This window comes from Bos indicus x Bos taurus, chromosome 1 (genome assembly GCF_003369695.1).
Source record: "Bos indicus x Bos taurus breed Angus x Brahman F1 hybrid chromosome 1, Bos_hybrid_MaternalHap_v2.0, whole genome shotgun sequence".
NCBI lineage: Eukaryota > Metazoa > Chordata > Mammalia > Artiodactyla > Bovidae > Bos > Bos indicus x Bos taurus.
Window position 1 is genome coordinate 118,214,100 of NC_040076.1, and position 68,917 is coordinate 118,283,016.

A 68,917-nucleotide genomic window follows, 5' to 3' on the forward strand; every position below is an offset into this window, starting at 1 on the left:
TGACTTCAGGCTCTACTACAAAGCCACAGTTATCAAGACAGTATGGTACTGGCACAAAGACAGAAATATAGATCAATGGAACAAAATAGAAAGCCCAGAGATAAATCCACGGACCTAGGGACACCTTATCTTTGACAAAGGAGGCAAGAATATACAATGGATTAAAGACAATCTCTTTAACAAGTGGTGCTGGGAAATCTGGTCAACCACTTGTAAAAGAATGAAACTAGATCACTTTCTCACACCATACACAAAAATAAACTCAAAATGGATTAAAGATCTCAACGTAAGACCAGAAACTATAAAACTCCTAGTGGAGAACATAGGCAAAACACTCTCTGACATACATCACAGCAGGATCCTCTATGACCCACCTCCCAGAATATTGGAAATAAAAGCAAAAATAAACAAATGGGACCTAATTAACCTTAAAAGCTTCTGCACATCAAAGGAAACTATTAGCAAGGTGAAAAGACAGCCTTCAGAATGGGAGAAAATAATAGCAAATGAAGCAACTGACAAACAACTATTCTCAAAAATATACAAGCAACTCCTACAGCTCAACTCCAGAAAAATAAATGACCCAATCAAAAAATGGGCCAAAGAACTAAATAGACATTTCTCCAAAGAAGACATACAGATGGCTAACAAACACATGAAAAGATGCTCAACATCACTCATTATCAGAGAAATGCAAATCAAAACCACTATAAGGCACCAGTTCACACCAGTCAGAATGGCTGCGATCCAAAAGTCTACAAACAATAAATGCTGGAGAGGGTGTGGAGAAAAGGGAACCCTCTTACACTGTTGGTGGGAATGCAAACTAGTACAGCCACTATGGAGAACAGTGTGGAGATTCCTTAAAAAACTGGAAATAGAACTGCCTTATGATCCAACAATCCCACTGCTGGACATACACACTGAGGAAACCAGAAGGGAAAGAGATACGTGTACCCCAATGTTCATTGCAGCACTGTTTATAATAGCCAGGACATGGAAGCAACCTAGATGTCCATCAGCAGATGAATGGATAAGAAAGCAGTGGTACATATACACAATGGAGTATTACTCAGCCATTAAAAAGAATACATTTGAATCAGTTCTAATGAGGTAGATGAAACTGGAGCCTATTATACAGAGTGAAGTAAGCCAGAAGGAAAAACACCAATACAGTATACTAACGCATATATACGGAATTTAGAAAGATGGTAACAATAACCCTGTGTACGAGACAGCAAAAGAGACACAGATGTATAGAACAGTCTCATGGACTATGGGAGAGGGAGAGGGTGGGAAGATTTGGGAGAATGGCATTGAAACATGTAAAATATCATGTATGAAACAAGATGCCAGTCCAGGTTCAATGCACGATACTGGATGCTTGGGGCAAGTGCACTGGGATGACCCAGAGGGATGGTATGGGGAGGGAGGAGGGAGGATGGTTCAGGATGGGGAACACATGTATACCTGTGGTGGATTCATTTTGATATTTGGCAAAACTAATACAATTATGTAAAGTTTTAAAAAAAAAAAAAGAGTTTAGGTACACAGGCTTTAAAGGAGCAAAACAGTAGTAGACCTTCCTCTTCCTTCTCCCACCTCCTGACTGGGAACAAAGATGCCTCTTGGCTTTTCATGGAGGGATGGGTCTCATTAAGGTGATCTCCACATTAATAGGAGAAGTGGAGTCAATGTATTGATCCCAGGTCCCTGTAAAAACAAAGGTCTTTTGTCTGGGTGCAGGGACAGAATTCAGTAGTCCGTGGGTTTGGATGAAGAAAAAATTTTTCCTGAACCTTTGGCACTTCCTTCAAATATGAATATGGATTCCAAACCACAGCAATTATTGTTTCTGTGAGTCTGTCACCAAAGTAAATGATTCCTCTCACATTACAATTGTTGTAAATATCTTGAAGATATCTTTTATGCTCATCACTATCTCAAAATATTGTTACTAGATTTGGAACTGGATTTTATTATTACCATGCTAATAAAGACACATGTATTATGTTATTATGAAGTTTAAAGGCCATTTTGATCATTGTATTTATTTAATTATCTATTTAACTGTAATAATATGTATTTTATTTTATACACTTAAAAACATTACTCCTAGAAGAAGCATAAGTATTAGTATGCTGTCATGGGGTCTGTAGTACTAATAAAAGTTTTAGAAACTTGCTTTAAAGGAACATTCACTGAAAATCTTAAATTATTCTTAAGGGATAAAATTTTCAAAGCTTTTTTTTTGGTTTAACGAAGAAACTAGGTTGAGGCAATAATTCCCTGATTTTATCGTCTCTTCCGTCTCTCTACTTGGTCCATTGAACTGATAAAGAGCACAGTTGCAGTAAACTTTCATTGAGAATTATGCTCCTTTTTCTCCTTGGGAAAATGACCAACCTGCTAAAAACAGACCAAGCTTGGTTCATGGGACACTTCCCAAAAGGAGAGATGGCTTAAGCTGGAGAAAGTGAAAAGGAAAGGAATATCTGGGTGGAGGAATTAGCCAAGGACAAGACGTGACCTTTAAAAGGACATTCTGAGTTAAATCTGAAAACAGCATTTGTCTTTATGTGGAAAACCATGCCCTTTACTAACCCTTCTGTGTCCTCTCGACCACAGGTAATCAAATTATGCAGGAAATAATTTAATAATTTTATTTTCGGTTGACAAGCACTAAATTATATGTTAAATTTGTTTGCCTAAGGGAAGATATTTGTTGCACAATAACATCTGCTAATACATGTTCTTCTCAGAAAACCATTATATTGCAAATTTTAAATTTATGTACAGAAATGAAAGGGCCTAAGCATTTGGCTAATGTATACCTTCTTTAATATTTATTTATTTCTTTAGTTAGTTATTTCTGGCTGCATCGGGTCTTAATTGTGGCATGTGGAATCTTTTATTGTGGCACACAGGCTTAGTTGCCAAGGCATGTGGGAACTTCGTTCCCTGTCCAGGGATTGAACCCAAGTCCCAGCTTTGGAAACTGGATTCTCAACTACTGGACCACGAGGGAAGTTTCTTGACTAATATATTTTAATTATCCATATATATCAAGAGGAATTCAGAACTTCCATATGATTGTCTGAAAAAAAACCCTAATAATAGTTCAGCCTTCTACTTTGCTGCTAGAAATCCTTTTGCTTCATTTGCTATTTCTTCTTACATGTATTCACACTGGGCAGAATCTCTGAGAAATTAGTTAGGTGACCGTCAAGGGAAATATATAGAGCATAATGTTTAGAAACAGCAATAGCCAGAAAGAATGCATGGCTGTTCCTCTCAGAACTTGTATCTTTACAGTGTCAAATTCTGTGTTTTATTGAGCCGATGATACTCTTCATGTCACCGTGTGTGTGCCCCAGCTGATCCATCTTCTGTAATATTCTTTCTGTTCCTGTTTACTCTCTACAACCTCAAGATCTGCTAGGGCTTCATTTTCTTGCAAAATTTAGCCTGATCCTTCCTCTTATTCCAGATGGTATTAATTGCTCCTCTGAAAGTTATGACCAACCTAGATAGCATATTAAAAAGCAGAGACATCACTTTGGCAACAAAGGTCTATCTAGTCAAGGCTATGGTTTTTCCAGTGGTCATGTATGGATGTGAGAGTTGGACTGTGAAGAAGGCTGAGCGCCGAAGAATTGATGCTTTTGAAATGTGGTGTGGGAGAAGACCCCTGAGAGTCCCTTGGACTGCAAGGAGATCCAACCAGTCCATCCTAAAGGAGATCAGTCCTGGGTGTTCATTGGTGGGACTGATGTTGAAGCTGAAACTCCAATCCTTTGACCACCTGATGCGAAGAGCTGACTCATTTGAAAAAACCCTGATGCTGGGAAAGACTGAGGGCAGGAGGAGAAGGGGACAACAGAAGATGAGATGGTTAGATGGCATCACCGACTCGATGGACATGAGTTTGGGTAAACTCCAGGAGTTGGTGATGGACAGGGAGGCCTGGTGTGCTCCGATTCATGGGGTCACAAAGAGTCGGACATGACTGAGTGACTGAACTGAACTGAACTGCTGATGTCCTCCTTCCCTCCTTCTAGGGTTGTGAACTGCTCTGGATGTCTACCATCTCCCCCGCCTCCCCCGCCAATCCTCCTACTCTCTACTTAGTATTATGCTCTAGGCTGTGACCATCTCAAGACTAGAACTATGCCTTTGAGTTACAGGTGAACATCAGGCCCTCAAGATTTTCTGTAGAATTAAATAAGTGAATGAAGCCAACAAATAAAAGGACTAATGTGACAGGCAATGTGAAGACTGAAGGATGTGTATGGAGGACAGTGGGGGCAAGTTGATCCCAAGCAGTCTCAGTCCCAAGATGTTGATAGAAATGTGTGTGTGTGTTTGCAAGGAAGGAGGAGTAGAACAGGGAAGGTGAGCTTTATATCTGACTGTATATCAATGCGTTGTTGTTGTTAAGTTGCTAAGTCTTGTTTGACTCTTTGTGACCCAATGGACTGCAGCACGTCAGGCTCCTCTTTCGCTCAAACTCATGTCCCTTGAGTTGGTGATGTCATTCAATCATCTCATCCTCTGCTGTCCCCTTCTCCTTCTGCCCTTAGTCTTTCCCAGCATCAGGATCTTTTCCAATGAGTTAGCTCTTCACATCAGGTGGCCAAAGTATTGGAGATTCAGCTTCAACATCAGTCCTTCCAATGAATATTCAGGACTGGTTTCCTTTAGGATGGCCTGGTTTGATCTCCTTGCTGTACACAGGACTCTCAAGAGTGTTTTCTAGCACCACAATTCAAAAGAATCAGTTCTTTGGCTCTCAGCCTTCTTTATGGTCCAACTCTCATTTCTGCATATTACTACTGAAAAAACCATGGCTTTGACTACATGGACCTTTGTTGGCAAAGTGATGTCTTGGCTTCTTAATACACAGTCTGGGTTATTCATAGCTTTCCTTCCAATGAGCAAGCATCTTTTAATTCATGGCTGCAATCACCATCCACAGTGATTTTGGAGCCCAATAAAATAAAATCTACCACTTCTCCCACTTTTTCCCCTTCTATTTGCCATGAAGTGATGGGACCAGATGCCATGATCTTCATTTTTTGAATGTTGAGTTTAAGCCAACTTTTTAAGTCTCCTCTTTCACCTTCATCAAGAGGCTCTAGTTCCTTTACACTTTCTGCCATTAGAGTGGTAACATCTGCATATCTGAGGTTGTTGATATTTCTCCCAGCAGTATTGATTCCAGCTTGTGATTCCTCCAGTGGCATTTCACATGATGTACTCTAGTTAAATAAGCAGGGTGACAATATACAGCCTTGACATACTCCTTTCCCAATTTTGAACCAGTCAATTCCATGTCTGGTTCTAACTGTTTTTTCTTGAGTTGCATACAGATTTCTCAGGAGACAGGTAAGGTGATCTGGTATTCTTATTTCTTTAAGAATTTTCCACAGTTTGTTGTGATCCACACAAAGGCTTTTGTGTAGTCAATGAAGCAGATCAGATCATATCAGTTGCTCAGTCATGTCCGACTCTTTGCCATCCCATGAATCGCAGCACACCAGGCCTCCCTGTCCATCACCAACTCCCAGAGTTCACTCAGACTCACGTCCATCGAGTCAGTGATGCCATCCAGCCATCTCATCCTCTGTTGTCCCCTTCTCCTCCTGCCCCCAATCCCTCCCAGCATCAGAGTCTTTTCCAATGAGTCAACTCTGCGCATGAGGTGGCCAAAGTACTGGAGTTTCAGCTTTAGCATCATTCCTTCCAAAGAAATCCCAGGGCTGATCTCCTTCAGAATGGACTGAAGGATCTTCGTTTTCTGAATGTTGAGCTTTAAGTCAACTTTTTCACTCTCCACTTTCACCTTCATCAAGAGGCTTTTTAGTTCCTCTTCACTTTCTGCTATAAGGGTGGTGTCATCTGCATATCTGAGGCTATTGATATTTCTCCCAGCAATCTTGATTCCAGCTTTTGTTTCTTCCAGTCCAGCATTTCTCATGATGTACTCTGCATAGAAGTTAAATAAGCAGGGTGTCAATATACAGCCTTGACGTACTCCTTTTCCTATTTGGAACCAGTCTGTTGTTCCATGTCCAGTTCTAACTGTTGCTTCCTGACCTGCATACAAATTTCTCAAGAGGCAGGTCAGGTGGTGTGGTATTCCCATCTCTTTCAGAATTTTCCATAGTTGATTGTGATCCACACAGTCAAAGGCTTTGGCATAGTCAATAAAGCAGAAATAGATGTTTTTCTGGAACTCTCTTGCTTTTTCCATGATCCAGCGGATGTTGGCAATTTGATCTCTGGTTCCTCTGCCTTTTCTAAACCCAGCTTGTACATCTGGAAATTCTCAGTTCACATACTACTGAAGCCTAATGTGAAGGATTTTGAGCATAACCTTGCTAGCATGTGAAATGAGTACAATCGTACACTAGTTTGAACAACGCCCTTTGGCATTTTCCTTCTTTTGTAGCAAGTATGAAAGTGACTCTGCCACTTTCTAGTGTGTAAGTGCTGCATTTCTTAAAATCAGAAAAATTGTTTCTACACTTTCACCTACATGACTGGCAGAAAATTCAGTCTCAGTCATTCTTGGGGGATTCTCTTTTATCCTCTGGGGGTTCATTCAAGAATTTCCTGGTATCTAGGATGCCATAGCCTGTAGAGTCCTTATCAGCTGTGGCTCACCACTTTTCCAAAGCACTGGTCAGGCAGTATGTTCCAGGTATACCAGAGATGCCTCTCAGGTGGTCTACTCCTGTACCACACATGGGCCCACAGGGTCTCCTATGAGCTTGGAGATAAGTGTTGAGCCTTCGGTGGACATCCTGAAATGATTCATGTTAGGCACTTACATGCAAGGGACCCCAAGTCCTAGGTCCTTCCAAAAACCTGCTTATTTCCTATGCACATGCCCCCTCCCAGCCTGAGGAAGCCTAACATTCCACCTTGATTAGGCAGTTTCTGTGGCTTTGACTGCAAAGCCCCAACGTCCATGTGCTCCTCTGGGGAATACATCCAGGGGAATTGCTGTATGGTGTGTCATGGGAAGGAAAAGAAACTGAAAATACTGGTTACTTCTTTCTTAACTCACCTTGCTACACTGGTCTTCAGAAGTAACAGAAGCTTTACCTCCCTGCTCCCAAAGCCTGTCCCCACCCCAGCTTACACTGGCAGCGCTGAATGTCCCCACAGTTGCAACCACTGTTTCACTTTGCAGCATGGAAGAGCTCAAAACACAGGGTCTTGGCAGTTTTCCCAGTTTTCTTCATCCTGTTCATGACTCCAAAGAAAACACAATTTCGGACTCAAAAACAAGCTGGAGGTTTCTGTTGAGACCTCAAATATTTTCCCAGAGTCCACCATAAAAACAATAATGTTATGTTTTAATTGAAAATGATTTGTTCAAGTTTTTGTGGCAAAACCCTGCTATAGTTTTGTTTATCATACAAAGAACCTCAGATTCACTTCTAAACAAAATGTTTTCTAAAAAATAAAACAGACTTCCCTCTGCTGACCTAAATCTCAGGAAGAATAAATGTTTGTTATAAAGTGCCAAACAAATATTTATAAACAATATTCTTTTGCCATTTGCGTAATCTTGGCAATTATTACTCATGTTAGCATTGCTACTCAAAACCCAGCATTAATGTTTTCTTCAAAATATTTAACTTGGTAGTATAAAGATACCCTATATAGCCAAAGACCTATTGCACAAGTGTGGTCTTTGGTAGATTATGCTTACACTTGCCTTCTTTTTTTGGAAACAGTAGGAAATTTATGAGAGGGGTTTTGGAAAGAAGAAATATTTTAGTGCTCTAACCCCATAATATTTATGTTCTCTTACAAACACTAGCAACTAGACCCCATTTGTAAGTAACATAGCTAAAAATCTGCCCTATTCAAGACTTGACTTTAAAATAAACCCATTATCAAAAGATGAACAAATAATATAAAGCAAAAATGATTAACTTGTGAATGTTCATATACTTCCTTTCGCTGTCCATTAAGAATAATTCCACCAGTGCCGACGAGGTTCATGAGCATTTGTGATACAGCACAGAATGAGAGGCAAGATGGGAATGTGTGTGCTTTGTTTGGGAATAGGCTAAATTTGGGGCTTCCCTTGTGGCTCATTTGGTAAAGAATCTGGCTGCAATGCAGGAGACATGGGTTTGATCTCTGGATCAGGAAGATCCCCTGTAGAAAGGGACGGCTACCCACTCCAGTATTCTTGCCTGGGAAATCCCATGGGCAGGGAGCCTGGCAGGCTACAGTTGCAAAAGATTCAGACTTTGCAACCAAACAACCACCCCCAGGCTAAATTTTACTTCTGGAAGACAATAGGCTAAAGGTGGAAAGAAAGGCAAAAACCAAGTAAGTCTTAAAATAAATTTCTTGGGGGTTTGGACTGAATAGGTAGTTGAAATGACATAATTTTCTGGGCTTGTTGCAGGACAGGCTGAGGTTCCAAAGACAAGGTGGAAACTGGAATTTAAGATGTACTGCCAAATACTGTATATCAGTCCCCTTGACAGACTCTACTAAGGAGTTTTTACATGTTAGAGTTTATTTATTTATTTTTTAAAATAGATTGTACATTCACAGGTTTGAATTTTTTTAATGTGCTATGTACTACAATGTTTATCAAGAAGTCTCCCTAACACTCTAGGCCCCAGCCACCCAGTTCTCATCCTTGGAGGCCACCAATATTACCAGTTTCTATCTCTTCCAGAGACATTTCATGCAAGTCCAAGCAGATAGACATTTGTATTATGTATACTTTTCCACCTCACTTTTATACCTGTAGTAGCATATTACACAAAACATTCTGCACAGTTTTATTGCCTTTACAATATCTTGTAAAGACATTATTTAGATAGAGATTTCTCTCTTTCTCTATCTCTTTTTTTTTTTGGCAGCTGCAGAGTGTTCCATTGTAGAAACATACAAATATTTTTAACCCAGTCTACTTTTGAGGCTGCTGCTGCTGCTGCTGCTGCTAAGTTGCTTCAGTTGTGTCCGACTCTGTGTGACCCCATAGACAGCAGCCCACCAGGCTCCCCCGTCCCTGGGATTCTCCAGGCAAGGATACTGGAGTGGGTTGCCATTTCCTTCTCCAATGCATGAAAGGAAAAGTGAAAGTGAGGTCGCTCAGACGTGTCCGACTCTTAAAGACCCCATGGACTGCAGCCTACCAGGCTCCTCCGTCCATGGGATTTTCCAGGCAAGAGTACTGGAGTGTGTTGCCGTTGCCTTCTCTGACTTTTGAGGCTACTTCCAATCAATTACCATTATATACATGATGTTGTGAATTACCATGTTCTTAACTTATTTTGTGCCCGTGCACCCCTTTGACAGTCCAGTGAAGCCTATAAATTTCTTCTCACCATGATATTTTCATGGGATTTCATAAAATCCTTAAGATCAAAAGTAAACTAATTATGCACGTGCTAAGTCACTTCATTTATACTTGACTCTTTGTGACCCCATGGACTGTAGCCTGCCAGGCTCCTCTATCCATGGGATTTTCCAGTCAAGAATACTGGAGTGGGTTGCCATGCCCTCCTCCAGGGGATCTTCTTGACTCAGGGATCGAACCCATGTCTCTTAAGCCCCCTGCATTTGCAGGCGGGTTCTTTACCACTAATGTCACCTGGGAATAATTATCAAAATATTTTTTAATTTAGACATATATGTTTATTAATTAATGAATTAAATAATAAGATCTAGTACTGGGTCTAACTACTCTAATTTCAAGGTATGGATGAACATAAAGGATACCTCAAAATATCAGCAGCAACTGTAACATGACATAAAATATCTGACTTCTATTGATAACAAAGGCACAGACTGATACATTATGGCTTCCTGCCTACTTTCATAATTAAAGGAAATGATAAATTTCAGCTAGAGTTTAGTGAAATCCAAAACACAAAAAGTATTTTTTCCATTCAAGTTGATAAATTCCCTAAATTTTTCTGCGAAGCCCTTGTTAAGAAGTTCTGCCTTGCACACACATTGTTTTCTAAACATTCAGGCATGCTTGTATATATTTATAAATACCCAGAAGTACTTTCAGTTAGCAACTGCTAATAAATTTTAAGTGAATGCATATTGTCAAACATGACTGTCAAACAGTCATTCTTAAAGCATTCAATGAGGATGTGCTAGTAAGCATTTTAATCTTTGCAAGCTGAGAGATAAATGGTAGCTCGGTGTAGATTTATTTTGAATTTGCCTTCTTAAAAGCCAGTCTGAGCATCTTTTCATACATTCAAGAACCATTTTCTCTATATTCTGTCCTTTGCTTATCTTCTTATCGGTTTGTCAGCAGGTTTGTTGTGTGCTGCAATTCCAGAAGAAATCAATCAAGGAGTCTGTGTTGTAAACAGCACCCCCTGGAGTTAGCAACACAGGAGGCCTAGTTATTGATCCCTGGTGGCTCAGTGGTAAAGAATCTGCCTGCCAGTGCAGGAGATGCAGGAGACACAGGTTAGATCCCTAGGTTGAGAGGATCCCCTGGAGGAGGAAATGGCATCCCACCCCAGTATTTTTACCTGGGAAATCCCATGAACAGAGAAGCCTGGCAGGCTACAGTCCATGGGGTCACCAAGAGTTGGACATTACTTAGTGACTAAACAACGACAATGAAAGAGTTTAAATGCTATCCTTTGAAATTTTACCTCAGGTAACTTTCTTTGCATCATCTGAATGGAGTAAAATAGAATCTGGAATCCTTAAGTCAGGAGCCTTATTCAGGTAACAATGCTGTTAAGACAAAATCTGGAAGAATTCACGACAAATTGATGACTGAAGTTATCTCTAGCAAGGAAGTGGTACCAGAAGTGTGAGAAAGATTTTTTTTACTTTTTCTAAAAAATGTATTATGTATTATCATATGGCGTAAATAAATGAAAAGAATGAATACACATGATGAAAATTCAAATAATACAGAGGAGTATAAAGGAATCCCTTTATCCAACTTCTTCCCAACCTAAGAATTAAAAAATAAAAGACTGTGTTTGGTTTCTTGAGCCCACATTGTGGGTTTGAAATACCTTTTCCATTACACGAAACCAAAGGTTCTTGGGGAAATAACTGCATGTCTAGGGCAGGAAATGTACAAGATGAGCCTGGTACATCTTGTTATATCAGATAGCAAGGAAGTTATCAAAGATGACTAGGGCCATGGAAAAGGACACAGGATTCAACTAGAAGAAGTTGCCAGTGACCAGAGAGAGAGCAATTTGAGTATCAGTAAAGATAATAACACAATGGCCTGAAGTACATCATGAACTCCAGGAGTTCATCATGGTATTAGAGAAAATAAAAATTAATTGATCATTCTGTGAGGATGATGGGGAACCCACTTACTATTTTGAAAGCTGGTAAATCAAGACAGAATCTAGCATTTACTCTTTCTTGTCCAAACTGTGTCATTGAGTCACTAAATGGGGAAAGTTCTTTTTTTAAAAACGTAGGCCAGCTGGAACTTCCCTGGTGTCCAGTGATGTCCAGTGATATCCAGTGGCTAAGACTCTGCGCTCCCAATGTAGGGGGCTCAGGCTTGATCCCTAGTCAGGGAACTAGATCCCATAGGCTGCAACTAAGAGTTTGCACGTTGCAGCTAAAGATCCCACATGCTGCAATGAAATGGAAGATCCCACGTGCTGCAACCAAGATCTAGCGCAGCCAAATACATAAATAAGTTTTAAAAATAAAATAAAAGTAGGCCAGCTAAGAAGTGAAAATGCAACAACAATATACACCACTTTGTAACTTCTAATGAATATTTATCCTGACATTAATCATTCACAGTGGTAAGCATCACCAAATGGGTGGCTCCTAATGAAAGAATACAATCCCACCTAAAAAGCTGTCGTGTCAAAAAAGGGGAAAAAAAAAGATCTTGCATCTGATGAAGCCTCCAGGTCCAACTACCAAGTTGTAGGAAAAGTAGCGCGTGCTCAGTCATGTCCAGCTCTTTGCGACTCCATGGACTGTAGCCTGCCAGGCTCCTCTGTCCATGGAATTTTTCCAGGCAAGAATACTGGTGTGGGATGCTGTTTTCCCCTCCAGGGGATCTTTCTACCCAGGGATCAAGCTTGTGTCTCCTCTGTCTCCGGCACTGGCAGGTGTATTCTTTACCCCTGCTCCAGCTGCAATGCCCATGCCATGGCTAACTGTTGAAGCTGGCTGAAGGAATCTGCAGGGGCCTTATTTTATATTATTCTGTCTAATTTTGTTATGTTTAAAGTAAACAAAATTATTAGAGATCAATTTTTCCTGAATGACAACATTGTGACATGAAAGACTGAAAAATAGCTCATATCTGTTAGGTTCTATTAGGCCACATTGCTTAAAAAGAAGAACCTGAATTTTAAAATTTACATTTGTTATGGATTAGAAACATTCCTATCTGCAGTCCATAGGAGAGAGCAGCTATGTGATCAGAAGGAAGCTCTGTGGGCTTGGAGAAGCACCTGCTGAAGATCAGCTTACCTGGAAAACAGACTTGGGTTGGAGATTGCCTTGGAGAAGGTTTCTTAAGGAGGGCTCTAGGGAAGTAGCAAACCACTCCAGTATTCTTGCCTGAAGAACCCCAGGGACAGAGGAGCCTGGTGGGCTACAGTCCATAACATCGCAAACAGTCAGACCCAACTGAGTGGCTGAGTACACTGGGATCATCACTTATGAGGTTAGTGGAGGAAACAGGACTGGGGAACAGGAGAAACTGAACTATGATGCTGCTCCTGCAGGAACTTCAGCTAATCCCACTGGGAACCCTCGGAGTAGAATGGCCCTTCAAAGTTGTCTTTATCGAAGCAAGGGTATATTCCTCCTCCTCAGTCATCAGAAGTGGGTTGCCCTCAGGCAGGGCCTTTCCTGAGCTGAGGCAGCTTCGTTAGGCTGGGAGCAATGCCCACAGACATCCTCAGCTGGGAATGGCTGATGCGCCCAGCACACTCTCAGCAGACAGGGAACCAGGGTCTCAGGCCCAAAGAGAATCTGGGCCATGCCCCTAGTGAGTTCATTACATGTCGCCACCCTAACTTTCCTGCACACAACCCCAGGACCATTGCTCCTAAGTGAATAATGTGTACGGCTTAGTCCCAAAGGGCAAGTCTCTATGTCAAATTCCTGATAACAGGCACCAAACCCATACAAGATGATCAAAGGTTCTGTATTATTCACATTCTTTATGTAACTTGGAAGTGAGTATCTTATATGACATAGTCCCTAAGTCCCCTGAATTTCCCAAAGTGGCAATAGAGCTGGAATTACTTCCAGTACCATTTTGAAATGAAATCTAACATTAAAATTTTTTTTAATTCTTTTTCTTTTGAAATAATTTCAGGTTTACTGAACAGTTGTAAAGATAATGCCAAATACTCGTGTGTAGGCTTTATCTAGATTCACCAATAGTTAACATTTTGCTATCTTCCTTTATTATTTTCTTATATAACTGCCACACCAATGCTTAAAATCAACAAATTCAATATTCATAAGATGTTATTATCTAATCACAGTCCATATTCAAATTTCCCAATAATGTTCTCAATAGCAAGAGTTTTCCCCCAGGTCCCAATCCAAGATTGTCCTTTGTGTTTAGTTGCTGTGTGCCCTTAGTTTCCTTCCTCTAGCTTCTTTCATCGCTCTTTCCTTACTTTCACTACCTTGACACATTTTAATATTGCAGGCATCTTTGGCAGGAATATTGTAGAAACAACTGTACTCACTTTCTATCTGGCACAATAAATTATCATAAATTGAGCAGATTAAAACAGCTCACATTTATTATCTCACAGTTTCTATGGGCCAGGACTTTGGGCTCAGTGTAGCTGAGTGCTCTGTGAGGCTGTTTCAAAGTGCAGTCGAGGAATAGCCAAAGCAATCTTGAGAAAGAAGAGTGGAACTGGAGGAATCAACCTGCCTGACTTCAGGCTCTACTACAAAGCCACAGTCATCAAGTCAGTATAGTACTGGCACAAAGACAGAAATATAGATCTATGGAACAAAATAGAAAGCCCAGAGATAAATCCACGCACCTATGGACACCTTATCTTTGACAAAAGAGGCAAAAAAATACAATGGATTAAAGACAATCTCTTTAACAAGTGGTGCTGGGAAAACTGGTCAACCACTTGTAAAAGAATGAAACTAGAACACTTTCTAATACCATACACAAAAAGAAACTCAAAATGGATTAAAGATCTAAACGTAAGACCATAAACTATAAAACTCCTAGAGGAGAACATAGGCAAAACACTCTCCGACATACATCACAGCAGGATCCTCTATGATCCACCTCCCAGAATATTGGAAATAAAAGCAAAAATAAACAAATGGGACCTAATTAAAATTAAAAGCTTCTGCACAACAAAGGAAACTGTAAGCAAAGTGAAAAGACAGCCTTCAGAATGGGAGAAAATAATAGCAAATGAAGCAACTGACAAACAACTAATCTCAAAAATATAAAAGCAACTCCTGCAGCTCAATTCCAGAAAAATAAATGACCCAATTAAAAAATGGGCCAAAGAACTGAACAGAGATTTCTCCAAAGAAGACATACAGATGGCTAACAAACACATGAAAAGATGCTCAACATCACTCATTATCAGAGAAATCCAAATCCAAACCACAATGAGGTACCATTTCACGCCAGTCAGAACGGCTGCGATCCAAAAGTCTACGAGCAATAAGTGCTGGAGAGGGTGTGGAGAAAAGGAAACCCTCTTACATTGTTGGTGGGATGCAAACTAGTACAGACACTATGGAGAACAGTGTGGAGATTCCTTAAAAAACTGGAAATAGAGCTGCCTTACGACCCAGCAATCCCACTACTGGGCTGTTATACACACCGAGGAAACCAGAATTGAAAGAGACACGTGTACCCCAATGTTCATTGCAGCACTGTTCATAATAGCCAGGACATGGAAGCAACCTAGGTGTCCATCAGCAGATGAATGGATAAGAAAGCTGTGGTACATTTACACAATGGAATATTACTCAGCCATTAAAAAGAATGCATTTGAATCAGTTCTAATGAGGTGGATGAAACTGGAGCCTATTATACAGAGTGAAGTAAGCCAGAAAGAAAAAAACCAATACAGTATACTAACGCATATATATGGAATTTAGAAAGATGGTAACGATAACCCTGTATGTGAGACAGCAAAAGAGACACAGATATATAGAACAGTCCTTTGGACTCTGTGGGAGAGGGAGAGGGTGGGATGATTTGGGAGAATGGCATTGAAACATGTATAATATCATATATGAAATGAATCACCAGTCCAGGTTTGATGCATGAGACAGGGTGCTCAGGGCTGGTGCACTGGGATGACCCAGAGGGATGGTACGGGGAGGGACGTAGGAGGGGGGTTCAGGATGGGGAACATGTGTACACCCGTGACGGATTCATGTTGACGTATGGCAAAACCAAAACAATATTGTAAAGTAATTAGCCTCCAAATAAAATAAATAAATTTATATTTTAAAAAATGCAGTTGAGGGCTGAGTTGTCATCTTCTGGTTCTCCTGGGGAAGTACCTGCTTCCAAACTCATCCAGGTTGTTGGCAGGATTTACTTCATTTTGGTTGTAGAGTTTCAGTTCAGTTCAGTTCAGTTGCTCAGTTGTGTCCAACTCTTTGCGACCCTATGAATCCCAGCATGCCAGGCCTCCCTGTCCATCTCCAACTCCCAGAGTTCACTAAGACTCACGTCCATCAAGTCAGTGATGCCATCCAGCCATCTCATCCTCTGTCGTCCCCTTCTCCTCCTGCCCCCCAATCCCTCCCAGCATCAGAGTCTTTTCCAATGAGTCAACTCTTCGCATGAGGTGGCCAAAGTACTGGAGTTTCAGCTTCAGCATCATTTCTTCCAAAGAAATCCCAGGGCTGATCTCCTTCAGAATGGACTGGTTGGATCTCCTTGCAGTCCAAGGGACTCTCAAGAGTCTTCTCCAACACCACAGTTCAAAAGCATCAATTCTTCGGTGCTCAGCCTTCTTCACAGTCCAACTCTCACATCCATACATGACCAATGGAAAAACCATAGCCTTGACTAGACGGACCTTTGTTGGCAAACTAATGTCTCTGCTTTTGAATATGCTATCTAGGTTGGACATAACTTTCCTTCCAAGGAGTAAGCGTCTTTTAATTTCATGGCTGCAGTCACCATCTGCAGTGATTTTGGAGCCCCAAAAAATAAAGTCTGACACTGTTTCCACTGTTTCCCCATCTATTTCCCATGAAGTGATGAGACCGGATGCCATGATCTTCGTTTTCTGAATGTTGAGCTTTAAGCCAACTTTTTCACTCTCCAATTTCACTTTCAACAAGAGGCTTTTTAGTTCCTTTTCACTTTCTACCATAGGGTGGTGTCATCTGCATATCTGAGGTTATTGATATTTCTCCCAGCAATCTTGATTCCAGCTTGTGTTTCTTCCAGTCCAGCATTTTTCATGATGTACTCTGCATATAAGTTAAATAAGCAGGGTGATAATATACAGCTTTGACATACTCCTTTTCCTATTTGGAACCAGTCTGTTGTTCCATATCCAGTTCTAACTGTTGCTTCCTGACCTGCATACAGATTTCTCAAGAGGCAGGTCAGGTGGTCTGGTATTCCCATCTCTTTCAGAATTTTCCACAGTTTATTGTGATCCACACAGTCAAAGGCTTTGTTTGGCATAGTCAATAAAGCAGAAATAGATGTTTTTCTGGAACTCTCTTGCTTTTTCCATGATCCAGCGGATGTTGGCAATTTGATCTCTGGTTCATCTGCCTTTTTTAAAACCAGCTTCAACATCAGGAAGTTCACGGTTCACGTATTGCTGAAGCCTGGCTTGGAGAATTTTGAGCATTACTTTACTAGCATGTGAGATGAGTGCAATTGTGCGGGAGTTTGAGCATTCTTTGGCATTGCCTTTCTTTGGGATTGGAAAGAAAACTGACCTTTTCCAGTCCCGTGGCCACTGCTGAGTTTTCCAAATTTGGTGGCATGTTGAGTGCAGCACTTTCACAGTATCATCTTTCAGGATTTGAAGTAGCTCAACTGGAATTCCATCACCTCCACTAGCTTTGTTTGTAGTGATGCTTTCTAAGGCCCACTTGACTTCACATTCCAGGATGTCTGGCTCTAGGTCAGTGATCACACCATCGTAATTATCTGGGTCGTTAACCTCTTCAAAGTCAGCAAGACTCTAGAATGGTTCTGCTAGTAACATGGAGGTTTATATGAGGTAGGACAACTTTGTCATATTCTACTTATTAGAAGGAAGTCACAGTCCCACTTACACTCATGATGAGGAGGTTCTACAAGGGCATGACTACAAGGAGGTGGGATTATGAGGGCCATGTTCAAGTCCACCACAGTGATGCTGTGTCCTCCTTGCATCCTACCCAGCAATTCATGGTGCCCATTAGTCTCACTACTGGTGATGTTAACTTGGATCACTTGATTAAGTTTGTGTTCACTAGGCTTATCCAGTTACTCTTTCCCCCTTTGTGAAGAGTAAGCATTTTGTACAGAGATACTTTAATACAACGTCAATATTAAATTTTCATCAAACTTTTAATGAACTAATACCTCCATAAACTTGTGAATTCCTATTTTATTCAATGAGTCATAATTCATTACTAATGTTCAAACTGTTCCAGATTTGGCCTGGAAAAACCTTTGAAAACTGGCCCATGGAACTTTCCTCATGGTCCAGTGGCTAAGAATCTGTCTAGCAATGTAGGGGACACGGGTTCCCTCCCTGATATGGGAAGATCCCACATGCCACAGAGCAACTAGGCCCATGTGCCACAGCTATTGAGCCTGTGCTCTAGAGCCGAGGAGCTGCAACTACTGAAGCCCATGTGTCCAGAGCCCATGCTGCACAAGAGAAGCCACTGCAATGAGAAGCCTGTGTACCGCAGCTAGAGAAAGCCCGTATAGCAACTAAGACCCAGGACAGCCAAAAATATGAACAAATAAATAAAGTGAATATTGTTTTTGCTTTGGCTCCATCCATTCATTCTTTCTGGAGTTATTTCTCCACTGATCTCCAGTAGCATATTGGGCACCTACTGACCTGGGGAGTTCCCCTTTCAGTATCCTATCATTTTGCCTTTTCATACTGTTCATGGGGTTCTCAAGGCAAGAATGCTGAAGTGGTTTGCCATTCCCTTCTCCAGTGGACCACATTCTGTCAGACCTCTCCACCATATCCCTCCTGTCTTGGGTGGCCCCAAGCAGCATGGCTTAGTTTCATTGAGTTAGACAAGGCTGTGGTCCCTGTGATTAGATTGGCTAGTTTTCTATGATTCATGGGGTCTCAAAGAGTCAGACACGACTGAGTGACTGAACTGAACTGAATAGTTAATATATAATTGAAAAATGAAGGGCTTCTCTGATGACTCAGACAGTAAAGAATCTGCCGGCAATGCAGGAGACCTGGATTTCAATCCCTGAGTCAGAAAGATCCCCTGCAGAAGGGAATGGCAACCTACTCCAGTATTCTTGCCTGGAGAATTCCACGGACAGAGGAGTCTGGTGGGCTACAGTCTGTAGGGTCTCAAAAAGTCAGACGTGACTGAGCGACTAACACCTTCACTTTCACTTTTATTCTATTAATAAATAAAATTAAAAAGAAAACAAAACTGGGCCCTGTGTCCCTTTGACAGGTATTCATCATCCCGTAAGTAATCCCTTACTTTCTGGCTTGTATGGCTTGTATTTTTTATTTTCTATATATACACGAGTATATATTATGAAGCTTCAGTATCTTAATAACCTTTCTGGCTGGGGAGATACTACCCCTGCTGGGGCCAGTCAGCTCTTAGAGATAGCAAAGGCCCAGCATGCCTTTGCTGTGCAAACTAATCAATCCAAAGCCAGATGTCCCTTATCTGGCCCTGGAGGGCCCAGGAGACATTATTCCTCCATCTTCATCATCCCAGGGCCAGGTGCCAGGCAGCTCGGGAATACCCTATAGCTTGGAGCCTGCTGATATTATTCAAGCTAGCCAATCCTAGCTTGCTTACCCTGCCTGCCTTGCCTTGCCCTTGCCTTCCACCAGTGGTGGCCTAGGCCCCTCTCCTCACTCCTGCCTCTTTTGGCTCCTGACCACCCTGGTGTCTCTTCCGTATGGCACTGTATGGCATCCTGTTTCGAGGACTGTGAGTATAATATATTTTGTTTTCCCAAGCTTCTCTTGTGCCTCCTCTTGTGGCCGCACCTGACTGATCATTACATAAACGAACGCAGAACACAGAGCACAAGATAGTCCAGAATCATCTCATATTTTGCTGCTTCAGCCCTGGAATCAGCCATTTCTCCAAAGGGTCTTGGTTCCTTTGATCAGAGAATGGTATTTAGAAACCAACAGGGGTCTTCCCTGATGGCTCAACTGGTAAAGAATCTGCCTGCAATGCAGGAGACCAGGGTTCAATTCATGGGTCAAGAAGGTCCCCTGGAGAAGGAAATAGGAACCCACTCCAGTATTCTTGCCTGGGAAATCCCATGGACAGAGGAGCCTGATGGGCTACAGTCCATCAGTTCAGTTCAGTTCAGTCACTCAGTCGTGTCCGACTCTTTGCGACCCCATGAATTGCAGCACACCAGGCCTCCCTGTCCACCACCAACTCCCAGAGTTCACTCAGACTCACATCCATCGAGTCAGTGATGCCATCCAGCCATCTCATCCTCTGTCATCCCCTTCTCCTCCTGCCCCTGATCCCTCCCAGCATCAGAGTCTTTTCCAATGAGTCAACTCTTCACATGAGGTGGCCAAAGTACTGGAGTTTCAGCTTCAGCATCATTCCTTCTAAAGAAATCCCAGGGCTGATCTCCTTCAGAATGGACTGGTTGGATCTCCTTGCAGTCCAAGGGACTCTCAAGAGTCTTCTCCAACACCACAGTTCAAAAGCATCAATTCTTTGGTGCTCAGCCTTCTTCACAGTCCAACTCTCACATCCATACATGACCACAGGAATAACCATAGCCTTGACTAGACGAACCTTTGTTGGCAAAGTAATGTCTCTGCTTTTGAATATGCTATCTAGGTTGGACATAACTTTCCTTCCAAGGAGTAAGCGTCTTTTAATTTCATGGCTGCAGTCACCATCTGCAGTGATTTTGGAGCCCCAAAAAATAAAGTCTGACACTGTTTCCACTGTTTCCCCATCTATTTCCCATGAAGTGATGGGACCGGATGCCATGATCTTCGTTTTCTGAATGTTGAGCTTTAAGCCAACTTTTTCACTCTCCAATTTCACTTTCAACAAGAGGCTTTTTAGTTCCTCTTCACTTTCTCCCATAAGGGTTGTGTCATCTGCATATCTGAGGTTATTGATATTTCTCCCAGCAATCTTGATTCCAGCTTGTGTTTCTTCCAGTCCAGCATTTTTCATGATGTACTCTGCATATAAGTTATATAAGCAGAGTGTCAATATACAGCTTTGACGTACTCCTTTTCCTATTTGGAACCAGTCTGTTGTTCCATATCCAGTTCTAACTGTTGCTTCATGACCTGCATACAGGTTTCTCAAGAGGCGGGTCAGGTGGTCTGGTATTCCCATCTCTTGAAGAATTTTCCACAGTTTATTGTGATCCACACAGTCAAAGGCTTTGTTTGGCATAGTCAATAAAGCAGAAATAGATGTTTTTCTGGAACTCTCTTGCTTTTTCCATGATCCAGCGCATGTTTGCAATTTGATCTCCGGTTCCTCTGCCTTTTCTAAATCCAGCTTTAACATCAGGAAGTTCACGGTTCACATATTGCTGAAGCCTGGCTTGGAGAATTTTGAGCATTACTTTACTAGCATGTGAGATGAGTGCAATCGTGCAGTAGTTTGAGCATTCTTTGGCATTGCCTTTCTTTGGGATTGGAATGAAAACTGACATTTTCCAGTCCCGTGGCCACTGCTGAGTTTTCCAGATTTGCTGACATATTGAGTGCAGCACTTTCACAGCATCATCTTTCAGGATTTGGAATAGTTCAACTGGAATTCCATCACCTCCACTAGCTTTGTTTGTAGTGATGCTTTCTAAGGCCCACTTGACTTCACATTCCAGGATGTCTGGCTCTAGGTCAGTGATCACACCATCGTAATTATCTGGGTCGTGAAGATCTTTTTTGTACAGTTCTTCTGAGTATTCTTGCCACCTCTTCTTGATATCTTCTACAGTCCATAGGGTTGCAAAAAGTGGGAAACAACTGAGTGACTAACACTCATGCCACCAGGTGTATGTACTATATAATGTACATCTGGGCTCTAGGTGTATTTTACTTAAAATGGTATCAACATTTGTGGCAATACCTTTTCTCATCTGAGGAAGCAACTTGGGTTGGAGGAATTATAATGGTTAAAAGAGTGGACTCTGGATCCAGACTGCCTGAACCCAAATTCTGCCACTGTGACAAATTGCAATACCTTGGGAGAGTCCCTTATAATTGATCACCTGTGTGATGGTGTTAATAACAGTGTCTACTTTGAAAGGTTGCTATGAGAATTCAGTGAGATGTACATGCAAAGCTCTCAGGCTCATGCATGCCCCTGCATGCATGCCACTGCATATTACTCGGTAAATATTTATTGAATGAAGGATCCTCATGTTGCTCAGAAACTCTGAAGGAAGAATGAAAATGAGGGGAAACTCTTATTTACATCCTTTTAGAGCCAGATATCTTGCAATGTGAAGTCAAGTGGGCCTTAGGAAGCATCACTACAAACAAAGCTAGTAGGGTTATGGAATTCCAGTTGAACTATTTCAAATCCTAAAAGATGATGCTGTGAAAGTGCTGCACTCAATATGCCAGCAAATTTGGAAAATTCGGCAGTGATCACAGGAGTGGAAAAGATCAGTTTTCATTCCAATCCCAAGGAAAGGCAATGCCAAAGAATGCTCAAACTCCCGCACAATTGCACTCATCTCACATGCTAGTAAAGTAATGCTCAAAATTCTCCAAGTCAGGCTTTAACAATACATGAACTTGTTGGATGTTCAAGCTGGATTTAGAAAAGGCAGAGGAACCAGAGATCAAATTGCCAACATCTGCTGGATCATGGAAAAAGCAAGAGAGTTCCAGAAAAACATCTATTTCTGCTTTATTGACTATGCCAAAGCCTTTGACTGTGTGGATCACAATACACTGTGGAAAATTCTTCAAGAGATGGGAATACCAGACCACCTGACCTGCCTCTTGAGAAACCTGTATGCAGGTCATGAAGCAACAGTTAGAACTGGATATGGAACAACAGACTGGTTCCAAATAGGAAAAGGAGTACATCAAAGCTGTATATTGTCACCCTGCTTATTTAACTTATATGCAGAGTACATCATGAGAAACACTGGGCTAGATGAAGCACAAGCTGGAATCAAGATTGCCAGGAGAAATATCAGTAACCTCAGATATGCAGATGACACCACTCTTATGGCAGAAAGTGAAGAAGAACTAAAGAACCTCTTGTTGAAAGTGAAAGTGGAGAGTGAAAAAGTTGACTTAAAGCTCAACATTCAGAAAACTAAGATCATGGCATCCGGTTCCATCATTTCATGGCAAATAGATGGGGAAACAGTGGAAACAGTGTCAAACTTTATTTTCTTGGGCTCCAAAATCACTGCAGATGGTGACTGCAGCCATGAAATTAAAAGACGTTTATCCTTGGCGGGAAAGTTATGACCAACCTAGATGGCATATTAAAAAGCAGAGACATGGTGGCTCAGATGGTAAAGCATCTGCCTACAATGCGGGAGACCTGGGTTTCGTCCCTGGGTCAGGAAGATCCCCTGGAGAAGGAAATGGCAACCCACTCCAGTACTCTTGCCTGGAGAATCCCATGGATGGAGCAGCCTGGTGGGCTATAGTCCATGGGGTCGCAAAGAGTCGGACACGACTGAGTGACTTCACTTTCTTTCTAGTCAAGGCTATGGTTTTTCCAGTAGTCATGTACGGATGTGAGATTTGGACTATAAAGAAAGCTGAGTGCCAAAGAATTGATATTTTTTGAACTGTGGTGTTGGAGAAGACCCTGATGCTGGGAAAGATTGAAGGTGGGAGGGGAAAGGGACGACAGAGGATGAGATGGTTGGATGGCATCACCGACTCAGTGGACATGAATTTGGGTAAACTCTGGGGGTTGGTGATGGACAGGGAAGCCTGGTGTGCTGTAGTCCATACGGTCACAAAGAGATGGCACGACTGAGCGAGTGAACTGAACTGAACATCCTTTTTAGAAAATAAATAAAAAGTGAATTTGTCAAGGATCTTCATCCTCTTATGTAAATCTTTTTCTTTAAGAATTCCCCACCATAAATTTTATTTATTTATTTATATTTATTTTAGCTGTGCTGGGTCTTGGTTGCTGAGTGCGGGCATTCTCTAGTTATGGTGAGTGTGGGCTCCTCTTCACTGAGGTTCATGCGCTTCTTATTGTGGTTTCTACTCCTGGTGCAGAGCACAGGCTCTAGGTGCACAGGCTTCAGTTAGTTGTAGCACATGGGCTCATTTGTTGTGGGGAACGAGCTCAGTTGCTCTGCTGCATGTGAAATCTTCCCAGACCAGAAATTGAAACTGTGTCCCCTCCATTGTCATGAGAATTCTTATCCACTTCACCACTGGGGAAGTCCCCACTATAACACTTTTTTTTCTGGTTTTATACACTTTTAATACTATTTTTTTCCTATCTTATGGTTCAGTAAACAAGATTTAAAATTCTTATAAAGTTACTTTTCATAACTTTTTGCTTTCCCTTCATATTTATTATGTTTTTAATTTATTCTCTATAAAGAGGAATTTTATGAATCTGTGTCTTCCAGTGCCTTTTGAGGCCACTATGGCCATGAAGAGCCCTGTTGCTGTCTGTGTCTGGGGATCAGTGGGGTCCTCTTTCCATTCCAGCACTCGGGGGTGGCATCTCAAAGGCCACTTCAGATCCACAGCAATCTTTGTGTAAGAGTGTTCCCATCAGAGACAAGTTATCATGGTCAGTGTCTGCATGTTCTGTAGAAGAGCAGGCCCCTGCCTTCAGCTCCCCAGACTTCTGCCCATTGTAGTGTTAGAGAGAGGGGCAAGGGAACAAGCCTCCATTGTTATGGTGGGCACAGATGGTTTTGAGCCTCTTCTCCTCACTGACACTTGCCAGACCCGATGCTGAGAAACTCCATAATTTCAAATTGGTTTTACTACATTGTAAGAAGCTAGAAGTGTATGTGTTAGTCACTCAGTCACATCTGACTCTTTGCGACCCCACAAACTGTAAGCCCACCAGGCTCCTCTGTCCATGGAATTCTCCAAGTAAGAATACTGGAGTGGGTTGCCATTCCCTTCTCCAGGAAATCTTCCTGACACAAGATCAAACCCTGGTCTTCCAATTGCAGGTGGATTGTTTACTGCTAGAAGAAGCTAGAAGACCACCTATGAAATGTCATATATAAAATTCAAAGAAAAAATACTTTCCACTTATTTGTGTTCATATTCTTCCTCCTTTGTTTAAAAAAAAAAGTCAGAAAGGAACTCACACAAACCTCATGCCAAACCTGTGCCTGAGACTCTGATTCTTAAAGACATCTAGTCATCACAGAAGACACCAAGACCATTGGGAAGACAGGGAATTGGAGGAGGAGGCAGTCAAGAAAGATAAGGTCCTGTAATCATGCACCCCTTGTTCTCACGACGGGGAGGAGACCAACCAGAACCACTTCTGCAAGGGCAGGTGCTAGGAGAGCAGGAATTCCACATCCTGAGCCAGCTTTTAATAACGTCTTCTTGACAACTGGCATCTCTAGCCCAAATTCCTGATTTAATTACTCGGAGAGACAGCTATCCTGAAGGCTCTCACAAAGGAGCTTATTTGGTTTTTATTAGACAAGGAGCAAATGCATTAGAAATACTCTAGATGAGGGGGACTTCCCTGGTGATCCAATGGTTAAGACTTCACCTTCCAGTTCAGGACTTTACAGGTTCAATCCTTGGTCAGGAAGTTAAAATCCCACATGCGTCATGCCCAGAAAACAAGACATAAACAACAGAAGCAATATCATGACAAATTTAATAAATACATTAGAAATGGTCCACATCAAAAAAAACTTTTTTTAATCTTAAAAAAAGAGAAATATTCTGGGTGATTTTTATCTTTCAATTTGGTATTTCAGTCCCTTTGCAATTCTTACTCAAGTTCTCCTCACCGTTTAAATCTGAAAAAGTAATTTCTGAATCACTGTGAAGGCCTTGTTGAAAAACCATGACTCTGTAAAGAATCTTTGAGTCATTTGAAATAGGTCAGGCTAACGGTTTAACTTGAAAACGGAATGAATTTTCCAGCAGGGTTCCCATGGTACGTGACTGTGTTTTTGTAATGTAAGACAATGAAGGGAGTTGTTACTAGGTGATTTGGCTAATTTAGAATCTCAGCTCCCTTTCTGGGGAGGAAACCTGAGGCGTGGTGTTTGTACTAGATGCTGGGGTAGTGCTAACTCAGACTTCAGTTCTCCTGCATTGGGCCAGATGGAGGCTACGAACAGGGAGTTAGAAAGTAAGGTCAGCATCCACTTTGGCCAGAACTGAGCCTTGGATCCAATGAAGTCTGTCAGGTTTCTTTGAGTCTGTCTGTCTCTCTCTCTCATACACACACACACACACACACACACACCAACTCTTAACTGATCCCCCTTCTGTATTGCTGTTCTGGGTAAAATTCCCTAGGGCAAAATCAACAGTAACCCAAGTTTTCAGCTCACTGAGTATCAGTGGGAATTGTGCCACACTGGCATTTGACTGACAGTCTCAAAACCAGTTTGACTGAGAGTGAAGGCTGTGAGGGCTAGGTGGAGGATTAACTCACCAACTTGGAAAGGTTACTTGGAGAAAGTTCACACTGCCTCTTATTCATGCTTCAGTCTGTCTCAGAGAGTGCTGAGGTCACAGAAATGGCTAAAAGCTGAACAACAGGAGGAGTGTTTTTAATACAGAGTTCAACCACATGCACATACAAGCTCTGTTGCCACCAGGGACCCCTGGAAAGTGATGCCTAAAAATCAGCTCAGAGCCAACCTCTTTTGGCTTCTATTGTGTGGTCTTCTATTGCTACCTGACAGGAGCCCCACTGGGCTGAATTTTAAATGACAGGAAAGCAGGGGAGAGAGTTCCACCCCAACCTTTCTGGAAAGATGAAAGGCAAATATATATATATATATATATATATATATATATATATATATATATTTTAAATATAAGCTCAAAGGGCCAGTGGGGAAATCCTTTACACATTAGACCAGGGTTAAGGAAATTAAAACAGGTTTTATTACTTCTCTCCTATACTGAATCTAGAAAAATAAACAAACTGCTCTTATTTTTAACTACTGTTAATGTTGTTAAGTAGCTAAGTCGTGTCCAACTCTACGACCCCAAGAACTGCAGCATGCCAGGCTTTTGGGTCATTCTCTATCTCCTGGAGTTTGCTGAAATTCATGTCCACTGAGTAGATGATGCTATCTAAATGTCTCATCCTCTGCCACCCTCTTCTCCTTTTGCCTTAAATCTTTCCCAGCATAAGGGTCTTTTCCAGTGAATGAGTCAGCTCTTTGACATCAAGTGGCCAAAGTATTAGAGCTTCAGCTTCAGCATCTGTCCTTCCAATGAATATTCAGGGTTGATTTCCTTTAGGATTGATTAGCTTAATCTACTTGTAGTCCAAGGGACTCCCAAGAGTCACCTCCAGCACTACAGTTCAAAAGCATCAATTCTTTGGTGCTCAGCCTTTTTTATGGTCCAACTCTCACATCCATACGTGACTACTGGAAAAACCATGGCTTTGACTAGATGGACCTTTGTCGGCAACATGATGTCTTTGCCTTTAATACACTGTTGAGGTTTGTCACAGCTTTCCTTCCAAGGAGCAAGCATCTTTTAATTTCATGGCTGCAGTCATTGTTTACAGCGGTTTTGGGGGTCCAAGAAAATAAAATCTGTCACTGCTTCTACTTTTCCACCTTCTTCTTCATGATATGTGCACCACTAATTTTTAACTATTAATGGTCCACATATCTTGATTGTTGATAAACAAAGCCAAGTTCATGAAATACTGGCTGTAACCTTCATTCTACGCTGTCCACCAGGGTTCTATCCAATCAATCCATGTTGGTGGAAAATCTTCTCATTTGAAAACACCAAGTTAACTTAATTTTAAAATTTTATTTATTTTTTAATTAAGGTCTAATTGATTTACAATATTAAATTAGTTTCAAGTGTATAGCAAAGTGATTTAGCTATACATATATATGTATATGGGTTTCCCAGGTGGCTCTAGTGATATAGAACCCACCTGCCAATGCAGGAGACATAAGAGATGTGGGTTTGATCCCTGGGTTGGGAAGACCCCCTGGAGGAGGGCACGGCAACCCACTCCAGTATTCTTGCCTGGAGAATCCCATGGACAGAGGAGTCTGATGGGCTACAGTCCATGGGGTCACAAAGAGTCGGCTACGACTGAAGTGACTTAACACACACTCATGCATATGTATATATAGCTATATTCTTTTTAAAAAGTCTTTTCTATTATAGGTTATTATAAGATACTGGATATAGTTCCATGTGTTATAATCCTTATTATTTAACTATTTTATACATAGTAGTATATATCTGTTAATTCTATACTCCTAATTTATTCCCCTTCCAAGTGAACTTTAAAATCATTTATCTAATTCAAGTAGAACCCAAACAATTAATGTCTAGGAATTCTGTTATTCAGAAACGCCATGTAAAAAGCCCTTAAATCTGGTCAACATTTTTGACTGGGAAGGGTGTGGTAAAATAATGGAAAAAAGCCAAGCGCGTGGAGGGAAGAGCATGAGTGTCTGAGTCATAAACTCCTGAGTAGGAGGAGTCCAGAGTGCGTCACTCTCCAGCCTTGTGACCTCAGGCTGCATAGCAACCCTCATGAGCCTCAATCCTTCACCTGGACTTAGCTCCCTACTGACTGCTACAAAGTTCAATTACAGCCTGGGAAGATGAGCACATGTCTACGTGATATTTAATTGTCCCTCCCTCCTTCCTCTAACGCACAGTAACTGGATAATAGTTTCTGTCATCCTCCCCAAAGGCAACTGGGATCTGGGGAAGGAGAAAAAAAAAAAAAAAACCACAAAGGGCACCGCCTGGTTGATCAGGTGCAAAATGAATTCATTCATGCACAAAGATGAATTCATCACTTTTCACTGTTTAGGGTTTGTTTTTGTTTTAATTATCTATGGCTTTTCTTCTGAACTGAAATTAAACCTTCTGGCCTCATTTCTAAAATGACTAGAAAGTTGGGTCACCTGCATCAGTGGATTTAAACTTGGGCTGTGCATTAGAATCACTTGGGGAGCTTTCTTATAATGCAGAGTCCTGGCCCCACCTTAAGAGAGTCCTTGTTCCCTTTGGGCTAAATCGGGGTGTTTGGTTTTAGATACCCATAGCCCATTGAGACCCAGATGATCTTTGAAGTCCCTTACCATCTCATGTGGCAGGCTCTATTACAAACCACAAGAAATGACACTCAAATCAGAAAACAAGAGCTCTTTTCCCTAAAAGTTTTTGTGCGCTGGTTTCACAGGCATGCTCTGAACCTTCGGCTCACTCGTCCCTTTTTGGAGCAGCCAGCCTCCAAGAAGGAAGAGCCAGATCCACATCTTGGGCTTCAGAACAGGGATGAGGCATCCCAGGAGGTGTCTTGTCTGAAAATGTCTGTGAGGCCAAGGAGATTCCTTGGCTCAATGAGGCGGTAAGATGATGGCTGTGAGATGTTGAACTAAAACTACCAGATGAGGATGAGGGTATTGAGGAGGAAATGGATGAGGGTAAAGGTGAATTCTAGTTTAATCCTGGGCCAAGAAACTTATTTTTTTTGTTTGTTTGTGTTTTAATTTGTTTTATATTTAGATTTCCACAGTGATAACATAGAGTATTTGTCTTTCTGTTTGACTTTTTTCACCAACTATATTACTCTCTAGGTCCACCCATATTAACGAAAATGGCAGAATTTCACTCCTTTTTATGGCTGAGTAATATTCATGTGTATACATATATATATATATATATGCGCGTGTCTCTGTGTGTGTGTGAATACATCTTTATCCATTCATCTGTTGATGGACACTTAGATTGCATCCATATCTTGGCAATTTTAAATAATGTTGCTATAAACACTGGGGTGCATGAATCTTTTTGAATTAGTGTTTTCATTTTCTTCAGATATATACCTAGGAGTGGGATTGTTGGATCATATAGTAGTTCCATTTTTAATTCTTCGAGGGACTGCCATACAGTTTTCCATAGTTTATAATCCCCTCAGTTTATAATCCCATCAGGGTACAAAAGTTCCCTTTTCTCCACATCCTCATCCAAGATGGCTTACCACTGCTCCCTCTCTCTGCCTTCCTCTTACTGTGGTTGTATACCCTGCTTACAGTTTCAAATAGAGAACAGTTCCTGGCTTCTCCACCTTTTCCTGAGGATGCCTGCTACTCCATCAGCTTGGTTGCAGAGATGGCTCCTGGCAGCCACATTATTCAGGCCCTCCAGCCATGGGCACGTGTCCCAGTCCAGGCTTGTCCAATGCAGCTGCTCCCTTCCCTCAGAACCTGGAGTTGGGAGGGGTCTCTTGAACAGAGGAAAAAATGTAAACTTGGGTATTGTCAGTAGCTATACTTTTTCATGTGACAGAGAAGAAAATTCTTTTCTTTCATTACAAAGAATAAAGATATAAACAGAAGAGTCAAAGACATAAGATGGAGAGTAAGAAGGACATTCTGGATTTCCTACAGAGTTTGGTTCTCCTTGTCCATAGTTTCATCATCCTAGCTGCATCCTTACCTTTGAGTTCACAACTAATGTCCCTTTAGTTAAAGAAGCTGGAACTGGCTTCTGTTACTTGTAATCAGAAAAGCTTTAGGGATTTCCCTGGTGGTCCAGTGGCTAAGACTCTGTGCTTCCAGTGCAGGGAGTCTGGGTTTGACCCCTGACCCAGGGAACTAGCTCCCACATACTGCAAGTAAAGATCCCACATGCTGCAGTGAAGATCAAATATCCCACGTGCTGCAACTAAGACCCAGAGCAGGTCAAATAAATAAATATTAAAAAAACAAAGCAGCAGGGGAGGCAAAAACCCAGAAATAAAAAACTCTGAGTATGGTTACTGTGTATGAATGGTTATGTTTCTCAAATGTCAAACAAGTGAGAAACCAGTGCTTTCCCAACAAGAAAGGCAAAATACACGTGGCAGAAAGCAACCAAGAGATCCGAGTTCAAATCTTCCTCTTAGAATCCCACAGCCACATAGAATCACAGACCACTGACATTAGTTCTTAAACATAACTCCTCTCTATTGCCCACTAGTTGGATGACATTGGGAAGAATCTTGTGGATTTAATCATAAAATTTAACCCTTGTGGATTTAATTATAAAATGACCATAAAGATTCTGTGACAGGGTGGAAACTGAACCATTCACTCTATCGAGACTTCATCCAACATTACAACCCATGCTTACATTGCTATTATCTTGATATAATCAAAAGCAATTTTCCCTGGAATTATTCTTGAAGGCACATTACACACATCAAATGGTTAGGAGAGCTCACTGTAAGAGGCACATGACAACTGCTCATGGGCATGATGGGCAAAAAAGAAATTTGGGGAGTTTAAATATAACAAATGCCCAGTTTTGCCCAACTTTTCACATGACCTTTGGGCATTGCTTAAAAGCAAATGGTCTTAGAACTTGTCTGTGTACTTGAACAAAATTTAGCAAATCTTTATTGGGACCCAACTAAATACTTGACTGTGCTAGCTGTTGTGCCCTCAAAGAAGAAAAGATAGCCTGCTCTCTGGGACCCCAGCGGAGCTAGGCAGGCTGGTGACAATGTGCATTAGTGCACTGGGGGCTGATGGGTACTCAATGCGGGTGTGTTCAAGGACAAAGTAGGAGTGATGAGCCGGTCTGGCAAGGCAGGGATGTGATGGGAGGTGTCACGGAAAAGTGATGACTTCGCTAGCTTTGTCTAGGGAACAAACTGAGGGGGTGGACCAGGGCAGGATGGAAGAACAGGGGCTTTCTGGCAGTGGGAGGATGGCATACATAAGACGTGAGGTTGAGAACAAGTTCCAGTGTGTGGAGACCGGCAGTCCTTGTAGTGCAGTAAAAAAAAACACTCTTTTCAAAGGTATTCATGGGATGGGATTGATTCCTGAGTGAATGAGGGAGATAAAAGTGAGCTTTTAATAACTGTGGGAACTCTAGTATTTAAAAATTAGTCACAAAAAATAATAAAGGGATCTAGTATATATTGGAGTGAAGGAATCCCAGGGACAGAAACATAATGAATCATAAATGGAGTAGAGACATCCTGCCCAGGAGAGTGCATTAATGAGAAGAGTAATAATAAGTAACATTTATGGAGGGATTGTTAAATGCCAGGTGCTTTGTGCCTTAGACACATTGACTCACTTCACACATGGCAACTCTGTGATGTAGGTTCTGTTATTATCCTGTCTCAGAGGCCCTCTTCCTCACCCAGTCATTCCCCTTTCCTGCACTCATCACCAGTACACAATACATGTTTTTAAGCACTATTTTTTAAATTTGTCTCTCTCCTTCTGATAGATTGCACTCTCCTTAAGAGCAGGAAGTTTTGTTTATTGCCACATCCCCAGCACTTAGAAGACATAGTAGTAGCTCAATAAACACTGGTGAATGAATGAATGACAGAAAATGAGGTACGGAATTGTTGATAACTCACCCCGAATCAAATAGCCAGGCAGTGGCAGGATCAAAGAGCAGTACCGCAGACTCTAAAACTCTGGAGTGAGACTGTGTGCTCAAAAGGAGGCAAAACAGACTTGAGGGTGGACGGACTGGAGCACCAGCCCGCTAAGAATAGGCTTGAGAGGTCATTGGTTAATTACTTTATTCATTCAACTTGCAGTAAAAATTTATGGAGCATCTACTGTGCACCAGGCACTGGGGAAGCAATAGTGGACGAAGCAGATAGGGTTTCACAGTCAGAGGGGAAGAGAGGGGAAGAAACAGAAAAGGAAACAGGTGAATCCATAGAAAAATTTCAAGGATGACAACAGAACCGGGGTATGTGATATATGCATACATCTGGCCTCTGACGTGAGGTATGAGCAGAAGCCTACAGCCTGAAGCTCCAAAAGAAGGTAAGGCTCAGAACAAGGAAGACAGGAAGGCAGTGCTGGTGGGAGAGCTATGGATGGGGGTTGGAGAGTGGAAAGAAACCCACGACGATAGCAGTTCTGCAGAGGAAGCTGAGAGTTCACAGCCAGGAGGAAGGCCAGGGTCATCTCTTGGGCAGTGTCTGGCTAGGACCAGAGCCAAGTGGTGGAAGGAATTGTCTAGAAAACCATATCTGGTCTTAAACGAAAAATCCAAACCAGAAAAGACCCTGCTTTAGGTTACCCACAGAGGGATAGAAACAGAGGGTGGTCAAGGGCCAGGGACTCCATATTACAAGATAACTTTGTCAGCTTGAGCCTGGAAGTGCCTATAATGAATTGTGACATGTCCCCACAATTCATAAAGGCACTGTCTGGTAGAGCTGAGAAGCTGTTGGAAGTGACAGTGGCCTTAAAAAAAAAAAAAGTATTGTTGTTCAGTCATGTCTGACTCTGAGACCTGATGGATTGTAGCCCGCCAGGCTCCTCTGTGCACGGAATTCTCCAGGCAAAAATACTGGTGTGGGTTTCCATGCCCTCCTCCATGGGTTCTTCCCAACACAGGTTAACATCTAATACAAATGATACTTAACCTGAGCTATGGACCAGACCAGTGATCCCAAAATCTTATGGAGTAAACATAAGGTCCACTTGAAATGTTTGTAAAATATGCAGATGACTGGCCCCAACCCTTGTTGTTCAGTTGCTGAGTTGTGGACTCTTTGAACCCCATGGACAGCAGCACGTCAGGCTTCCCTGTCTTTCACCATCTCCCGGAGTTTACTCAAACTCATATCTGTTGAGTCAGCGATGCCATCCAACCATCTCATCCTCTGATGCCCCCTTCTCCTTCTGTTCTCAATTTTTCCCAGCATCAAGGTCTTTTTCAATGAGTTGGCTCTTTGTACCAGGTGGCCAAAGAATTGGAACTTCTACTTCAGCATTAGTCCTTTGACCCTTACACTGACAAATTGCTGTTCAGTATGTCCAGCAAAGGACCGGAATATGTGTCTGACATGCAGGTGATCTCTGGACAGGCCACATCTTGAGAAACATGGAGCAGGATCCACAAATGGGCTTCAGGGAGTCCATGAATCCCCGGGAATGGAGTAAAAAATGTGTGTGTGTTAGTCACTCAGTCATGTCTGACTCTGCAACTCTGAGGAAAATGTGTGTGTTTACATAAATGTATATTTCTTTTTCTGGGGAGAATCCTTATCGTTACAAGACTCAGAAACTTAAGAACCACCAATTGAGTTCTGCCCTTTATCTTAGAGAGCAGGAAACACAGAGTCCCAGGAATATAAGTGACTCAACTGATCCTCAAAGCTGGCAGAGAGCAGAGTTGGGCTGTCACCCCAGATTTTCTCTTTCCAAGCCCCCTGCTCTCCTCTCTTTGCTCTGCTGACTATAGGGATGGGGGGAGAAGGAGGATGGGGATCTAAGCACGTGGAGGCAAAGTCATCAAATGATTACTTTCCTCCTTTGTGGCCACAGGTGGGATAGATCTGCAGAGTGTAGAGTTAGAACAATGATGCCTCAGCAAAGGACCCAGTCACTCACCTGCACTACTACCCCATATTCTGACCCCTGTGGACGTCATCCCCAACAGGACCTAAAGCCATGACAGAGGGCATCCATGCCTCGTTGTTTACATGGTGGTGATGGAGTGGTGTTCTTATTTTTTTTTTTAATGCTCCTTCTGCTTTGTTCATTTATTTAATTTAATTTGGCTGTGCTGGGTTTTCATTGCGGCATGTAGGCTTCTCTAGCCATCCTGCAGGCTTCATTGCCCCATAGCATATGGGATCGTAGTTACCCTACTGGAGCTCAAACCTGCATCCACCTGCATTGGAAGGTGGATTCTTTAGCCCTGGACCACCAGGGAAGTCCTGTGATGTTCTTATAAAGACCTGCCTCCCTATCCCTGAGCAGGTGGGTGATTCTGAGCTTCCCTGTCTGCGCTCAGTTCTCCATTCATCTATTTCTTAGGCCAGTCTGAAAACTCACCCTTTCTAGTATGCTCAGGACATGCTTCCTCTTGGATCCTTCTCCAAGTCTGAAGCCCATGTCATTAACACCAGCTGGCTCTTCAATTTGGACATATGTTCTGCCCTCTAGATCTGGTCCAAATCCTTTAAACTCTGCCTCAGCCTGAGCTTCTAGATTCATCAGCTGGGTTCACCTTCCTCTTTTTTATTTAAAAAAAAATTATCAACCTGCCTGACTTCAGGCTCTACTACAAAGCCATAGTCATCAAGACAGTATGGTACTGGCACAAAGACAGAAATATAGATCAGTGGAACAAAATAGAAAGCCCAGAGATAAATCCACGCACCTATGGACACCTTATCTTTGACAAAGGAGGCAAGAATATACAATGGAGAAAAGACAATCTCTTTAACAAGTGGTGCTGGGAAAAGGTCAACCACTTGTAAAAGAATGAAACTAGAACATTTTCTAACACCATACACAAAAAGAAACTCAAAATGGATTAAAGATCTAAACGTAAGACCAGAAACTATAAAACTCCTAGAGGAGAACATAGGCAAAACACTCTCTGACATAAATCACAGCAGGATCCTCTATGACCCACCTCCCAGAATATTGGAAATAAAAGCAAAAATAAACAAATGGGACCTAATTAAACCTAAAGCCTTTTGCATAACGAAGGAAACTATAAGCAAACTGAAAAGACAGCCTTCAGAATGGGAGAAAATAATAGCAAATGAAGCAACTAACAAAGAACTAATCTCAAAAATATACAAGCAACTCCTACAGCTCAATTCCAGAAAAATAAACGACCCAATCAAAAAGTGGGCCAAAGAACTAAACAGACATTTCTCCAAAGAAGACATACAGATGGCTAACAAACACATGAAAAGATGCTCAACATCACTCATTATCAGAGAAATGCAAATCAAAACCACAATGAGGTACCATCTCACACTGGTCAGAATGGCTGCTATCCAAAAATCTACAAACAATAAATGCTGGAGAGGGTGTGGAGAAAAGGGAACCCTCTTACACTGATGGTGGGAATGCAAACTAGTACAGACACTATGGAGAACAGTGTGGAGATTTCCTTAAAAAACTGGAAATAGAACTGCCTTATGACCCAGCAATCCCACTGCTGGGCATAGACACCAAAGAAACCAGAATTGAAAGAGACACATGTACCCCAATGTTCATCGCGGCACTGTTTATAATAGCCAGGACATGGAAGCAACCTAGATGTCCATCAGCAGATGAATGGATAAGAAAGCAGTGGTACATATACACAATGGAGTATTACTCAGCCATTAAAAAGAATACATTTGAATCAGTTCTAATGAGGTGGATGAAACTGGAGCCTATTATAGAGTGAAGTAAGCCAGAAAGAAAAACACCAATACAGTATACTAATGCATATATATATGGAATTTAGAAAGATGGTAATGATAACCCTGTATGCGAGATAGCAAAAGAGACACAGATGTATAGAACAGTCTTTTGGACTCTGTGGGAGGGGGAGAGGGTGGGATGATCTGAGAGAATAGCATTGAAACATGTATATTATCATATGTGAAACAGATCGCCAGTCCAGGTTCAATGCATGAGACAGGGTGCTCAGGGCTGGTGCACTGGGATGACCCATAGGGATGGGATGGGGAGGGAGGGGGGAGGGGGATTCAGGATGGGGAACACATGTAAACCCATGGCTGATTCATGTCAATGTATGGCAAAAACCACTACAATACTGTAAAGTAATTAGACTCCAATTAAAATAAATAAATAAATAAAAATATTTATTTGGCTGCACCAGGTCTTAGCTGCAACACAAAGGATCTTTGGTTGCAACATGCGGGATCCAGTTCCCTGACCAGGGATCGAACCCAGGCCCCCTACATTGAGAACATGGAGTCTTAGCCATTGGACCCCCAGGGAAGTTCCTCACTTTCCTCTTTTGAACTAACAATGCCTCATCTTGGCCTTTGGCCTCTATTTTGTATTCACTATTTTGTCCTGGTGATGGAGTCTCTGCAGTCCTGGCCCTACTTAGCCAATCAATCAGTCCTCCCTTTACCCACCTGGCCAGTGCCACCTGCTATTCAAGGGCTAGACTTATTCAGAATCCAATCCCTCCTTCTGTAACATAATCAGACCAGAAAGTTCATCTAACATGCTTTCAGGCCTGCAAAAACTCATCTTGGGATCTGGCTGGCAGACCACTGCTTGCCCTGTGCCTTCTTCAACTGGGTACATTTCTCTCAGTAAACCCAGACTCTCTCAATCTTGCTTCCCCACTCTGCTTGCCAAGTCCCTTTATCTTCTGTTCCTTTGTTTTTCTTTCTTTCTTCTTCTTTTTTATTCTTTTCCCAGGCTTTAGGTCTCTCTTGGCTCATGCTGGCATCGCTCTGCCTGACAGCAATACTCAGGAATAAAAAGGTGTCTGAGCCCTTTCTGTTGACTAATGCCACCTTTGTGTTGGTGCCAGATTTGTTTTGGAGGCAGATGTCCGGGAAGGCTGGACAGTAGGTGCGGTCTTGCTGAGCACACCAGAGGCAGAGGCAAGAAGGCAGCCCTGTCATTTTCCCAACAGCCCCCTTAAATCTGTGAGTGACAGGGACAGGAGCTTAGAGAGGCTTCAGGTCTCAGATTAAATCAGCGCAGAGGTGGAAGTGAGCACAGAGCCCTCAGCCCGGAAGCCGGCCAGAGAGCTGCGTGGAACAGACTTGCAGCCTCCACCAGGGCTGTCACACGGTGGACGCTTGGTATTTACTGGAAAGTTGAATTAGACTTTCCTGTGGGTTTTTTTTTTTTTTTTTTAATCCTGTGAAGGAGTTACACAGTGAATTCCTTGTGGAGGATTAATCATCTTCTCTCTTGCCTATAACAGAGGCTGTTTCTCAGGTCCTGCCCCTGGTTTCGTTTGTCCCAAGGATTTCATTTGGAAGGCGGGACATTCTCTCCCTACCAACCCTCCCCACCCCACCCCCCCCAACCGGAGCCTGCCATCGGGACCAATGAAAAGCAAGTACCTCATCCACTGGTGGTGACTAAGAACTCAGAGTATTTAAGAGGTTGCAGGAATGGGCTGAGAACAGTTTTTGCTTTCTCCCGCAGACGGGGCACGCTCTCATCTGATCAGGGCCATCACCGAGCCAAGCCGCGGAGTAAAGGGAGTGGGGACATAAACTCCACCACCATGTGCTACGGGAGATGCGCGCGATGCATCGGACATTCACTGGTGTGGCTCGCCACCCTCTGCATCGTCGCTAATATTCTGCTTTACTTTCCTAATGGGGAAACCAAGTATGCTTCTGATAACCATCTCAGCCGCTTCGTGTGGTTCTTCTCCGGTATCCTGGGAGGGGGCTTGCTGGTAAGTCGTTCAGAAATCATTACAACCTTGAAAAAAATTTCTTTCCTGTTAGATGAGATGTTTTCATGGAAAGTTTTCTACAAGGCATGTTTCCAAATACAGGATTTTTGTTCATTCTTATTTTGAAAACTTATCAAGGAACGTTGAGATAGGTATAGGGTATTCATTTTACTAGAGGTTGGTTTACAAAATCCCCATTTCAACTACCTTTTTGCTAAATTCTCTTACTTTACAGCTAGAAACAGAGACTAGCTTTTCAATCAGATTTGAGAACCTCTAGAGTTTCTAGTCCTGGAGCCGGTGCTCATTTCACATCCGCTCTGGGAAACGCAGAGGAGTCCGATAGTTCTCTGTCTAAATCAACAGAGTTTTGGATACAAATTCTTTGCTGTTTGTTCTCAAGCATCTGTGACAGGGAAAAACAACGAATTGTGAGAGCACTGCTATTTAGAAAGGACTATACATTTTCTCCTTTATGTAAGCCTCGGGTGTGGCGTTTAGGGAAAATCCTTCAGTTAGCAGCAAATCACGGTCTGAAGCTAATAGTGGAATGTGTTGTTTTTTCCAAGGTTTGTTTTTAAGTGAAGTGAGAGGAATTTGCCTGCCAACCTGGATGCTGAAAGTATTAGCTTCGACCGTAGCCTGGAAAGAATGTGGGCAAACTTGGGTTTGCCACTTTGAAATGCTGGGATTGAGAATTTTGAAGAGAAGTTTTATGGAACTGCTAATACCATACAGAATATTTTTCTTAGTCGAGTAAAGGATATTTAAACTTAATACACTAACTCTGGTATGGCAAATCTGCTTGGAATTTAAGCATTACTATTATGCTAACATAATCACTTGTTTTTTTTTTTTCTCCCACTAGTTCTCAGGTCAGTTTTTGTCTTGTTTTGTTTCATTGAGGTATAGTTAATTTCATAATCATTTGTCTTTAATACAATACCTTGCTTCTTTTGATCTTGAACTCAAAGGGTTTCAAGCTCATTTTAAGAGCTTTATTGTGACATTACAACCATGCGATGATGTCTTCAATGAAGCAGTGCGCCTTCACTATACTGAGTTTTCCTCTCTCTTGTTTATAAAAAATTTTTTTAGTTATTCTTATAAAGTTTTGTTGTTATCTTCCATGCAATATTTTCAAAACAGTTTGCATCTGGAACTATGTTATGAACTCATGGAATTAACACATTTATGGGTTATTATTTTACCCCTCCCATCCTATATCCTGACCCTACCTAACGTGACACACTACATAAAAATAATCAGATATTACACTTTGAAGGTTTTTCTCTTCTCAGAGTTTATGTTCTCTGAGATATTTGGTCAACCTAACTCAAAGACATTCAGCAATATCAGAAAGAAAAATGTTTTACCAAAAGATGCTTAGATTGACTGACCCTTATGGACTTGGGGAAGATCAATGATTTCAATTTGCATTCAATCTGATTTCAATCTGCTTTCTAACCAGATGTTCCTGCCAGCATTCATCTTCATTGGGCTGGACCAGGAAGACTGCTGTGGGTGCTGTGGCCATGAAAACTGTGGCAAAAGATGCGCGGTAGGTCTTCCCTCTCTGGTGGGGAAATGGTCCCTAAGGGGTAGCTGTGATGTTCGGTGCCTCACTTCTGGTGGTCCTCCCTTCCCTAGATGCTGTCTTCTATACTGGCTGCACTCATTGGAATCGGAGGCTCTGGCTACTGTGTCACTGTGGCTGCGCTGGCCTTAGAGGAAGGACCAAGGTGCATGGATGCCAGTGGCCAGTGGAACTATACCTTTGCCAACACAGAGGGAGAGTAAGTGATTGTACCCAATAAGGCTGCACATTCTTATCCACCACGTGTGTATAGTGGTAAACCCACCAGATTAGAAAGGCATCAACCATTCGCTCATCCATCCTCTTGCCAGGTTTATTCTCACTGACTGGGGGACAATTCAGGCAATGGGTATCAGAGGATGGATTCCCAGTCTCTGACCCAGAGAAGCTTTTTAATGGATTCACTGGCTCAGTCCTCTTGATGACATGTGAGGGGACTTCCACTATTGCTCCTCTTTTACAGATGAGGGTATGGAGACCCAGGGAGATCAAGTAACTTATCTAAAGTCACATTGCTAAGATGTGACAGTCAGGATTTGAACCCAGGCAGCCTAGCTATAGAGTCTGTGCTTGTATAGTGTGTATACTATACCAGAGCAATTGTCTGATTCTCCTATTTTAGAAGAAAATCTTATGGAATCCTTATAAAGCACCAGTGAAAGCCATATGCATTTAACCAAAGCCCAGGGTCAATCATACTACCAACACACACACACTCACATATAACATAGCAATTATGTATAATATACCCTTTATTCAAAGTGGTCAGGCTGTATAAGACAGATCTTATTCATGACTTTAACATTGGGAAAATCCAAGTGGCTCCACTGTTTTATGCTGTACTGTATTACTTATCTATTATTGAGAAAAGGACAGAAATAGCTGAAAGAAACTGATGTGCTGCTGCTGCTAAGTCACTTCAGTTGTGTCCGACTCTGTGCGACCCCATAGAGGGCAGCCCACCAGGCTCCCCCGTCCCTGGGATTCTCCAGGCAAGAACACTGGAGTGGGTTGCCATTTCCTTCTCCAATGCATGAAAGTGAAAAGTGAAAGGGAAGTCGCTCAGTCGTGTCCGACTCCCAGTGACCCCATGGACTGCAGCCTACTAGGCTCCCCCATCCATGGGATCCTCCAGGCAAGAGTACTGGAGTGGGGTGCCATTGCCTTCTCCAGAAACTGATGTACATAATGATAAATGAATGACATACTGAATTTTGAAAGATTTAGTCATGGGATTCATGAGTGAAAATAATATGAATCATGAATTTGAATTGCTCATATACTTTCAGGAATGTTTGTCTTTCATGAATTATGTGGCATGGAGTGATATCTTAAGATCATGAATATGGAATTAGATCGATCCTGAGTTCAATTCCAATGGCAACCCACTCCAGTACTCTTGCCTGGAAAATCCCACGGACGGAGGAGCCTGGTAGGCTTCAGTCCATGGGGTCTCGAAGAGTGGGACACGACTGAGCGACTTCACTTTCACTTTTCACTTTCATGCATTGGAGAAGGAAATGGCAACCCACTCCAGTGTTCTTGCCTGGAGAATCCCAGGGACGGCAGAGCGTGGTGGACTGCGGTCTATGGGGTCGCACAGAGTCAGACATGGCTGAAGCGACTTAGCAGCAGCAACAGCAGAGTTCAATTCCAGCTCTGTATTTACTGTCTCAGTAACTAGGAAAAGGTGAACTGAGCTCTCTGCATCTCAGTTATTTTATCTGTAAAATAAAACCAATGGCAGTTGTTAGGAAGATTAATAAGTTACTATATGTAAAATATTTGTCACAAAAGCTGACAGAATGAGCACTGCTGTCTTATTACAGCTTGCAATGGGTTCAGCCCAATGATAGCTTCTGAAGGAAAACAGTGCTCACTGGAATTTGAAATTTTGGTGTTTAAAATTGTTGTTAATCATGATTTCTCAGATCATATTTTTCATGCTTTGTACTGAATATACTGAATGTACCAGTAGAAACTGGTTACTCCTGTACTCAAAAACATGTGATCTACCACACAAACCCACCTCTAAAAAAACATTATGATTCATCCAAGGAGAGGTGATTCATCAGCTATAAACTTATAGGAAAGTTTGTAGCTGATTATTCTATCTCCCCTCTCATGGATCCAATCAACTTCTGCAAGAAACCTCCAGTTTCTATGTCATTCCTCATTTCTACTTCTTCAGAGATTTCAGTATGGAAAATAACAAGCCAGTGGTTAGTTGCTTAATAGCTAAGTAGAACCAAAGAACTTTTTTTCCATTGTGTCTTGAAATTATGGATTTTTGTTAAATACAGGGCCAGAAGAACAGAATTTTTTTCATAATCAATCATAATTCCATCAATCAAATTGAATTTCTGATTGGCTCCATTAACCATTCCAAAATGAGGTTTCTAATCCCCAGTCCCTTTGTTCTGTTGTGGCAGGAAGACAGTACAAGGAAAGAATTATTCCAGATCTCTGAATGGAATTAAGTCAATCCTAGATTTTCCCATATGACTGAATCCTATTCTATTAAGAATATGTATATTCAGATAATGACTCCAGTATGGTTTGCTGAGGCTTCCCTGGTGGCTGAGTGGTAAAGAATTTGCCTACAATGCAGGAGATGTGGGTTCAATCCCCTGGAGAAGAAAATGGCAACCCACTCCAGTATTCTTGCCGGGAGAATCCCATGGACAGAGGAGCCTGGCAGGCTATAGTCTATGGGGTTGAAAAAAAGTTGGATATGACTTAGCGACTAAACAACAACAGCAGATGGTTAGCGAACATTTCACAAAATGACTTCAGATTGCTATTTGTCATTCAGTTCCTTTTCCCTTGTGTAGAATACTTACTATGGGCCAGATACTGGTCTAGGGGTTGAATAGACAATCATGAATAGCTCTAGTTCCTACCTTCATGGAGCTCAGACTTGTGGACTAGATACATAAGCAACTCTTCTCCTTTGCCCAAGTTACGTGTCCTTCCTCTGTGACCCTTTGACACTTAGTTTACCTGATCAAGCTATTGGTTGTGTTGAGATTGCCTATCATTTCTTCTCCTAAGAAATGTTTTTCCAGGACAGAGTTCAGGCTATTCTATCCCTAGACTTGTCTAGATGTCTAACTCACACTGAGTGCTCAACAATCTTTGCTGAATTTTCTATTAATTATTGCAACAAGATCTGGGCTAAATTCCTTATTCTGCAGAAAGACTTGGATTGGAAGCATCTGATATAAGGCATTGAATTAATCTTTTTTTTTTTCTAAATGAAAAAACATGGCATGAGAAGTATGTTTATGAGACATCCCATTGGTGTGGCTGTGTGTCAGAAGTTTCTGTTTTTATCCACAGTTACCTTCTGGATAGCTCCACATGGTCCCAATGCGTCGAACCCAAGCATATAGTGGAATGGAATGTCTCTCTGTTTTCGATCCTCTTGGCACTTGGTGGGATTGAATTCATCTTGTGTCTCATTCAAGTAATAAACGGAATGCTTGGAGGTATCTGTGGTCATTGTTCCTCTCGCCAACAGGTAAGAACCTGTGTAAAAATGCACCATTGTTTTCATCCTAGAGACAAGAAGACAAAAATTAAACCCTGCTGAACCTACTAATGTTTATTCCATTTTTGTGGAAAAGCATTTACAGCAGTGGGTTTTTTTTTTTAACTTTTTATTTTATACTGGGGTAGAGCCAATTAACAGTGTTGTGATGGTTTCAGGTTGACAGCAAAGGGACTCAGTCATACATATACATGTATCTCTTCTCCTCCAGACTCCCTTCCCACCTAGGTTGCCATATAACACTGAGCAGACTTCCTTGTGCTATACAGTAGAACCTTGTTGGTTATCCATTTTAAACATAACAGTATGTACGTATTGACCCCAAACTCCCTAACTATCCCTTCCCCCTTTTGCTCTCAGTGGTAAGCTCCTTTGAGAGTCACAGTTACTGGGTTATCTTGGTTCTTTGTAGTTGGCTCTGTGTAAATAAGACAATGTCACCTATAGACAAGGTGCTTCTTCAGGACGTAACCCACTACCCCTTTCGCTATCCCTGCTCAGACTGCAGGGACACAAAAGAAATGTTCTCTCTCTGCCTGCTCTCACATTCCCAACTAGTATACACAAGTAACTGCTATCACCCATTGCCCTAGGCATCATGTTAAACCCCTATTCCAGAAGAGCCTATGATGCAGAGATTAAGCAATATTTCTAAGATCACCTAGTCAGGAAGCAACAGGCTTCAAATGCCACGGCTCCTGCTCTTAACCTGTATGCAGGGCTTGCTGTTCTGTTGAGTTTTCTACAGTTCCTTCCTAATAAGGAGTCACAAAAATACCCAAATAGCTAAGCATAGAGAATCACTAGTAGCCTTTGAATAACAGCTTATTAAAAACCTTTCACTGTGAAAGAAAACCAGGAAGCGCTTGTTTCCTGGGGTTGTGATTTGGAAAAGAAATATGCATTTGTTAGTAGTGGGGAAAGTTTTTGTTTCTATATTTTCCTAAAAAAACGTATATTACCGAACTGATAGAAGTCCAGCTTTGGTCAAATTTGGGGGGAAGAGAGGGTTGTTTTATGTCTTGTTCTGTAAAGCAGGATTAGGAAAACTGAAACTTACTTAATTTGTATTTTCCTAACCACTTACTTCTCTGGTTCAAGGTTTCCTAACTTTCTTTGAAAGTAAGACAAAGCCTAATAAAAAATGAAAACCCCATGGCTATCATGAAAAGCTTTGCTCTAAATAGATGGAAACTTTCTATAATTTTTGAGGGGAAGTTAAAATAAAAATCTAGATGTCCTTATCAGGCAAATACAGCAAGATTAATAATTGCTTTGGGAGCCTGCCAAATTTCCGAGAAAACAGCAGAGTGGAAAACTTTCAATATGGAATTGTTTCCAGGCAATTCGGTTGGGCAGAGGCAAAGAAGGCTCTTGGGATTACTATAATATAACCTATCTTTAGCCTTGAGTTTCCTACAAGGCAAGAGTATAAACTGGGTGAGACCCCATTGTACTTCAGCACTGGTGCATTTTGGGGACAGGTATCCACCTGCCAAAGCAGGATCCCTGGCTCAGGAAGATCCTCTGGAGATGGAAATGGTAACCCCTCTGCTTTTCTTGCCTGGAGAATCCCATGGACAGAGGAGCCTGGCTGGAGTCAAACACGACATAGTGATTAAACAACAATATAATTGTCAATGACTAAAATTGCTACAGTGGTTTGGCAGAATGACACTCTTTTCTGGGTTAAGGGAGCCAAGAGTCCTACTGGGTTTCCCAGTCACTATAGGGGTGGCTTCTTCCCAGACACTGCAGGTCAGATCTGTTATGTTTGTTTACAAGACAAAAGACAGTTTCGAAGAGCAAGATTTTCAGTATAGATTGGTCAACTCTGTATGTAGCGTTTAATTCAAAAGTTGCCCACATTGGGTTGGCACCAATGTAAAACTCCCATGACATTATCTCTTAAATCCTTGAGGTTAAAAACCCACCCTGAACATATAAAAGCCAACCAGGCCTTGAAAGCTGCATTTTCCACGGCCTCTTTCTTCAGCTTTCACTTGGGAAGGACAACGGTCCGGTTTGTTTAGGAAACATTTTATGAGCATTGTCTAAGCTCTCTTTGTTGTTGGCCCAACCCCTGCTGAAGCTGAGATTGGTCTGCTTTGTTTGCTTAAAACAGATTTAAAGCACCGAAATGTCATCATTGTTTGTTGAGCCTGATCAGAACCTGATACTTATTTCATTTTCTTTACAGCAATATGACTGCTAGAAGAATTACCCCAAGACAAACCCAAAATCTTCCTCTGTGTCACTGTAATTTATATATTTTACTTGTATTAATTTGTAAAACTTTATACTAGTGTATCATACACTACGTGTTCTACTTTTATAAGTGTGTATAAAGACTGGCATCTTCTCCGGATATTGGTGTTTGAACTTAGCAGAGAAATTCTGTTTTTTTGTAAGAGTAAGAAAATAAACCACACTCTGGAGTTAATTTAACAGACTGACAGTGTCCAGCCTACCTGAGATAAACTCTGGCTGAAATCATGTTTTTGAGAAACATTACAATGATAAATATCACATTCCAGTTACTATTCTATATATTTATATGTGCATGTGTTTATTAAATGAAAGATTTCTAGTTGCTTTTTTAAAGACCATTAAAGAGAAAATCCAACAACCTGAAAAGATATATTTTTTCACTGTTTATATGGTGTTTCCCATTTGTATGCAAACCTCTAACAAGGGGCCTTTTGAACTGATTCATGTTGTGAAACAGACATGTAATTCCCCAGCTTGGGGGTTGGGGGGCAGATTGAGAATACTTGAATCTAAATGAATGAGTCAAAATAGGCAAAGCAGTGAGTTATAACAAGGACTACCAAATCCTGAATTTTTCTGACACGTGGAAAACTTTTTGGCCTTCAAAGACAAGACTGGGGATCATGGACATAAAAAGAGAAAGGCCTGGACAAGAAGAAAGATGGGAAATGGAATAAAGCAGTTGATCATCATGGGAATATGGGGATGGAGGGGCGGGAGGACCATGAGGAAATACCCCCAAATTTACTTGTTTCGATACAGCAAATAAAGTATTCACTACCATTTTGTTGTTTGGTTTCATCGTCCTTTGTTTCATGTTCCTCCTTTTTTCTTCCTGTCTTTTTTTTTTTTCCCAGTCTGCGGATTGTATGGCCTCCATTGCTAGGGGCTTTGTGTCTTCTGGTTTCTTGATCACTTTCTCTTCTTCAGCCTCTTTCTCCTTTTCTATCTTCCTCTGCTATCCATGCATTTGGGCCATCCACCTCATCAGGCAACTTTCCTTTGCCTTGGGTACTCCAGACAGCAGGCTCCTCTGGAGGAAACAGACATTTTCTCTCTTTACATCTCGCATCTGTTATATTGTTAGGTTCTTTCAAGTGACAGAGTCCCCTGCCCTACTGGGAATTGTATACAAAAATTGTCTGCTTTTGGTGTTTACTGGCCTAGGCAACAGACAAACTAGTTAGTTAATAAAGAAGCCTCACTGGCTGTTAGACAGCAGAGCTCCTCCTGAGACCAAGGTCTCCTGCCTAAAGGGTTCTAATCTTTCTTGTGCCTTGGTCTTTCAGGCAGTCTGGTGAAGGTTATGGACTCCTTTGAATAATACTGTTTAAAATGCAAAAAAGAAAGACATAGGATAAGAAAGTAAACCCAGATATTAACTATTTTAACAAAACATTTTTTAAAATCGTAAGATAGTTGTCTTGCAAGGCAGCTGCATCACACCAGCACCTGTAGACAGGAAAGCAGTGATCAAGAGTGATCTAGCAGTGAAGGAGTTCAGCCCTGGGATTTCTTTGTAAGGAATGATGCTAAAGCTGAAACTCCAGTATTTTGGCCACCTCATGCGAAGAGTTGACTCATTGGAAAAGACTCTGATGCTGGGAGGGATTGGGGGCAGGGAGAGAAGGGGACGACAGAGGATGAGATGGCTGGATGGCATCACTGACTCGATGGATGTGAGTCTGAGTGAACTCTGGGAGTTGGTGATGGACAGGGAGGCCTGGCGTGCTGCGATTCATGGGGTCGCAAAGAGTCGGACACGATTGAGCGACTGATCTGATCTGAAGAACTACTGTACTTCTTTTTATTTATTTATTTGGCTGCATGGGGTCTTCATTTCGGCATGTAGGATCTTTAGCACTGGTGTGTAGGATCTTTAGTTGTGACACATAAACCCTTAGTTGAAGCACGTGGGATCTAGTTCCCTGACCAGGGAGCTAACCTGGGTCACCTGCATTGGGAGCACAGAGTCTTAGCCACTGGACCACCAGGGAAGTCCCAGAACTACCATACTTTTGAAATACAATTCCAATTGAAATGATGTTTTGAGATATATCCAACAATTTTGATGTGATACAAAAATGTGTAATTTTGTATTGTTGTTCAAAGTACAATCAGTATCCTGATTCTGCTGTGACTTCTTCCATGCAGTCACAATAAAGGATATATTAATACTAAATTTTCATTAGAGGTTAATAAAAACAATGATAAAATTTTTTTCCATCCAAGTTTAACAACTTCCCTCACCATAGATAGCAATCCATGGGCCTCTTAGGAGTCCTTAGACACTAGGTTAAGCAGGTGGCGCTAGCAGTAAAGAACCCACCTGCCAATGCAGGAGACATAAGAGACACAGGTTCGATCACTGGGTTCGGAAGATTCCCCTGGAAGAGAGTACGGCAACCCACAACAATATTCTTGCCTGGAGAATCCCTTGGACAGGGGAAACTGACAGGTTACAGCGCATACAGTCACAAAGAGTTGGACACGATTGAAGCAACTTAGCATGCACATGCATAAGAACTGCAATATAAAGAGAAAAACAAATATCATATATTAACATATGTATATGGAATCTTAAAAAATGGTAAGATGATCCTATTTGCAGGACAGGAATAGAGATACAGACGTAGAGAATGAACGTGTGGACACAGAGTGGGGAGGAGAGAGTAGGACAAATTGAGAAAGTAGCATTGACATATATACACTGCTGCTGCTGCTAAGTCGCTTCAGTCGTGTCCAACTCTGTGCGACCCCATAGACGGCAGCCCATCAGCCTCCCTCGTCCTTGGGATTCTCCAGACAAGAACACTGGAGTGGGTTTCCATTTCCTTCTCCAATGCATGAAAGTGAAAAGTGAAAGTGAATTCCCTCAGTCGTGTCTGACTCTAGCGACCCCATGGACTGCAGCCTTCCAGGCTCCTCCGTCCATGGGATTTTCCAGGCAAGAGTACTGGAGTGGGGTGCCATTGCCTTCTCCACATATATACACTACTTGTGTCAAATAGATTTATAAAGCAATTATACTCCAATTGAAAAAGATAAACAAATACTTTAGAAAAAGAACAGAGGATCCAAAAAAGAGGCATAATGATCCACTGATGAAGCACTTTTCCCCCTAAATCTATCCTCAAAGGAAATGGCAATAATAATTATTAATCATGACAGTAATAATAGCAACTCAACTGAGTTCCTTCAACGTGTTCATTACTCTACTTAGTTTCTACACGTATTGTTTCACTGAAATCTCTTAACAGAGAGGTGGTGCATGTCTCCCGTTTATAGAGTCGAAGGTCAGAGAGGTTGACTAGTCTGCCCCAAGTCACATTTTGCAAGTGAAGAAACTATGCTTAAATCCAGGTCAGTCTAACATGAAAACCCACTAGTTTCCTTGTCCCCCTCCTCTTTCTCTGCTGCCCCTGTCTAGATGCTGGAGTCTTGTCTCTGGAACTCAGACTCTTCCCCCACCAAAGGGGGCTTTGGCAGGCTTCTGTGACCCTTTGGAAAAGGGTCTCATTGGAAAAAGAAACTCATTGGAAAAGACTCTGATGCTAGGAAAGACTGAAGGTAGAGGAGAAGAGGGCAACAGAGGATGAGATGGTTGGATGGCATTACAGTTCAACAGATGAACTTGGGGCAAACTCGGGGAGATGGTAAGGGACAGGGAATCCTGGCATGCTGCCATCCATGGGGTCTCGAAGAGTCAGATACTACTTGGCAGCTCAACAACAAAAGTGACCCTTTAGTCATCCCCCTCAGAGCCCAAATTTGAGTGGCTCAAAGTTTCTCCTAGTTTGTAGATCCTTTAACAGAAATTGTCCAGAGGAACTAGCTTACACAAATTGCCTTCGACCCTAGTTTACTTCTATTCATAGCTCATATTCTGCATCTGTCATATACTAAACCCCTCAGTTTGGCTGGGAATTCCCCCAGGAACTGTACTGAAACAGCTTATTATCCCTGGCAACATGAAAACAAACATTTCTGTAGAAACTGAGTCACCTGAATAGCATATATGGCTTCAAGGTTAGATAGTTTCCTCTGAGGATCATTTCACTGTTGTTACCAAATTTACAGGAAACACTTGCATCAAGGAAACCTCTCAAACTGAAATCTAAGGAAATCGATGGGATGTACCTTCACTACAATTTGGTTTTTGTAGGTGTGTGAGAGCTCTTCGATTATGTTTTCTCTGACACTTAATGCTAGTGGGAATGGGTATGGGACTTGGTGCAATTTTTCAGAAAGATGACAATCTAGAAAGTCTGCCCATCCTTTTTAACCCAATATTTTTGCTTTTAGAAATTCAAGAGGCTTATCAAAGATGTTCAGTTTCCAGGAATAATTTTGGGAGTATTGTTTATACCTAGAAAACTGACAAGAGCCTTAGTGTCTGACAACAAGGAACTGGTTTGATAAAACATAGTCAGCATAGTAAAATATTATGCATATTTATATTTATAGCATATATGTATACATATTAAAAAGTATTTTGGATCAGATTCTTGGTGACTTTGGTTTTAATTCATTTTACTTATCTGTACTTACTGAAATGTCTTCCATAAACACATATTACTTTTGAAAAGAAAACAAAAAAGAGAAACGAAAGATTCAGTCCTAAAATTTGGGGAGCAGTCCACAGTCTTTAAAGGACAGTCCCCAAGTGTATGAGAAAACCATTGTTCTTGTGGGCGAACAGAGTCACTCCACGGTAAATACTGGAGAATAATTGTGCCTGCAATTAAGTAGAGGGATGGGCCAGGTGAGACAAGCAATAACCCACAGGCTAAAAATATTACAGGGAAGCCGTGATTCCCACTCTGTGTTTGGGAAATGTAAGCACATGGTATCTACTTAGTCTAACTACTAAATGAGATTTTTCTAATAAATAACAAATATATACCTTTTTTTGTTCATTTAAAAAATGAAAGTAATGAAAAGCTCTACTTTGAGCAGGACATTTTGTAGCACAACCTGAGTTTTTCGCACTTCACTTCTCTGAGATGAGAGGAGGATTAACAACAGCCTAGGTTTACAGGACTTGGCCTAGCCTGGTTTGTGAAAATGATCCAACATGTCTTAACAAGTAGAGGAATTAAGTCATCTACCCAAGGCTAAAACACATTGTTCTTCCTTCTCTTTTCACATGAAATATTTTTGTGTGTATGTGTCTGTTAATTTAGATACTTATTCCGATTATTGCAGTTACAGAAGTCTACTAGGCCTTTCTGGAGCTGGGTTTCATGTGAACTCTGGGAACTGATTAACCAATCTCTGACACTGTTCCTCTCTCTCTCTCTCTCTCACATACACACACACTTGCCACATACATACATACGTTTTCTGGCAGTCTGGTGAAGCTTATGGACTCACTTGCATAAAACAGAGACATCAGATCAGATCAGTCACTCAGTCGTGTCCGACTCCTTGCGACCCCATGAATCGCAGCATGCCAGGCCTCCCTGTCCATCACCAACTCCTGGAGTTCACTCAGATTCACATCCATTGAGTCAGTGATGCCATCCAGCCATCTCATCCTCTGTCGTCCCCTTCTCCTCCTGCCCCCCATCCCTCCCAGCATCAGAGTCTTTTCCAACGAGTCAACTCTTCGCATGAGGTGGCCAAAGTACTGGAGTTTCAGCTTTAGCATCATTCCTTCCAAAGAAATCCCAGGGCTGATCTCCTTCAGAATGGACTGGTTGGATCTCCTTGCAGTCCAAGGAACTCTCAAGAGTCTTCTCCAACACCACAGTTCAAAAGCATCAATTCTTTGGCGCTCAGCCTTCTTCACAGTCCAACTCTCACATCCATACATAACCACAGGAAAAACCATAGCCTTGACTAGACGAACCTTTGTTGGCAAAGTAATGTCTCTGCTTTTGAATATGCTATCTAAGTTGGACATAACTTTGCTTCCAAGGAGTAAGCGTCTTTTAATTTCATGGCTGCAGTCAACAGAGACATAGGATGACAAAATAATCCCTGATATCTGACTATCTTATCAAAATATTTTTTAAAATTATAAGATAGTTGTCTTGGATAGACAGCTCCTTCACAGCCAATTAGAAGGAACAGACTACTGCAAATGAGAAGCCATGGGTGAATCTCATAAATAATGAGAGCAGAAACCTTCTGCCTTACCCCTTTCCCCAATTTTATATACAAGATTCTGGATGTAATCTTGACTGAGGTAGCCAAATATTTAAAATAGAGGGGGAGGTGGTAAGTCCCCTTATACAATATGTCACATATTAGGTTTTTATAGGAACAACACTATTAAGCCCCCAAGAGGGGCTGTTTCAAGATGTCAGTATCCACAAGTTGCATCCTGGAAGTGGAAGACTCTGTGTCAAGTGTTCCACTTGCTAATTTTCACCACAATCCCCTTTGTAACATGTGTACAAATATCACTGATTCGTGTGCAGGGTTTAGGGTCAATTGTAGTGACCTCTCCTGTCTCAGCTGGAGACAATGCTAGAAGGGTTTGAGAGTAAAACTGAGGTCACCAGGCTCAGATCTCTCTCAGTATCTGACTCCATGTCATTTAGGGCAAACCTTTAAAAGCAATAGCTTTATTTTTTTAATTTTTATTTATTTATTTTAAAATTTTATATATTTTTAATTGGAGGATAATTGCTTTCCAATATTGTGTTGGTTTCTGTCATACAGAATGGCCATTATCAAAAAATCTACAAGCCATAAATGCTAGAGATGGTGTGGAGAAAAGGGTACCCTCTTGCACTGTTGGTGGAAAGGTAAATTGACACGCCACTACGGAGAACAGTATAGTGCTTAGTTGCTCAGTCATGTCCAACACTTTGCAATCCTTTGGATTGTAGCCAGTCAGGCTCCTCTGTCCATGGGATTTTCCCAGCAAGAATACTGGAGTGAGTTGCCATTTCCTCCTCCTGGGGATTCTCCCAACCCAGGGATCAAACCAGCATCTACTGTGTCTCCTGAATTAGCAGGCTCATTCTTTACTTGCTGAGAACAGTGTGGAGATTCCTTAAAAAACTCAGAATAAAACTATCATATTAAAAAAAATTTTTTTTGATGTCGACCATTTTTAAAGTCTTTATTGGATTTGTTACAATATTGCTTCTGTTTCATATTTTGGATCTTGGCCCCAAGGCATATGGGATCCTAGCTCCCTGACCAGGGGTTGAACATACACCTCCTGCAATGGAAAGCAAAGTCTTAACCACTGGATCACCTGGGAAATCCCCTAAAACAATAGTTTTAAACCTACAGGCAGCTCTCCCCATAATCCCTAACATTTATTATATTTTGGACCTTAAACATTTTTTTGATCTTTTTGTTGCATGCAGTAACATACATGCAAAAATGTACAGCTCAACAAAGTTTTACATGTGTTTATTTACACACATGTAACCACCAACTACATCAAGATACAGGACATTTCCAGCACCCAGAAAACTCATGTCCTCTCCCAGGAAATAAGCACTCCTGGAGTAACTACAGTTCTGATTTCCATCAGCATAGATTAGTTTTGCCTGTTCTTGAACTCAGTATAAATTGATTCGTAAAGCATGTTTTTCTGTGGGTCTGGTTTTCATCACTAAACATTATGTTGTTGATTGCTGACTCCCCAAATATTACCAGAACAATCTGTTCATAAGACAAAGCTGTGTGTGTTACTCACTGCCATCAGGGAGAACATCACCTTGAAAGAGCTTTGGTTGGAGCGGGGAGGAAAAAGATGAATTTGAGATTTTAATTCTGGTTTAAGGTGACTCTTTTGATGGGAAGGCTTGACTAGGATTAATAAGAATTATGATATCTTTTTAGGATTGATGAGAAGAGCAAGGCAAGGATTTTGAGGTGAGAGGTTCAAAGACTCTTTGAGATGGAAATTGTTGTCATTCACTGTTGAAGAGATAATGGGTCTTTCAGGAAGTTCCTATAATGAATAAAGTTATTTGTCTAGGCAAGAGTATTGTGGAATAGGGACCTCCATTGTGCTCCAGTGGCCAAGACTCTGTATTCCCAATGCAGGGGGCCTGGGGTTTGATCCCTGGTCAGGGGTCTAGATCCCGCATGCCACAACTAAAGGCCCTGAATGCTGCAACTAAGACCTAGTGAGAGCAAATAAATACAAATAATTTTTTTTTTTTTTAAGAGTATCCTGGGAAAGTAAAGCTATGCTAACAAAGACTGTGTGTATGTGCTTAGTTGCTCAGTCATGTCTGACTTTGTGACTCCATGGACTATAGCCAGCTAGGCTCATCTCTCCATGGGAACTCTCCAGGCAAGAATAATGGTGAGGGTTGCCATGCCCTCTTTCAGGGGATCTTCCCAACTCAGGGATTGAACCCAGGTCTCCCGCATTGGAGGCAGATTCTTTACCACCTGAGCCACTAGGGAAGCCCATGCTAACAAAGACTATGGAATAATAAACCATGACGTGGTTTATAATTTCAGTCCTCAGTATCCAAGTTCAGGGTGGGGGATAGATGGTTTGAGTTTGTGATATTTTTGAGATTCATCTGTGTCATCTCATGTAGCGGTAGTTTGTTCATTTCCTTTGTTGTACAGTACTCCATTGTTTGAATATACTACAGTTCATTTACCCATAATTCTATTCATGGATATTTGTGTGGTTTTCAGGAAATATGTTGCTAAAATCATTCTTGTACATGTTTTTTGGTGAATATAAGAACTTTTTGATGTAAGTTTATTTTTGTCTTGTTAAGGAATCAAACTGTCAATGGAGATCCTTTTGTTGGGCTTTAGTTGACATCTCAGGGGACCCACAGATTCCCCTTGGCCCAGCAATCCCACAGCTTGGTTCATATCTTCCTGCCAGGGGACTGTCAATCACTTACTGGTTCAATATTTCTGGATTGTACATTGTGAGTCCTGTACTGCACAAGGTACTGAAGACACAGCTTGGAGATTTTTCCAAGCTCTAGGAGACAGAGTCTGTGACTATGTTGCTCACTATTGTATCCCCAGCTCCTAAAACAGTTCACAGCATGCACTAATTGCTTGATGATCAGAGGTCAGCAAGCCATGGCTCATGGGCCAAATCTGGTCTGCTATCTGTTTCTGTAAATAGAGTCATGGGGACACAGCCATGCCTCTTTGTTTACTTATTGTCTATGGTGCTTTCCTGCCACAATGGTAGAATTTAGTAGTTCTGACAGTGAACACATGTCCCACAAGGCCCAAGATATGTCCTTATCTAGCCCTTTACAGAAAGTTTGTTAATCTCTAGCCTAGCTGCCCATTTGTCTAGCTAAAAGTTGATACTTCTACCCTATGGACTGTAGCCCACAAGGCTCCCCTATCCATGGAATTCTCCAGGCAAGAATACTGGAGTGGGTTGCCATCGCTGTCTCCAGGGAAACTTCCTGACCCAAGGATTGAACCCATGTTTCCCGCTTTGCAGGTGGATTCTTTATCATGTGAGCCACCTGGGAAGTCCCATTACAATGGGAGTGGAGCACAATGAGTATTGTTATTTTTAAGCTTATTATAAAATTTCTCAAAAAGTTACAAAAAGAAGTAGAGAGAGAAAAAAAATGAACCCAATTTACCTGCCGTCTAGCTATAAGGATGGATATTAGAGGATGTATTGGTCCCCCGGTGGCTCAGTAGTAAAGAATCTGCCTGCTGAGAAAGAGAGGCAGGTTCAATCCCTGGGTTGGGAAGATCCCCTAGAGAAGGAAATGGCAACCCGCTCCAGTATTCTTGCCTGAGAAATCCTACGGACAGAGGAGCCTGGAGGGCTACAGTCCGTGGGGTCGCAAAAGAGTTGGACATGGCTTAGAAACTAAACAAAAGCTTCCTAGTTTCCTAGCTGTAACAAGCTACCACAGCTGGATAGCTTAGTGCAACAGGAATTTATTGTCTCACAGTCTGGAGGCCAGAAGTCTGATATCAAGGTGTCAGCAAGACCTCAGTCCCTCTGAAGATGCTGTTTCAGGCTTCTCTTAGCCTCTGATAGCCTCAGGGATTTCTTGGATTGTAGACAATCATCTTCTCCCTGTGTCTCTTCACATTGTCTTTCTTTCGCGTATGTCTATCTCTGTGTCCAGATTTACATGGACACCCAGTTGTGTTGCCTTAGGGCTCACTCTAACCATCTACTTTCAACTAGATTACCTCTACTAAGACTGTATTTCCATATAAGGTCACACTTTGAGGTGCTGGGGAGTATGACTTCAACATATCTTTTTTGAAAGGGGACACAATTCAACTCAGAACAGAAGAAGGGATAGCAGTCTCTGACGGAGACTTTATCAGCATCTTCTAAACCAAACTGATGTCCTATGCCATGTCCTTGAAAAGTCTGGGAGGAAAAAAGACAAAAGAAAAAGTTTGGGAAAGAGTGCACATAATACACATCTTCCTGAAGATCCATCACATGCATTTCCTAAGCACTGAGAAGTCTTATTGAAAAACCGGTTTAACTCAAAACTTCCCAAATTATCTAACTATCAAACCCTACAGTTGCAGCTTTGGAAAGAAGTGAATGACAGATGAAAAGAAAAGCACAGAGCTGGAAACATGAGAAAATCATTAAATGATGATTAGATCATTAGAGGATACAGATTAGAGGAGTCCTTCCTTGCTGACTCAGAAGGTAAAGAATATGCCTACAATGCAGGAGCCCTGGGTTCAGTCCCTGGTCAGGAAGATCCCCTGGAGAAGGGAATGGCTACCCATTCCAGTATTCTTGCCTGGCGAATTCCATGGACAGAAAAGTCTGGCAGGCTACAGTTCATGGGGTCGCAAAGAGTTGCACACGACTGAGCAACTAACACACTCAGTGACAACGAGGAGTTTAGAATGAAAAGAAAATTTCATAAAATTAGCTGCTGCCTGTTCAATGGACAGGAACTCTGATATGTATTCTATCTTTTACTCTTGAATAGGCGTGCAGGGTACCACCTTTGCAGATCTTGCTCCAATTCTATAGGAAAATATTATGTGCCCTTTAAGCAATACAGCTCCATAGGTTTGGAAGGAATCCTGACTCCCAATTTTAGAGAAAAATTTTCTCCCAAAATTTTCTATTGTAGCTATCTTGGTCTCCAAGGGGAAGACCTCTCTGAGTGGGAAAGGCAAGAGAATTTCAGAGATACAATAATCCAGTTGTTAGACATTTCATCCCTCCATAGTTTAGGGTCAAGTCAGTTCTCCCGCAAATTCCATTTCTGAGTCCATATGTGTTTATCACAAGGTATTCTTGTATTGGGTTGGCCAAAAAGTTCATTTGGATTTTTCCATATGATGTTACAGAAAAATCCAGATGAATTTTTGCCCAATCCAATATGTGCATATGGGCAGCAGTATATGTAATCTACAAAGCCCTGCAAAGGTTGAAAAACAACTTCTATCTGGGCATTGGTACGGGGTGAGGGGGCAGGTAGGGGAGAAGGACATTCCAAAGGTGTGTGACAGGCAAAACTGGAGGTTGGAAAGAGACAGAAATGAAATGACATATTAGTAACCAGTTTCTGCAAAGGCAATCTTGGTGATTCAGTCTTCAGCGTCCATGGCCAGAGGATCAGGGAGTCATGAGTCAGGTAACCTGTGAACTGCTGTGTGTTTCGTTCGCTCAGGGAAGCGTCACCCTAGAGGCAATGATGAGTCTCATGCTGTATAATGAGAGGAATATTCATGTCCACATCCTCAGGGCTCCCTATGCAGGTGAGGACATCGGAGTTTGATGGTTTGTGGAGATGGCCCAGATGGAAGAATGGGTCTCAGGTATAGCATGTATAACACCAACAGTGAACCCTAATGTAGTCAATGGACTTTGAATGATTATGATGTGTCATTGTAGATTCATCAATTGTAACAAAAGTACAATCTGGTGGAGGAAGTTAATAATGGAGGAGGTTGTATCTGCATGGGGGCACAGGGTATATGGGAACCCTCCATACTTTCTGTTCGGTTTTTCTAAATTGAATCTAAAACTACTCTAAAAAATTAAGTCTGTAGAAAAAAATTGCTGTAACTTTTGAGATTTCCAATGTCTAGGCCACACCCCAGATCAATTAAATCAGGACATACAAGGTTGCAATCTAGATATCAATAAAGTTTTCATACAAATTTATATACAATTTTTCATACAACCCATGTAATCCCAATGTATGGTCAAGACTGAGATTTACTGCCCTCAGTTCAGTTCAGTTGCTCAGTCGTGTCCGACTCTTTGTGACCCCATGAATCACAGCACACCAGGCTTCCCTGTCCATCACCAACTCCCAGAGTTCACCCAAAGTCTTGTCCATCGAGTTGGTGATGCCATCCAGCCATCTCATCCTCTGTCGTCCCCTTCTCCTCCTGCCCCAATCTCTCCCAGCATCAGTCTTTTCCAATAAGTCAACTCTTCGCGTGAGGTGGCCAAAGTATTGGAGTTTCAGCTTTAGCATCAGTCCTTCCAATGAACACCCAGGACTGATCTCCTTTAGAATGGACTGGTTGGATCTCCTTGCAGTCCAAGGGACTCTCAAGAGTCTTTTCCAACACCACAGTTCAAAAGCATCAATTCTTCGGTGCTCAGCTTTCTTCACAGTCCAACTCTCACATCCATACATGACCACTGGAAAAACCATAGCCTTGACTAGACAGACCTTTGCTGGCAAAGTAATGTCTCTGCTTTTGAATATGCTGTCTAGGTTGGTCATAACTTTCCTTCCAAGGAGTAAGCGTCTTTTAATTTCATGGCTGCAGTCACCATCTGCAGTGATTTTGGAGCCCCCCAAAAATAAAGTCTGACACTGTTTCTACCATTTCCCCATCTATTTCCCATGAAGTGGCGGGACCAGACGACTGCCCTAGGAAGTGATAATTTCACAGCAGTGAATCTCAGATCTGGACGCCAATTAGACTCACCAGCACTTAAAAAATATGTAGATATACTCACTCCCTGAAATTCTGATTCAGTTGGTCTAGGATGAGTCCTGGGCACTACTGTTTTTTAAAAAGCTCTTCGACTGATTCCAATATGCAGCCAAGGTTGATCTGCAGCAAGAAGGGCAACTTCCTGAACATATGCTTTAAACTCTCCAGTCCTGTCCCCAAGGGAGACATCACCAATCAGTGCCAGTGAGCCCAGACATGGCCTTAGCATCCTTCTCTACTCAGCTCATCAGGCAGTCACCAACAATGGATCAGAATAGCCAATGGAATCCCCTTTGGCAGCTCTGTGGGAAAGATTTACTCCCTCTCCAAGCAGAGCCAACAAAGCCATCTCTGGTTTGGAGATCAATTCTGCCTCCATCTCCATAACTTGGAAAGTCTGATACTTTCATAGAAGAACTCGCTAAGGCTGTGACTCTGTGACAGCTATTCGGGCTTTAGAACAATGTTGTACCTTCATACTGTGCTATGGTCTTCAGATCTCAAGGACTTTTCTGCAAACATTAACTCATTTGTTTGAAAAGCTGTGGTACTGTAAAGACTAATGAGATAATGTTTATGAAACACTCCTGTGTTCCCAAGATGAAAGGCAGCATGTAAAAGATTCATGTAAAAGATTCAGAGGCCACTGAAAACTTTCCCAGGAACTGGCAGTTTTTTTGCTTTGCTGTGAATATTGTTTAAGGCCAGGAGAGGGGCCACACCACTGTTCTTTGGAGAAGGCTCAGTGATGTGGGAGGGATAACAGCACGAACAGCTTGGTAGAACCCCAGGCTTTGTCACCTTCTAGTTTTGTTACCTTAAGCAAGTTTCTTAATGCCTCTACCCTCATACGCCCAGTGGGAGTGATGATGCCTAATATGTGTGAGAATGCTGGCTTGGACCCTCATGTCAGCTTTTATAAGGAGCTTAGAAGCCGCCTTGGGCTGGTGTGGAAGAGCCGTATGTGCAGTACATTTTCTCATCACAAAGGGGAAATGTACAGGACAGTGCTGAATAAGAATCCAGAAAAGAGGGACTTCCCTGGTGTTCCAGTGGCTAAGACTCCATACTCCCAATGCAGAGGGCGTGGGTTCAGTCCCTGGTCAGGGAACTAGATACATGATGTAACTAAGGGTTCCCATGCTATAACTAAAGACCCCATATGCCTCAACTAAGATTCAGCATAGCCAAATAAATAAATGAGAAAGTGAGGGTGTTAGTCACTCAGTCATGTCTGACTCCTTGTGATCCCATGGACAAGCCCACCAGGCTCCTCTGTCCATGGAATTCTCCAGGAAAGAATACTGGAGTGGGTAGTCAATCCCTTCTCCAGGGCATCTTCCTGACCGAGGGATCGAACCTGCGTCTCTTACATCTCCAACATTCTATCATTAAAAAAAAAGATCATTAGGCACTATGTGTAAGCGTATGTCAGTTGCTCAGTTGTATCAGACTGTTTGTGACCCTATGGACTAGCCCACCATGCTCCTCTGTCCATGGGATTCTCCAGGCAAGAATACTGAAGTGTGGTGCCATTCCCTTCTACAGGGGATCTTCTGGACCCAGGGATCAAACCCACATATCCTGCATTGTAGGCAGATACTTAATCGTCTGAGCCACCAGGGAAGCTCAAATAAATAAATACTTTTTAAAAAATCAGAAAAAAATTCCCTTGACTAACATGAGAATTGTGAGAATTTATGTCTTTTAGAATTTTCCCATGTAGATCTATAATTAAGAACAAAATCTATGCTGAGTCCAGCTTGGCCCTAGCAATCATACTGATCTCTCTAGTGAAAATAAAACCTCTCAACGGGTAGCCACTACACAGAAAGCTGAATAATGGGAATGAATAAGAAAGCTTTCATTTCTCCAATATATTCAGAGAAACTCCTGCCTTAAAAAAGCAGACAACATGTTTTATCAGTTCTAAGATGCACATTTGATTATACTATAACATACCTGAGCTTGGAGCCTATCTTACAAGTGAAGGTAAACCATAATATAACAGCTATTCTTTCCTTTCCTTCTTTTTTTTTCTAAAGAAAAAATTTTTTTTGATGTGGACCGTTTTTAAAGTCTTTATTGATTTTGTTACAATACTGCTTCTGTATTATGTTTCGGTTTTTTGGCTGCGAGGAGTGTAGGATCTTAGCTCTCCAACCAGAGACTGAACCCACACCTCCTGCATTAGAAGCCTAAGTCTTAACCACTGGAAGTCCCTCCTTCCTTTCTTAATGGTTCATTGAATAAATGTGGCATCATGAAATCAACCTTAGAATCTAAGATTGAATCACCTTAGGGTCAGTGAAACATGACAGTAATAATCCCTCAGGGCTGTTAGAGGCTTAAGTGGGGGTATTATTGGAAAACACCTGTATTTATTATTAACTGCTGCGTTGAAGATTACACCCAAATTTAGTAGCTTAAAGCAATAAACATTGACTTTTCTTCATGGGGGTCAAGAATGCAGGAGCAGGTTAGCTCCAGCTCTAGCTCAGGATCCTTCTTGAGGCTGGGGTTACAATGTCATCTGGGTCCACTGTCATCCAAGGCTCGACTCGGGGTGGAGAATCCACTTTTGAGATCACATGGCCCTGGGCAGGAAGCTTCAGTCTCTTGCAGTGTGGCCCTCTCCACTGAGCTGCTGGCACCAAGGCAACTGGTTTCTCCTAGAATGAGTTATCTGAGAGAAAGAGAGAGAGAGACCAGGATGGAAAGATGGGAACTGCAGAAGTCACACGCCATCTCTTCTGCCATATTCTATTGGTCACAGGCCCTCCCTGGTGTAAGAGGGGAGAGCATGGAAGGCAGGGATCCCTGGAGCCATCTTGGAGACTGGCTACCACAACACCCAACACATGGAGTGATGAAAAGGAAATAAGAAAAAAAAAAATTAGGTTTTCTCCCTTGTACAGCATTTTCCTTTTTACTTCATATGAGTTTTGTTGGAAGAGATTGAGTCTTCCAATCTCTTGATTGATTGGTACTACTTTAGGTTGTATCACCATCAAACTTATAGTTTCAGTTTATTTAGCATATAGCTATAGTGGCAAATGGGATGAAGGTGAAAGGATGTTGAAAAGAACATTTTTTTTGGTTATTTGGTATATCTGGAGGTGAGAATCTTTCCTTCTGGCTTCCAGGTGCAAAATGGAGACTCTTATGATTTCAGTAATCTCTCTCTTGAAAGAAATGTGTCCAACCTCTAGGGGCTAGTCACCCAAGAGAACTCGGGCACCCTGGTTCTTCTGACCTTTGTAGAGCAGTGGTTTGGCACCAGATGGGAGCTCTAAATACAGCAAGAGCTCATAGGACCTCAGACCTAGGCTCCTCTGGTTGAGCATAAGGGGATCAGCTAAGCAAATCACCGTCAGTTGGCATAGTGCAAAGAATAAATATGTGCATTATAAAATTCTGGAGCCATTTAACCCTGATTTTCACAGTATTCTTAGAAAAAAGAAGCCTGGTTGCTATAAGATGAATTTATGACATCCCTGGATATTATCCCACATATCCTGAGTATATGATTCTCAAAGTGTGGTACTAACCCAGGATCATCAGCATCACTTGGAAACTGGTTTGAAATGCAAAGCCTCAGTCCTCACTCCAGATCTAGTGAACCACAGCCCACATGAAAATGGAGCCCAATGAGCCATCTGTGTTTTACTGAACCCTCTAGGTGATTCTGATGCTCATTTAAGCTTGAGAACCATGCCCTGAAAAGCTTGAAGAGCACTGCCCACTGTAAAACCCTCTTCCTTGGTGTAAGACATATTATTTCTTCAATACCACACCCCACTCACCAAATACACACACACAAAGGCAAAACTAAATTTTAGTGTATGGGGATGCACTTGGGTGATAAAACTATAAGGAAAACTAAGAACATGATTACTATAAAGTCAGGATAATGGCTCTTTTTAGGGAGGAGGGAAGGACAAGCGGGCTGTGCAGGAAAAGGCACAGGGAGGGCTCCTGATGTGGTGTTATCCATTTGAAGGAGAGTGGGAACACCCATTGTGTGTCTAGCTGGGCTTCAGGAAGACAGACAACACAAACATGATGGCTGGGGATCTGATACACATACATACCTGTTCCCAGCACAGAAGAGCTAGACAGCTCTCCTCATAAAGCTAGAGTCTCCAGCAAATGAAACCCAGTATATTTTGACAAAATATGGGGTGTTTTCCAATTCTCTGGACACCAATTAGGGGTCAAATAATTAAATACAATTCTGATACTAACTCTCTGGAGTTAATTCCACAGATTTAAGGGTTTGGTCCCCCAAGACTGCCCCTACTTCAGATGCCAGTTGCAAGTCTTGGCCACTCACACTTCTGACCAAATGGCTATAATTTGGAGGTTCTCACCACCCCCTTCTTAAGCTTGATAATTTGCTAAAATGACTCAGAGAACTTGAGGAAACACAATGTTTGCTAATTTACTATTAAGATATAACTCAGCAACAGCCAAATGAGAGAGATGCTTAGGGCAAGGCCCAGGAAGACAGATACAGTTTCACTCCATCTCCGGCTGGACCACCCTCCCCAGCACCTTGCTGTGCTCACCAGCCTAGAAGCTCATCAAATCTTATTGTTCTAGAGCTTTTATAAAGCTGCATCTCCAGCCTTCCTTCCACTTCCCAGAGGCTAGTGGGTGGGGTGGGGCTAAACCTTCTAACCCTCTAATCGCTGGGTTTTTCTGGTGACCAGCCCCATCCTGAGGCTCTCTAGGGGCGTTACCCTAAGTCACTGCATCAGCACAAACTCAGGTCTGGCCAAAAGGGGTTAATTATGAATAACAAAAACATTCCTATCACTCAGGAAATTCCAAGGGTTTTAGGAGCTCCGTGCCAGAAACTGGAGACAAAGGCCAAATATATTTCTTATTATACAGCACAGAGGAAAAATCTGAAAGGGGAAATATGTTAAATGTGACAGAAACTGGACTGGGAAGTCAGTGAGTTCAAGAGACTCCAGGCCTCACCCAGGGCTGTCTACACATCATGTCCTCTTCCTCTCTCCCATCTTCCATCTCTGCATCACATGCCCTGCTGCCTTCATTTCTCTCGTTGCAGATGACCCTCCTCCATGCAGTAGTGTGTGGGCAGAACGCATGGTGTCACATAATTTCCTGAATTAAATGATTTATCATCCCAGCTTAGGGACGCCAGAGGAAAGCATCATCTCTTCCAGTGTCCATAAATAAAATTCCAGGGAGGGGCCATATTTGCCTTGCTTGGGCCACAAAACCAACTTGCTGTGGCCCTGGAGTTTGGGTATCTTGACTGGTGTAGAAGGAAAATAAAAATGAAATGAATATTTCCAAGAGAACACTCTAAAATAGAGCCAGGAGGCCGTTGAAAAGGTCTGACATATACCGTCTCAGCCTGGATGGAATTTGACCTTTTGACGATGCATTGTCCTACTCCAGATACTTATCAGACCCTTACTCTAACATAACTCATGGTAGCCTGTCTACTTATCAAACTCCTACCCTAAAATTATTTTCTGACGTGCGTTAGAGTGGATCACAATCTTCACTGGGCAACTTTAACCACCTTGTGGCTTTTGTCTTTTTAAGCGTTTGACCTTTTCTTTTCCCCAGAACACTCTTTAGATTTATTTGAATCTGTGTCTTCTGAATTATAATTCTTAAGGCCTCATATAAGGCTCTCTATTCTTTGTGGCCTCAGTACTGGGTATGGATCATACAAGTGGGTGACTAGGCGTGGCTGGGACTGGCCAAACCCACTAGGATCACATGGAATGCTAGAGGGCAGTTCCCCAAGGAAAGAGAAGAGGAATTCCAGGTGGCCAAGACAATCATACATGTTTGCTGTAAGTTTTGATGGAAACCACACATGGGGGTATTTTGTACCTGGGATAGAGAGAGGGACAAAGTAGGGAGGAGAGTGAGGTTATTCTGAAGATAGGCTACAGTTTGAACTCATCAGTCCCTGGAAAAAAGACATGTGTGTTCAGTGGAGGGATGCAGAAAACTAGAACAGATGCCTTGAGGTCTGCCTTGCCCATCGACCTTGAGTCATTTCTACCTCTCATCAAATGTCTAAGAAAATCCTTGACCTTCCCAGCCGGGAGTATTCTCCAGAAATGGAGATGCAGTGTTGTGTGGCGGAAAGAGCTCTGGACTAGAAGTCAGGGCCCTCCGTCCCTGACTTGATCGAGTTCACTCCCTTCTCAATAAATATGTCATTAGATCAGATCAGACTGCATGCTGCAACCCATGGGGTCACAAAGAGACGGACATGACTTAGAGACTGAACGACAACAATAAGACCAGATCATAGTTAAGCAGAGTATTGTGAAAACGGGGACAGGTCTGGGACTGGGGAGAAATAGAAGGATGAAACACCCCCAAGGGGCTGGATACACTGACTATCACAATGTTACTGTATTACAAATCTATAACTTCATTGAAAAATAAAAATGATAGATAGAAATATATTTTGTATTATTTTATTTTAGCCCCATTAAAGGAAATGATCTTCTCTTGTATCTCTTCACTTCTTTAGTGAGAAAACTACAAGCTACTTTTCCCTGTGTACCAGGATGAAAATACCTTGTGGACTCCTGGGGAGAGTTTTCCTTTAAGAGAATACATATCATTTATGCCACACGAGACACGTAAATGAAGGGTGAATAGCCCAGACTGCCTAGGGAAAGGCAGTATTGAGAGCGCCTTTGTTTGGGAAGTCGGGAGTCAGGAGGATAGACGGTAGAAAATACGCTGCCACCTTCGCCCTTGGCCATTGCCGCAGAAAGGTTGGGAGGGAGCTCTGTGAACAATAGAATGTATTTCGACTCAGAGCTTCAGGAGCCAACTCCTGGTGTACAGAAGCTAAAAGAACTTGGTTGAAAGGGCAGCCACGCTGGAGTCCACAGGAGAACTGAGTGCTGAGGGAGGTCACTGACCTCTGTGAAGAGCCCCCGTGGCGCTTTTAGGGACCAGCATCCTAAGGGCTCCTTACAGAGAGGAAGCATTTTAAGGTGAACCAACTTGTCTTCGACAGCGACACCGTGTGGCTGAGAGAAGTAAAGACAGCACTGGGTCAAACGCCTTTTCTCGGGTTGAGGCTGCCTGGCCAACCTGCGTTCAAACTTAAATAGTTGGAGAGGGAGCGCTTCAAAAGGGAGACAGTGACCTCATTTCTAGGCCACAGGGAGCTACAGGGATTTTTTCAGAATTGCTATTTTGAGTTGTTGGAGCAATTCGTTTTGGTTACATATATTCTGAAACAAATGTTATAAATAGACTAACATTTCTGAAAATCTATAACCACATCATTTGACTTTTGTAGGTTCTGCTGGAGTCCTGAGCATCACGCTCCAGACCACTGGACACAAGCTTTGTTTCACTTCCTCTTTCACCAAATGATACGCCGACTTGTTTTCTGAAAAGGGGGAACAGGGAAGAGGGGGAGGACTCAGTTTTTTTACTTTCAAATGGGACTCCTCTGGGATTATTACATTTTCCTCTAAGGTAACTTTAGCTCAAGGGTCTACATACTTAAATGGAACTGTTTAATATTTTAAGAATTTCCTGGGAAAGTTACTCATGCTACTCACTGTAGATTTCCTGTTGAAGAAATGTTTCATTTTTTTTTTTTCTAATTGAACATCACAGCGTTGATTTCTCAAATCACTTATAGATTTATTAGGAATATGTGTTTGTGCTCAGTTGCTTCAGTCATCTCCAATTCTTTGTGACCCTGTGGACTGTAGCTTGCCAAGCTCCTCTGTACACGGGATTCTCCAGGCAAGAATACTGGAATGGGTTGCCATGCCTTCCTCCAGGGGGTCTTCCCAGCCCAGGGGTGGATCCGGTGACTCCTTCATTGCAGGCGAATACTTTACCCACTGAGTCACCTGGGAAGCCCCCTTATTAGGAATAGGACTGTGTAAATTAGTCAACTGGGTATAGACCACATGGCTTGGAGTGTCATACACTCAAACAATAGGGAGTGTATGAGCACCACCATCTATCAGGTGAGGCTGGGCATTGAAGCCCTGAATTGGTACCGAACAAAGCATAGCGTCTCTTGGCTGGAGACAAGCACAGGAAGAGGAGAGAGGAGGAAGATCCCAGTCAGTCTCAGCTGCCATTTAATTAATAAGTGGCATAGAATTAATAACCAAATATAGAACCAGCCCATGAAATCAGTCATTCACATGGTGGGCAGTGTTGTTCTGAAGTTAGGTGTGTTGAGTGCTAGATTTGAATCTCTCAGTTCCATCACTTAGCAGCTGTGTGATCCTGGGCATGTCACTGAGCCCTAAGTACCTCAGTTTCCTTGCCTGAGAATTGGAGATAATACTCACATCTAAGGAGGTTTTAATCAGATAATACTGGCAAAGTGCAATGTTGAGCAGAAGTGCTCTGTAAATTGAGCTTGATTGTAATAATGATAGTGACTCAAAAATTTGTAGACCAATCAGATCACCCATGTATTTTTGTTGTGTTCAAATCAAGAGTTGATCCATTTCATAAAGAGTTGTGGGTTTAAACCAGATTAGATTCACCATGTTTCTCTAACTCTTTGGATCTTGACCAAATACAGACTACATATCAGACTCATCGGGGGAGTTTTGAAACTATAGATGCCCAGATTCCAAATCAGAGTTTGATGCTGTTGGTCTGGATTGTGTGTTGGGTTTCAGGATTTTCGATCATGAATTAATGTGCAGCCAAACTTGGAACCCACTGGTCTAACTGAATATGAAGAGTGAGCAAATTTGAGTATGAAGAGTGAGCAGATTTGTCCTTTGTTCCCCGGCAACCAGGGAAGTTGCTAATGGCTTTCTCCTTATATATCCACATTTGTGCTAGAAGTTGTCTTGGAAACAAGCAGTGGGAGAGAGCGCTAAAATCTGTCACTAAAAATTGACCGAGGGCCCAATAATTCTAACTTCCTGAGGCACTCGTGAGTTCTTTAAGTACTCAGGCGTGTGTCTTAGCCAGCAGTTCTGGGATGCCTGGAACAGCTGGAGTCAGAAAGATGGATACGAGGAGCAGCTCTGCCACAACTCAGTCAAGGGAGTGTGTGCAAGTCCATCTGCCTATGCCATCTCAGCTTGGTTATCTGTGTGTGTTTACGGAGGTGAAAACGTTCTTCCTGCAAACCTCACAGAGCTGTTCTTAGGTCACCGAGATTATGTCGAGAAAACATTTTGCAAACGGTAAAATACTATATGAATGAAATCCAATACCCAGTAGAGATTAGACATTGCATGTTTTTAGACAACAAAAAAATCCCCTGCAAATTATGGTTTTTGTTATTTAGAGCAAAGTTTTCCACTGCCCTGTAGCAAAGTTGTGATAGAGACCATTTTACATAGCGATTCTATATGCAAGGATTCACAAAAGCAATACTGCAATGCACTTTATTTTCTATTCTAATCAGTAACTTATCATGATAAACCTTCTGCAAAACACTATCTAGGAGGTGGGGGCTATGCTTCAGCTGCAAAGAATCAGCCTGACAATGCAAGAGATGCAAGTTTGATTCCAGGAAGAAGGAAAGATCCCCTTGAGAAGGAAATGGCCACACGCTCCAGTATTCTTGCCTGGGAAATCCTGTGGAGAGAGGAGCCTGATGGGCTGCAGTCATGGGGTGGCAAAGATTTGAACACGACTGAGCGACTGATCAGAAACATGATTAGGAATTAGGCCTATCTGGTAAAAATGACTCCCTTTTTTGCAGAAAAAGAATTACTGTAATGAGTTTTTGTTATGCAAATATAAAGCACAAAGTCCATGCAGTTTTACTGAGGATGAAGTCATGGGCATTCAAATGAAGGGTTTTAATTTGTTATGTAAATCTAGGGTTTTTTTGTTGTTGTTGTTTTGTTTGTTCTTTTGGGATTTGGGTTTGTTTATTTTAGCAGAATTATTTCTTTCCAGGTTATGGTGACTCTTGAAAGCATTTCTTTTGTTAAACAACAAAATGTAGTGGAATAAGTTTTAAAGATCTTATTGGTTCATCAATTAATGAATCTGGCAGTATCCTATCTAGCAGATAGAAAGGAGCTCCAAGTAATTGTACAATTCAAGGTGGGGGTGGTTATAGACCAACATGAGCTGGAACAAGAAAGTTACACTAGGCAAAAGCAGATTGGTTATTGCAAGGCTATTTCCTTACACAGAGCAAAGAGAAGCCTTGCTTAGAGCCACGTCAGGTACCTTGTGCTGAGCAGAACACTGATTAGTTGATGTAAACCTTCCTTTTCTGGGAGAGCCCAGCCTAGAAACCTAGCTGAAAGTCCTGATTTCCTGACATGGAAGCAAGCTTCAGCGAGGGCCCAGTCTGGTTACTTCAACACTTTCCTAAATCTGATTCAGACTGCCTAGCGTGTGTCCATTATTGCGTGTTCTTAAGGGTTATGTGTGTTGTGTTATGAACACCTAGATGCAGAGGCGGAGCTTGTCTGTAGGGACCATGGAGGAAAGCTGCCAGCTGATTTCTTTATCTCACACTGCAGAAGAAGGGTTATATGGAAAAGGCAACTGCCCATCTGAGGAAAGGTTAAAGGTATGTTGAGAAGCTGGCTAGAGCACGTTAGGGGAAGCGCACTGATTGAAACCGCCCACCCTGGCCAGGCACCATAGTAACCATTTGCATGAGTTGTTTTATGACAAGAGAGCCTGATAAGGAATATGGAACTAATAAGCCACCACCAAGCGGAAGGGTTCGGGAAAGGTCTAAAGGAGACACCGCATGTCCATCCACTTCCCAGAATCCCTCTCGCTAGCATCCATCTTGGCTGAGCGATGTGTGAGCCACCAGGAAAGACTGAATTAGAATGATTGGCCAAAGACCACCTGGAAACTAATCCCATCACCATAAAACCCGACATTGCAAACCACGCGGCAGAGCAGTTCTCCTGGGTTCCCTTACCCTACTGCTCTCCATCTGGGTGCCCTTTCCCAATAAAATCTCTTGCTTTGTCAGCACATGTGTCTCCTCAGACAATTCATTTCCGAGTGTTAGACAAGAGCCCAGTTTCGGGCCCTGGAAGGGGTCCACCTTCCTGC

The 68,917-nt window shown here is 42.0% G+C and overlaps 1 protein-coding gene across 1 annotated transcript; it reads left to right on the forward strand.

Annotated features, from left to right (window-relative positions):
• The first annotated feature begins 37,201 nt into the window (after positions 1–37,201).
• TM4SF1 (transmembrane 4 L six family member 1) lies at positions 37,202–45,760 on the forward strand. Its single transcript, XM_027543675.1, has 5 exons — positions 37,202–37,556; positions 39,028–39,117; positions 39,207–39,352; positions 42,496–42,676; positions 44,907–45,760. The coding sequence occupies exons 1-5, from the start codon at positions 37,380–37,382 to the stop codon at positions 44,919–44,921; spliced, it is 609 nt and encodes a 202-aa protein (XP_027399476.1). The 5' UTR covers positions 37,202–37,379; the 3' UTR covers positions 44,922–45,760.
• The last annotated feature ends 23,157 nt before the right edge of the window (positions 45,761–68,917 follow it).

Excerpts from the sequence above, each read along its gene's own strand:
- TM4SF1 (XM_027543675.1), top strand. The coding sequence starts at position 37,380 with ATGTGCTACGGGAGATGCGCGCGATGCATCGGACATTCACTGGTGTGG. Across the intron at positions 37,557-39,027 it reads TCCTGGGAGGGGGCTTGCTG|ATGTTCCTGCCAGCATTCAT; the intron begins GTAAGTCGTTCA and ends CTTTCTAACCAG. Across the intron at positions 39,118-39,206 it reads ACTGTGGCAAAAGATGCGCG|ATGCTGTCTTCTATACTGGC; the intron begins GTAGGTCTTCCC and ends TCCCTTCCCTAG.